The sequence below is a fragment of the Phoenix dactylifera genome, unplaced genomic scaffold (genome assembly GCF_009389715.1).
Source record: "Phoenix dactylifera cultivar Barhee BC4 unplaced genomic scaffold, palm_55x_up_171113_PBpolish2nd_filt_p 000950F, whole genome shotgun sequence".
NCBI lineage: Eukaryota > Viridiplantae > Streptophyta > Magnoliopsida > Arecales > Arecaceae > Phoenix > Phoenix dactylifera.
In genome coordinates, this window is record NW_024068308.1 from 122,352 (window position 1) to 194,440 (window position 72,089).

The window sequence follows — 72,089 nt, forward strand, 5'->3', positions numbered from 1 at the left end:
GCTGTAATCCAAGGGGTTATAGTGAATTCCCAAGTGAGACTTGGGGAGTGGACGTAGGAGCAAGGGTTAGCTCCGAACCACTATAAAAGCCTTGTGTTTGTGATTGTTTGTCTCTTTCTTTTACTCTCATTTCATTCACAGCACATAGCAATTAATTAATCATCTTGGTAAAGCATTAATTAGTCATCCACAACGTTTTAATTGCAAAATTATTTTAAAACCCAATTCACCCCCCCTCTTGGGTTGTCTATCTGGGCAACAAGTGGTATCAGAGCCTAAACTCTTCTACCCTAAGAGTAAAAGATCAAAATGACAACCCCATTTGGATCTTCCCACATTGAGGGTCAGTCCACCCAAAGACCCCCATTCTTTAATGGATCCGACTACTCATATTGGAAGGCTAGGATGAGAATATTCATCCAAGCCCAAGACTATGAGATGTGGACCATTGTAGTAAATGGACCATACATCCCATCCATCTATGTAGAGGGTGTCACTGTACCTAAACTAGAAAAGGATTGGAATGAACATGACATGAGAAAGGCACAACTCAATTCTAAAGCAATGAATGTGCTTTACTGTGCATTAGATAGGAATGAATTCAATAGAGTCTCTACTTGCAATTCTGCAAAAGAGATTTGGGACAGACTTGAAGTGACCCATGAGGGCACGAATCAAGTCAAAGAATCCAAAATAAATATATTAGTTCATAAGTATGAACTATTTAAGATGGATTCTAATGAGACAATCACTAGCATGTTCACTAGGTTTACTGACATTGTCAATGGCCTAAAAAGCCTTGGCAAAAACTATACTAACAGTGATCTTGTCACGAAAATTCTTCGCTGTCTACCAAGGTCATGGGAAGCCAAGGTGACGGCAATCCAAGAAGCTAAGGACTTGAACAAGCTTCCACTTGAAGAGCTCCTTGGATCCCTAATGACTCACGAGCTAACAATGAAGCAGCACAGCGAAGAAGAGTCCTCCCATAAGAAAAAGATAATAGCTCTCAAATCTACATCATCTAACAAAGATTTGTCTTGCAGTAGCAGCAGTGAAGAAGAAGATCATGAGGGAGATGATGATGAGGCTCTTCTTGTGCGCAAGTTCAGAAAATTCATCAACCACAAGAAGTCCTATCATCAAACGAGAGGCCCCTCAAATTCCTATCGCAAGGATAAAGGTAAGGAAAGGGAAAATGAGGGGATTGGGTGTTATGAGTGCAAGAAGCCGGGGCACATCAGAGCTGAGTGTCCCTTACTAAAGATGGGCAGCAAGTACAAGAAGAAGAAAGCCCTTGTCACCACCTTATCGGACTCCGACGCATCATCTTCATCATCGGATGAGGAACAAGAAGAAAAGGCCAATTTCTGTTTCATGGCCAATGAAAATGAGGTAACATCCAACACGCATCTCGATTTTACCTTTGATGAATTGTATGATGCATTTAATGAATTAATGATTGAATATAAGGCCATAAATCTTAAGAATAAAGAACTAAAAATAGCTAATCAATCTTACCTACATAAATACGATAAGTTAGTTAAGGATAAGGACTGTATCACCAAAGAAAATGCAGAACTTAAAACAAGCAACCAAATCTTGATACAAAAGAATAATACCTTAACTAAAGAAAATGAAAGGCTGAACAAAGAAACATTAGAACCCAAAAACAATAAACATATAAATGAGAGTATCACAAAAGAACTGAATGATTTAAAAGCAGAAAAACAAACACTAACTAAAGAACTTGAAAAATACAAACCCTTGGTTGAAAAATTTACATATAGTTCAGAAAAACTGAATATGATACTTAATAGTCAACGAGCAGTATTCAATAGAGCAGGTTTAGGATATAAACCTAAAAATAAGCAAAAACTTCTGAGTAACTTCTTTGTTAAAGCTGAAGAAAGCAAAACTAAGAAAGTAACCTGCTTTTGTTGTGGAACTGTAGGACATAAAGCAAATGTATGTGACTATAGGAAAGGAAAAACTAAAAGAAAAATTAAAAGGGTATGGGTTCCAAAAGGAACCAATATGACTAACCATGAAGGACCCAAGAAAACTTGGGTACCTAAGATTATATGATCTGCTTGTGTAGGAGTGTCTTGCAGCCAAGGTCAACAAAAATTGCTGGTACTTGGATAGTGGCTGTTCAAGACACATGACGGGTGACAAGGATCAATTCTTCACCCTTGAAGCTAAGAAGGGAGGTGCTGTGACTTTTGGAGACAACAACCAAGGTCACATCATTGGTATAGGTAAAGTACAAATTACCCCTTCTACTTTTATTGATAATGTTAGATATGTTGACGGTCTTAAGCATAATTTATTAAGCATTAGTCAATTATGTGATAAAGGTTATGATGTTATGTTTAAACCATCACTATGCATCGTAACAAACCCAAATGACAATAGTTTAGTTTTTAAAGGAATAAGACGTGGAAATGTGTATGTTGTAGACCTTGAGGATCTTGCCAAACACAACCCATACTTAGTTGTTAATGAAACTAAGGACAATGATGCTAGTTGGTTATGGCACCGTAAGTTAGGTCATGCAAGCATGGACACAATATCTAAACTAGTTAAAAGAGATTCGGTGATAGGTTTGCCAAAATTAAAGTTTGAAAAGAATAAAATATGTGAAGCATGTCAATTTGGCAAACAATCAAAGAACTCCTTTAAATCTATAAATTGTGTCTCAACCTCTAGACCTCTAGAACTACTATACATGGACCTATTCGGACCAACTAGAACCACAAGCCTAGGTGGAAATAAATATAGTCTAGTTATTGTAGATGATTATTCTAGATACACTTGGGTCATGTTCTTAGCCCATAAGGATCAAGCTTTTTCAGTTTTCAAGAAATTTCATAAAGAAGTAACCAATGCTAGAGATACTTCAGTAATAGCTATTAGAAGTGACCATGGTACCGAATTCGAAAATCATTTATTTGATGAGTTTTGTAGTAAAAAGGGGATAACACAATTTTTCTGCACCTAGGACACCACAACAAAATGGAGTTGTGGAGAGGAAAAACAGAACTCTAAAGGAAATGGCTAGAACTATGTTATGTGAAAGTAACCTCCCTAAGTACTTTTGGGGAGAAGCCATTAATACTTCTTGTCATATATTAAATAGAGTTTTATTGAGACCTATTATAAAGAAAACACCTTATGAACTTTGGAAAAATAGAAAACCAAAGGTAAACTATTTTCATATCTTTGGATGTAGGTGTTTTGTTCATAATAATGGGAAAGATAATTTAGGAAAATTTGATTCTAAATCTGATGAGGGCATATTCTTAGGGTACTCTACAACTAGTAAAGCATATAGAGTCTTTAATAAAAGAACCCTAGTAATAGAAGAATCCATACATGTTGTCTTCGATGATTCTAGTGATATCTCTTCTAGCAAGAGAGTTAATTTTGATGATGATACGGAAATTCTTGAAGAAAAGATTGACGAGATGACATTACAAGATAACAGTCAAAAATTAATTAAAGATGCATCATCAAGCCAAGAGACTATAGTAGATCATGGGCTAACTAAAGCTTGGAGGTATGCTCACGGGCATCCTAAGGAATTAATTCTAGATGATCCGTCTCAACCTATTAGGACTAGAGCATCCCTTAGGAACTTAAACAATCATCTAGCTTTCGTTTCGCATTTTGAGCCTAAACGCATAGAAGAAGCTGAAATCGATGTAAATTGGATAAATGCAATGCAAGAAGAATTAAACCAATTTACTAGAAACAAAGTATGGAATCTAGTTGAAAGACCTTCTGAATATCCAATATAGGTACCAAATAGATTTATAAAAATAAACTTGATGAAAATGGAATTGTCATAAGGAATAAGGCTAGACTAGTAGCAAAGGGCTATAATCAAGAAGAAGGTATAGATTTTGATGAAACCTTTGCTCCTGTAGCTAGACTTGAGGCTATTAGATTATTATTAGCATATGCATGCTCTAAGGACTTCAAACTATTTCAAATGGATGTAAAAAGTGCATTTTTAAATGGGTATATTAATGAGGAGGTATATGTAGAACAACCTCCTGGTTTTGAAAATCATCAATACCCTAATCATGTATATAAATTGAACAAAGCACTTTATGGTTTGAAACAAGCACCTAGAGCATGGTATGAGAGGCTTAGCAAATTCCTATTAGAACATGAGTTCTCTAGGGGTAATGTAGATACAACACTATTTCTGAAAAAGCAAAACAAAGATATGTTATTAGTGCAGATTTACGTTGATGATATTATTTTCGGTGCTACTAACAATCGCCTCTGCGAAGAATTTGCTGATTTGATGCAGAGTGAATTTGAGATGAGCATGATGGGAGAGCTGAACTACTTTCTCGGGCTTCAAATCAAACAGTCTGAAGGAGGCATCTTCATCAATCAAGCCAAATATATCAAGGAGATGCTTAAAAAGTTTGATATGGAGGGAAACAAGTCAATCAGCACCCCCATGAGCTCATCATGCAAATTAGACCAAGATGAATCAGATAAATCTGTAGATCAGAAACTATATAGAGGTATGATAGGATCTTTATTGTATCTTACTGCAAGTAGACCTGATATCATGTTTAGTGTTTGCATGTGTGCTAGATATCAGTCTAATCCTAAGGAATCACATCTAATTGCAGTTAAGAGAATCTTTAAATACCTAATAGGAACTAAGAATATAGGTTTATTGTATTCTAAAGAATCTAGCCTAAAATTAATAGGATACACAGATTCAGACTTTGCTGGATGTAAACTTGATAGAAAAAGTACCAGCGGGTCTTGTCAATTTCTAGGAGAAAACTTAATCTCATGGTCTAGCAAGAAACAAAACTCGGTTGCATTATCTACTGCTGAAGCTGAATATGTTGCAGCCAGGAGTTGTTGTGCTCAAATCTTATGGATCAAACAACAATTAGAAGATTATGGCATTAAACAAGATAAAATACCCATTAATTGTGATAATACAAGTGCCATTAATCTAACTAAGAATCCAATTCAGCATTCAAGAACTAAACATATTGAGATTAAACATCACTTCATAAGAGATCATGTACTGAATGGTGATGTGACACTACAATTTGTTTGTACTGATGATCAATTAGCTGACATTTTTACAAAACCCCTAAGTGAAGAGAGATTTAGTGTGCTTAGGAGGGGATTAGGAGTGATTGATCCATCCTAGTGGTATTTTCCCCTAGATTCATTTGATTTTGATGATTAGATTGTGATTAATATAGAGTTTCGTTTCAATGATCATCAAATCAGATCATAATTTAGTGATTTTCCCTCATTCGGCACGAACATAGCATGATTTTTAGGTGCGTGCCAGAGTTCGAGACGACTCGAGCAAGTCTCAGAGTCGGCTCGTAAGGGGGAGTCGACTCGCACATTTACGGAAGTCGACTCGAAAACAATGGCAGCAGAGGGGGAGTCGACTCGCATACAGTAAGGAGTCGACTCGAGGTCAACAGGCGCCTAAGGAGAGTCGACTCGCGCATATTTTGGAGTCGAGTCGACTCGCGACTCAGTGGAGTCGACTCGCAGTCGGGATCCGACTTTTTAACCCTAACTCCATCGTTTAGAAAACACTTATTTTCACCGCCGCCACTGTTCAAAACCCTAGAGCCGACTCCTAGAACGTCTCCGGCCGCCCCTAGGTCCTTTTTCCGTTGATCCTTCATCGTCCATTAGGATTTCATACCATTATAGGTCAACCATGCCTCGCAAAGCCACTGTCCCAAGCCGGAAGAGGCCCCATTCCGCGACCGGTGCCGAGCGGCATTCCAAGGCTCGGAACGACCCCGTGAGGCCACAACCTCCGGCTCGTTCCCCGCCGAGGGCCGTTCCCTCGAGGCCATGTGCCGGGAAGGCAGTCTCCACCGGGAGATACGTCGATTTCGACTATCTCTCCCGGGAGGGCTTCACTATAGGAGATAGACTTAGGGCCCAGGGTTTAGAGTACTTTTGTTCCCTAGACCTCCCCACATACCCTGGCCTAATTAGAGAGTTCTATGGTACTGTCCATAGGGGGAATGGGGGAATAGAGGGAACCGTAGCCGGTGTCCCATTGTTTATTTCCGAGGATTTCATAGCCCAAATCCTCCACCTTCCACAGTTAGGGGTGGCTCCCACACACCCCGAAGATAGGACTGAGGCCCTTACGGCCATTCTAGGGCATCCACCCCAGTCCCCTTTAGATGAGGTGTCCGCCAGCTCACTTTCAGTTGAGATGCGGCTCCTCTTGAGCATCATTTCTCGGTCTTTGTTCCCAAAGACCGGACGGTTTGATTTTGTGTCTGAGAGGGACCTAGCCCTCATGTACTACATTCTTCAGGATACCCCCATAAACTTTCCCAAGATGATATATAGATACCTATGTGAGCCACTAGATAGACCTAGGCTCACCCTCCCCTATGGCATGATGTTCACCCTTATCTTTAGGGAGGCCGAGATCCCTATTCCTGAGGGGGAACCCTCTCGCGCATTGCGATGGACAGATCGCATGCGTCCGGGGACCCTACACAGGATGAGGTTTCGGAAGGTAGAGGGGAACTGGGTTAGGAAGTCTTCCACCTCCACACATACCACCAGACATTCCCCTAGTCCTGAGCCAGACTCAGATTATCCTGACTTTCCCTCCACTTCTGCTCCTACCACCTCAGCCGGACCCTCCTCCTCAGCTCCTCAGCCCATGGAGGTCCGGATCGCTCCTGAGCAGCTCCGGGAGTTGCGGCAGGAGATTGTCCGAGATCTGCGAGATGATCTACTTCGGGAGCTCCGGGGTTCAGTGCCTGCTCCCACTCCTGCACCTTCGTCAGCATTGGTCCCTTCCTTGACAGCCGTGACTGAGATGACGGCCCATGTGCGGGAAGAGATTTACAACGTCCGGAGCCTGATCCAGGCTCAATTCTCCAGTATGAGTGAGGTCACGGGCATCACTCGGAAGATGCGCGATGACATCCGGAAGGACATGAGCACCACTACTCAGGGGGCCGAGCGCTTGGCGAATGTGCTCATCGATAAGCTGGACACACTTCAGAAGTCGGTGACCGAGCTCGATACGACACATAGCAGGGCCACCTCGGCCATTATCCGACAGCTCGAGCACGTCACCAATGCAGTCACACTACTTGCAGAGCGCATGCCCCGGGGACCCGCATCCTCCTCGAGGAAGCCTTAGATCATTTTGTGTTATTTTGACATGTACTTTTTTTGCTTTACTTATTGTATTCTAAAATGTATTTACATACACATCAATACAATGAGTAGACATATTCTCTTCAATGGTGTGCAATTTGATCTCTAAGTGATTGTTTGTTCTGCTTACCTCCTTTTTGATATGATGACAAAAAGGGGGAGAAATATTTAGTAGTTATGTAAATGAGAATCAAAAATTAAAACATAATTTGTTCTTAGTGGATTTGGTACCTCGAGGCTCATTATCTCTCTGTTGGGGCTCCTAATGGAGTAATCTTCAGAATCTATTCAAGGGATATTCGGAGATTAGTTGAATCCAACTCAAGAACAAATTGTCAGATTTTCCCTCTAAAAACCAAAAATTTCAGTTCAAAAACTTCAATGCATTAAAAGGAAATTCAGAGAATCAAAACAAAGTTGAATGCATATGTTGAGGGGGAGAATCTGAATTTTTAAGAAAGCTAAATCATTAAATATATATAAGCCAAACAATTGATTGCATGATATGAAGGCTTATATAATTCCAAATGAAAGGGGGAGCTTTAACTCCAAAATTTATTGTTTCACACCTTTCAAGATTGGATAAATCAAATAACCAGACACTTGAATTCATTTATGGATTTTATTTCCTTGTTTATTGAGCAATTCACTTTACATATACTCAATGTTTTGTCATCATCAAAAAGGGGGAGATTGTGGAGTGATTGATCATAACCCTATTTGATTTTGATGAGCTCAAAGCATCTGAGTATATCTCTTGTTTACTAATGAATTCAATTAAGTGTTTCAGTGAAAATCTTGTCTAAAATGTTTCTAGACTTGGTTCATAATATTTTGGATAAGTTAAGAAGTCAATTTGAACCAAAGTCTGAGACTCGAGTCGACTCCAGAGTATTACGAGTCGACTCCAAGCGTATCAGAATCACTGGCACGGGCTCGAGTCGACTCCGAATCATTACGAGTCGACTCCGATTGAGAACAGATAGACAAGCAGAAAGCATCAACTCAAAACCTGTCAGCGAGTCGACTCCTGAAGTGCGCGAGTCGACTCCGATGTTTACCGAGTCGACTCCGGAGTAGTATGAGTCGACTCCAAGGAGTTACAGACAGAAAAGTCATAGAGCGAATTTCGACCCTGAGATTCGAGTCGACTCCTGTGGAACGCGAGTCGACTCCGATGGTTGGCAGGTCGACTCCAAAGAAAGCGAGAGTCGACTCTCAGTGGTACACAAGGCAAAAGTCAGAGAGGAGTTTTCGGACTCTGAGATTCGAGTCGACTCCCGCAATACGCGAGTCGACTCCGAGACAGCGCGACCCCAAAAAGACAGAAGACCGATTTACTGTCTCTGAGAGCCGAGTCGACTCCCAGACAGCTCGAGTCGACTCCAAGGCAGCGCTACACCAAAAAGGCAGAAGGCTATGTTTCGGAAACTGAGAGCCGAGTCAACTCCGGAGAAGTTCGAGTCGACTCCAAGACTGGACGAGCCAAAAGACAGAAGATCGGGAGTTCGGGCTCTGAGCGCCGAGTCGACTCCCAGGATTGTCGAGTCGACTCGAGTGGGCCAAGTTGAAAATTAGCTCCATGGATTTCATGAGATGAGCCGACTCCGAAAATGCCAAGTCAGCTCCAGAAGTTGGCGAGTCGACTCCGGGTCAAGTCGAGTCGACTCCCAGTCGAAGAGGCCACTTTAATTCAAATCCGGAACAGTTGCCGAGTCGACTCCAGAACAGCATGAGTCGACTTCCGCTACAGCCGAGTCGACTCCTGATCGCGCGAGTCGACTCCGACCCCCAACGGACATATTGTCAGGTTGTGCAGAGTGTGCAGAACGGGCAGAAAAAGGTGTCTAACGGCTAGTTTCCGTGGGGGATGGCTTAAATAGCCACAGAGGACTGTAGCAAGGTAGAAACGCACCATTCCATTCAAAGTAATCAAGCATTCATTCTCTGCAAGTGGTTTTTCAACGAAAAGAGGGAAGAGCGCCATAACTCCATCCAACTACCTCTTCCCAAACATTGAAAGAGATCTCCTGCATTCAAGTCGACCAGACATTCAAGAGGAGACCTGAAGTTCAAGAAGCCCTACTCTACTCCAACTCAAACGTGTTTGAGGGCTCTTAACTTCTCTCTAGTTTATATTATTATTTATCTGCTTTTGAGAAGCTCTGTTTTTCTGTTTGTTGTCATTATTTCCATCTTGTCTTTGCTTGGTTCTATCGGGGGATTGGATCAAGGGTGTAGAGGTTGGTTGGTGAGCCGAGTGTAAAACCAACGGGTAAGGGTTCGATTGTGATCCCGGAAAAACAATCGGGGTGGTTCTAGTCGGTGAGCCAGAGAAAACCGACCGAGTTCGTTGTGAGCTCGTAAAACAACAAGTTTGGTTGTGAGCTCGTAAAACAACCGGCTGTAATCCAAGGGGTTATAGTGAATTTTCAAGTGAGACTTGGGGAGTGGACGTAGGAGCAAGGGTTAGCTCCGAACCACTATAAAAGCCTTGTGTTTGTGATTGTTTGTCTCTTTCTTTTACTCTCATTTCATTCACAGCACATAGCAATTAATTAATCATCTTGGTAAAGCATTAATTAGTCATCCACAACGTTTTAATTGCAAAATTATTTTAAAACCCAATTCACCCCCCCTCTTGGGTTGTCTATCTGGGCAACAAAGTGTTATTTGGAATTATTCATCATTTCATCTTCAAATGAACTCTTATATGATGAAGTCCTTAGGACTTATGTTATGATAAAGGAGGATTTATCTTTGAGTCCTTAAACTTGTTCGCGACCAAATGATATGTTGTTACTAGGACGACAGCATTATCGAGATTAGGTCGTTGTGTGATATATACGTTGGTTGTCCTCTTAACTAAGGAGTGTGGAGACACTGGCATGCCACACAGGTGAAGTGTAGGAGTACATTTCACTGAACGTGACCAATTCCGGAATGCTCTACTGTCGAGAGATGTTCTGAGTGGATATGGGTATAAGTTTGGCCCTCTGACCTGAGATTGCAACCTGTGATTAGCAAGCAACTCACTGTACTTTGGTACCGGACTACCTAAATTTCTAATTCAGTGACGGAAGGTCACTAGGTGCAGTCAAGTACTTGCGTAGTCAGTTGTGAGTCAAGATGGAATTGACCCCTCTTAAAAACAGGAGATGATGTCTTGCGATTAATTTAGCAAAATCTTGGCCAGGGTAATCCCAGTGAGGAGTCACGAGATATCTAAAGTTAATCACATAATGGATATACTAATTATAGGGTTGACAGTGAGCTCTAAGTCATCCTGGCATTAGGAGTCAAAGGGATTGAATTATACAGTAACCATAGTCCAGGATTCCAGAATATTTGCTTCGCATATATTCGGCCTATCCAGACGTCGGGTACCATTGCTAGATGGTCATGTCAATTAGTGTAGGAAGTCGTTCCTATACTACCGGCCTAGGTTCGAACCTATGAGGTCACACGCATAGAAGATTCCTGATTGATCAGGAAGCCTGATAAATGATTAAGAATCATTTAGGGATAATTTGGTCAGTTTGATTGGCAAATTATCTTATAAAATAATTAAAGTAATTATTGAAGAATTAATTAGTAATTAAATTACTAATAAACCCAATTTGATTGAGTAATTGTGCTAAGGATGCGCCAAATTGAATTGGATTCAACTTTGGGCTCAATCAGGGTTTTGACCTGATTGGATTAGGTGAGAACCAAAAGGACTTAAGCTGATCAAATTAATTTTAAATTAATTTGTTCTTAATTGGGGATTGACCTAATTGGATTAGGTCCAACACAAAGTAATTAATTCAATTTGATTGAGTTTGGATGATCCAAAAATTGAATTGGATTCAATTTGAGCTCAATCAGGGTCTGACCTGATTAGATTGGGTTTAACCAAATTGCTTTGTTTTAATCCGGGTTTGACCAAATTTGATTAGGTGCAACCCAAGAGGATTAGGCTCAGATGATGTGGCAATTAGTGGTGACATGGAATTGGATTTCATGAATTTTAAATAAACCAAAATTATTGCATGGCGCATGAACCCATTGCTTGACACATGGCGACATTGTTTGTTGTTTGAATTTGAATTCAAACATTAAGCAATATATTAAATGATTTAATACATCAAATAACTTTCCTAGCTGGCGTGTGAACCTCTGAATCATTTAAATTTGAATTTCAAATGAAATATATGCGACAAGAGGAAGGAAAATTCTGCTGCATGGATTTCAAATTCCTCCCCTCTTGCACATGTGTTTAAAATTTGAATTTAAATCAGATTTGGTTGAGATCTGATTTGGGTTGTTCGTATTTCTTTGCATGCGCCAACTAAAGAAGATTTTCTGAAAATAAATTTTAAATGTTGAATGAAAATTCGGAGGCCATTAAAAGGGGTCAAACATGGGCACCGAAAACACATCCATTGCAACCTTCTTCCTCACACGCCTCCTCCTCCTCTTCTTCTCCATTTTAGATATTGTTTTCATGGTGAATATCTAGAAGATTCAAGATCAGATCTGAGTCCTCTACTTTCCTTACAAACCTCATCTCCATCTGCTTCAAGACGATTGATCAAGAGTTGATTGAATCCCGGCAAGTAGATTTCAGCTTTCAAGTGTTCTGCAGCTGCTAGCACTGTTGCGGAAGAAGATCCTTCAGGGCTTCGCGTGTACTTCTCGTAGAGGCCGTTCGTGTGCGTGGCTGCGAAGTCAAGGATCAGATCCACAACTTTCATCCATCATAAAAGGTATTAATCTAGCATTAATCATTTATTATGGTGTCAAAGTCTAGGTCCGATTTTCCGAGGTTTTACCCTCTTTTGGAGCTCCTCACAAAGATATCTCCAGAATCCATTCGATGGATATTCGGAGATTAATTGGAATAGAGTTCTTAAGTTTCAGATCTGATAGTTAATCATACATAAAAGTTTTAGCATAATTGTTTAAATGATTCCGGCATAATCCTATGTGTTCTTAATGTACTGATTTCTAGATTTGATCTTGTAAGCATGCATGAATTAAATTGTTTGATTCATTCTTCCGCTGCATTTTTGAAACTTAAAAAGAACTACGTGTGGCTTGATCCCCCTTGTGAAGGGGTACGTAGGCAACCCGATCAGGTTCAGCCTTGGTTTTCAAAAACAAAAAAAAATTCAGCATGCTAAACACCGAAGAACCTAGGATACACTTTCACTCTTCTCTTCTTTTCCAAGGTTGCTTCACTCTTCAATGAATTGGTTGAGGTCTTGAAGGCACTTGAATTCAGCTCAACACACTTCTTTTGGGTTTGAACTTGAAGCAATAACCTTAACTTTCTTGGATTTCCTCTTTCTCTTGAATGCACACTTAGATTCCCACCAAGATCCCTTCCTTTGATGAATAGTGGCTCTTAAATACTTCTCCAACCTCCAAAGATGACTTCCTAGCCGTTGGAATGGAGAAACTAGCCGTTTATAGCCGTTGGAAGCTCAAAAAGTACTTCTGCAGTACTAGCCATTATGCTGTCAGCCATGCTAGGGTCGACCCGAGCAAATCTGAGGTCGGCTCAAGTTACTGTTCATCAGGCTGGGGTCGGCTCAAGGTTTTCTGGGGTCGGCTCAAGTTATTGTTCATCAGGTTAGGGTCGGCTCAAGCTTTTCTAGGGTCGGCCCTCTCAGTAAATTCCAGAAAGCTATTTTTGCAGCGGCTGAAGCTGGGGTCGGCCCAAGCTTTTTGAGGTCGATCCGAGCTGGGGTCGGCCCGAGCTTTTCTGGGGTCAACCCGAGATCTGTGCCATTTGTGCCACAATGTGCCAAAGTGTGCCAAATTGTGCAGGATCGACTCCATCTCTTCTGGGGTCGACTCTAACCCTGTTTTTCTGCATCTTTAGGTTAGATTTGCACATTAAACATATAAAAGAAGTAACAACATTGTAAATCATTTCTTTCTCCTTAGGATGCTTGGCATATTAAAGTTTAAGCTCATTAAGCATGTAAATGACAGAGTTAAGCTTCAATCAAAAGAACTTGACTCTAAGGTATATTAAACTCTAAATTAGTTCTTTCCCCAAGTTCTTCCAATATAATTTGTTTTAGATGTGTTCTTGAAAGTTCTTTTAAATATATCAAGCAAGACATATCAAGGATGTATTAAATCTTTCTTCCTTACTTACTTATGTATTACATCAATTAAATTGAAAGCATTAGTATTTCCATTTGACCTCAATGGCTTTGTAAACATCAAAATCACACTAGGATCCTCAGTATTAGAAAAAAATGAAAGCCGAAATACAATGTTATTAATGGTTAGTAACAAAAGGAACAAAATTCAATATCACAGTTCTTACTATGGCCTGCCTTTAGATTATCAGAGCTCGACTGTTCAGCACTCTTCTCATCCGGTGATCGCGATATTTTGGATCTGGTCCTTCTGCTCAGAACTCCTGATCATCGACCTTCTCTTGCTGCAATTCCTCCACAAATAGAGGCGATCACCCTAGCAAGTGGCTTGCTATTGTCCTGCCTATCTAGCGTTCATCTATTGTTCCTGCTACTCTCTCTCTAGTCATCAATGCAATGGTGAAGAGGCCTTCATTGGATAAGGGCTTCAGTTTCGTCCTTTAGCTGGAGGCATTCCTCGATGTCATGTCCGTGGTCTCTATGGAACCAACAGTATCTATTTGGGTCCCTCTTATTAGTAGGAACCCTCATCTTCTAAGGCTGACTGAGGTATCCTTTGTCATGGATCTCCATCAAGATCTGAGCTCTTAGAGCGTTGAGAGGGTATACCACTCGAAATTCCAAGGTAAACCTTTAGGTCATATAGCACTCCTTTCTTCTCAGCCATGCTTTCTCCTCAGTTGGTCCCTTCCTTGCAGCTTGGTGCTTTTTGACATTCCATCCTCCAGTTGCCTCTTTCATGGTAGCTATGTCTTCCTCAGTGAAAATGTATGTCTCCATTTGAGACAAAAGTTTAGCTAAATCCTTAGCGGGGGCTCATCTTCCATCTGCTTGACAGGGAATAGACTAGTTGAAATCTTTTTCTACCTTCAATTGCGGATGAATTAGTAGCTGAGCTAATCGAAGTAGCTGATTGAGACTAGCCGAAGGCTTGAGTACCAAAGTGAGCAACCTTCTTAAGAGTGGCTGGGAAAGCCCAACACAACAAAGTGTCATTGGCTCCTTGTGTAGCTTAAGAGCTTTGAATCTCTTGAGATGGTCCATCAGATTTGTAATGCCATCGTAGTGCTCGAACTGTAGCATCTTAAACCTCTTCGACAAGGGCTCCTCCACAATTGTTTGGTAAAGGGAGGCTCGCTCATCATCTCTAGATCATGTCTGGGTTCATCTTTCTTCCGTTGTAGGACCTAATCTCATTGTGCATCTCCTCAATCTTGCAATCAAGGTCAGCCTCTCATCTAAAGACTTTTTCTAGCGGCCAGGGAGAAGAGTGTCTAGAACTAGAACTTGTTTTGGAGGGCAAATTGAAGTGAACGCTTCTCCAACCCCTCTCAAGGCTCTCGTGGTGAAGATGGTTGCTTCTTTGCACCAGGCCATCTTGGTGGTTCAGCTAGCTAGAAGGGCGATTGATGAGCCATTACTACAGATCCTGCATTACAGTCATGACATCTTGCACTTGCTAGACAAGCAAGTTGAAATGCCCAACATCAATAGCGTCCAAGATTAGTTGATGGGCTGAGGTCTCGGGAGGCTATGCAATGAGTCATTAGGCTCTAGTTGAGCAGCTCCTACATGGTTGCTCCTTTTGAGTTTTATGGCTTCTCTTTCTTCTTCCAACAAATAGCACCAATCTGTTACCACCGATTTAGGCTGCTCCTATGGATCTACAAAGCAATAAATATAAGATCAAAGAGCTCGTCGGATTGGCTTATGTCGGGCCATTCGATTGAGATTTAACTGTTGTTGAATGATTAGCTTCTGTGGAGGATCTCCGAGTTTATTTATAACTGCAAGATTCTAATCTCTTGCAAATCGTATCTCAACAGCCTCAAATTACGCTTATAACCATTTGGGATTGCACTGTAACTATACGAAGATTTCATGTAACCTTTGGAGTCTGTTATGGTAATTCATTTTAGGCTTGATGGATGGATAACCGTTCCATCCAAGGCGGACAAACCAGTTGTTAAGGTTAGAGGGTTCAAGTCAACTAAGGAATGTCCACCTTAATTATAGTGCTTCTCATTGAATGACGTGATCTAAAAGATCTTCCGGTCTGCTCATCCTATTTTTTGGCTTGATCGAAGTAGACTTGGTCCAATTACATGAGACACCACATTAGTTTTGAGCCGGACTAATCTGGTTGCACCATGTCATCAAGCTTATTTTCCACCATCACACGAGTTATAATCCACTCCGATCGCTAAAAATCCAAGCCAAGTATCCGAGGTTGAAAACACTAAAGCTACACGTATTTGTAGAATAGATACAATTTCAAGTAAATTACATATCTATGTATTTAAATATTATTTGCTTAAATATAAAAAAATATTAAGAAATATTATTTGTTAAGATCATTCAGTGTACATATTTTTATTCAAAACTACCCAATTAACTTAACTATATGAAAATTAATATCTTATAAAATTATTTAAATACCTCATCCTTAATCAAACTTTAAAAGAACAAAAGAACAAGTACTTACTACCACAAAAATAGAAGATCAAAGTTATTGCTCAAATAGTTCGACTGTCCTCAAATTTTTAAAAATAGCTACTGAAGAACTATATAAGTATTCAAGTATGCAATATATATCCAATTCAAATACATATTTGATGCGGATTTTTGGAGTTGGATGCAAGTATCCAAATAACATGGCTTCCATCTCACAAAAAAAAAATGTAACATAATATATACTTTACCCTCTTGATTACAAACCCAAGGATTATCTCAAACAGAAAAAATAAATCTTACAAAAGATAACCAACCTAACAACAGATACTAAATGAAACCCTGGTTAAGCCTGCAATTTTTTGATTCTCTTGATAGTTTTTATCAAAACATCCTAACAGCTCTTAATGGAGAAGAATATCAGCCTATGCTAGCACTTCATGAACAAAAAGGAAAAAGAAGTCTCTGGCATTTAAATTTCCACATGAAATTCCGGTAAAGCTTGGTCTGATGACACCGGGCAGACCCAGAGAACTATACAACCGTCCACGGAGACTGATTTTCTTCTCACTCAATGCTACCAAAAGATTTGTGATACGGCTATTTTAAATACTTAAATGCTTTTCCTTTCCCATGACAATGGTATGTTGGGTTTGCTTAAACTCCTGTTTCTGTCGAAAGACTTGATTGGACATATATTTTTTTTCTTGTACCAAACAAAAAAAACTATATATATTTTTTTTAACAAACATTTGAGTTTCAGAAATCTGGAGTGTCAGATTCAGGAATGGATAACACAACTAATTTTTATTTAAGGGTAAAATACATTATTTTGAAAAAGAGGTTATTTTGAAAAGGGTAAGTAGACGCATAGGCTCTAACCCCTGATACTTTTTGTTGCATGCAAGGCCACAATATTCAAAAGTAGATACGAAAGTATCATCAACTAGAGTAGGATTACCAACTTGGGGAAAGGATTCATCCTCAACAATGGATTAGGATTTCAATTTTCCATTTGCAGCCTGGGAAAAAGATGTGAGCTACATACCATGTTAAGGTGCTTAACAATCAAGGCATGACCAAAATGTTGACTACTTTTTATACAACCATGAATTTCCAAGGCCTACCATGTGCTTCAGGCAAATTTTCACCAGTAACTCTTTCTAACCATCAGCCATCTAGATACTCCTGCAATCACCAAAGGAAACAGAATACAGCCACCTACAAGAAATACATGAACAAAAGAACCAAAAAAAAAAAAGTTAGAGCTTGTAATGTCAGCCCATAATACAAGCACAAAAGAAAGATAATATTTTCTCTGTTAATGAAAAGCACAGAAATCTCTTCGTCATGGTAAAAAGGTTATAAAAATCAAAAGGGCCACCACTTGCCTGCTAACAAGAGACTTCATACCGAAAGCTGCAGTTTACACGAGTTCAGAAAAAAAAACAAAAATAAAAGCAGACCAAGAGCATGTTATATATATAGATTATGCACATGCAAGAACCGACACTGCACAAAGATTGCATTGAAAAGAAAAACACATACAAGGCAGCTAGTGAAATGTCTTCTTTCGAAGTAACAATCCTGAACTTTCTTTGTAGGTCGATTGCTAGGCTGACAGATGTTATATACCAGCCATAAGTCTTACATGACCATTGGTGCATACCAAAGCCAAGAAATAACAAATATCCGCAATACTAACATGCGACAGTAACTACTAAATATGCTTGGTTTATCCCAAAAGCTTGAACTTCATTTTTTTAAAAAAAGAGTCTGATCACATTCTAAGTGTTGTATTGTAATCATGATCTGCAGAAGGTTGGGAAAAAAATGAACTCATAAACTGAAGTCGCAGCAGCAAGAGACAAGCTAACAACGAACAGGAAGCCAGGGGCTTGAGCAACATTATGCTGAAGTAAACCATGTCCTAGCCACTGGCTTGATAAAGACGACACTTGTTACAAATTATGAGCCCTTTAACGTCAAGTCTGTCATGAGACAATTGAAAGAAATTCCTAGGTAGAGAGAATGGATACCCACCTACAGGCAAATCAAAGTGAAAATCAAATATTACATATGGGTATAGATCAAGGAGACTCATTCCTAGAAGAATATATTAGAAACATACATTCTTTAAGAATTTGCTGTCCAAGAATTTCTCAAATGTTTATATAATAGAAACTATGTGAAAGGTTTCCTTCAGTTTGGAAACCCCACGGATCCACCCACCCCCATAAATCATAACTGTCAAGAATTTCCCCTACTGATGAAGTCGGCTTCAAGAAAAATTGTTAACCAGTCACTCCCATTAATGTACATTTCTGTCATTGCTACAAGCACTTCTGAATTCTTTCTCATGACTTATGTATGTTATTTTAGGTTGTCTTCTCCACATTGTAGATCCTTCGAATACAAATATGAGCACCTCTCCTTAATGAAATCTGCTCTGCCACCTGAACAACTTGTACAGCTTCAGTCTGTAAATGCTTTAAGGTTTCATTATTTTTCCAATGTCTGTTACGCTTATATTGAATCCTAAAGATTAATCATATAACAACCTTGAATTACTAGTTATAACATTGTAAAAGCCACCAAATAATTTCACTCAAGGTTGGATGAAACCATGACCCTCGACAAATATGGAACACCCTGACTTTTTCTGACACCAAAAATTTAAATAGTTTAAAACATTCAAAGATACAACTATGATAAATTCTCTTTCGAGAGAATATTCAATTCCCATTGGAATGTTGTATGTTATATAAAAAGAGGATATGGGCCGAGTTTGGGGAAACAACAAATCAGTGAACACTCCTGACATTGTAAATTTCTGAACTTGTCTCATTTCTAACTTTATAAGGGTAGTATCATTCATCATATTTCTCCTCTCTTGCATACGTTAGATTCACATAATTTGCTATACATCTAATTCAACATACAGCAACTACTAGAACACGAAACAAACAATATGTAAAACTGAAAACAGAAATTTCCTTGATGAAAGGCTGATTCTGGAATCACCCCAACGAGTCAGCATGAGAAACATTGGTTCTACAGATGCCTGTCAATGCTAAAATTTTGAACAAGCTCGTTAACACATATTTAATGGTCAACATTATATGATTTATAATGATCAAAGGTGAAGAAAACATTGGGGTTTCACAGAATTATCTGCGGATCTTTTATGCATTTTCAATTGTCAACCTTACATAATTTACTCAATAATATGGATTATAGGTCGTTACGCTCTATATAAGAGCATAAATTAAGATTCACAGTGCATGATGATTTTGAATAAGACAGTAGCTTTTTTTTCTCTTTTATTCTTTATGATTTTTTATTTTGATTGTCTATCACCCCAATGCATGACTTAGCATCATTTTATCAGATTTGGGTTACTGTGGGTTCAACAAGGACAATCTATAGAGTTTTTGGATGTCAGGTGAAGAGATTTAAATCTCTCAAACAAATATAAATTATTAATGTTACGGGGGAACTAAGCCGCCATGCCCCACGTGACCGGCACGCGCGCCCAGGAAGACTACGGCTGCCCTTTGATCCAGCAATCCGACCCCGAGTCGGATATCCTCGGCTCCGCAGCCCGACCCCGAGTCGGCTGCCCCTTGATCCAGCGCTCCGACCCCGAGTCGGATATCCTCGGCTCCGCAGCCCGACCCCGAGTCGGCTGCCCCTTGATCCAGCGCTCCGACCCCGAGTCGGAGATCTCTTGATAACGACAGGCTATTCCCCAGAGGCACGCCGCGGCCTCCTGCTCCACTACTCCCTGCAACGGCTGTATCCGATGCTGCTCCACGATCTCCTGCATCAGCCGTACAAAGCGGAGCCCCACTATGCCCTGACGTGGCCGTACCCGGTGCTGCTCCACGACGCCCTGTAACGGCCATGTCAGTGGCCACACCATCGTGCCCCACGATAACGAACCCCCCTGAGAGACCCCCCAGCCAGGTATATATGCGGCTGGGGGGAGAAAGGGGGGAGGTGAGCAATATCTCCCAGAGCACTCTCTTACTTGCGATTATCACCTCTCCTCCTCCTCCAATCTCCTCTGACTTGACCGTCGGAGGGCCATCACCACCCTGGTGGTGGTGCAAGGCTTGTTTGCAGGTTTCTTGGCGGAAGGTGGAGCGCAACCAACACCAACCAAGACAACTCAGACGGAACCCCGTTCACACCGCAGTGCCAATCGTTCTCGGTTTGGACCACCAGCAACAGTTGGCGCTAGAGGAAGGGCCCGAACCTCCGAACGATCGTAATGGCACGGCGAGGTGGTCGTGGAGCTTCCAATGCTTCCGGTCGCGGAGCCTCTCGCGCCTCCGGCCGAGAGGCTGCTGCGTCCCCAACGCACTCTCAGCAGCACTCCCACCGCCCCTTCTCCCATTCAGACGGTCGAAGCTGCTCAGTTCGACCAGCTAGCCCAGCAGGTTCGCACCCTCGCGGAGGCAGTGCAGAATCTGCAGGGTGTGATCTCTCGGGTGCCGCAACGGGCTCAGGAGCCGCTGCCCCCCGAGCACTCGCCTCTTCCTCACAACCCGCGCTCCTTCCTCTCCCATGGAGAGGAGCGCCGGCGCGAGGAGGATTCTCGAGTGCGGTCCATTCTGCCAGGACCTTCTCATCGGAGCTGTGCGGGGTACGAGAGGCGGACCCGGGCGCGTTCTCAGACACCCCAGTCCTCGAGGGGCCCGCACTCCAGTCGGTCCCCCTCGCGCCGCTCCTTGTCCCCCACCCACCGGTCGCGCTCCCTGGACCGGCGGGTGGACGATCTCCACAGACAGCTCCAGGTCCTGAAGGGCCACTCCAAAGATCCCTTTGCTGACTTGGAGATCTCCTCCCAGCCGGCGCTTGCCTCGAGGATCCTGCGGACCCCGAACCCGCCGGGGTTCAAAATGCCGGCGATCGAACCCTACGACGGGGCGGCGGACCCGCGGGACCACGTGGAGAGTTTCAGGACTCTTATGCTCCTCCATGGAGCATCGGATCCGCTCCTCTGCAAGGCCTTCCCGGCGACCCTCCGTGGCCCGGCAAGGGCATGGTTCGCCGGCCTGGAGGCTAACTCCATCCAGTCCTTCGACCAGTTCACCCGCTTCTTCATCAGCCATTTCGCCGTCAGTAGCAGGCGGCGACTGGTCTCCGACTCCCTCTTTGATGTCCGGCAAAACGAGGGAGAAAGCCTGCGGATTATCTCACCCGCTTCAACAAGGCTACACTGGAGGTCCGGAACCTGAGCCAGGAAGTGGCTCTCTCAGCCCTGAAGCGTGGCTTCCGGAAGGGCAGACTCACCTTCTCCCTGGACAAACGCCTGCCGCGGAGCTTCCCGGAGCTGTTATCTCGGGCAAACCAGTATGCAGACGCCGAGGAGGCAGCATCCCACCGGAACAAGGAGGCCGCCGAGGCCCCTCTAAAGCCCGGGAAGAAAAGGCGAAAAGAGGCACCCCAGAGGAGGAGCCCGACGCCTCAACGCCGGCGCAGAAGCCCGTCACCAGCAAGGAACCACGGCGCCACACGCCCTCGTTCTCCGTACCGACGCTTCAACCGGTACACCCCACTCCTGGCCCCCCGGGCCCAGATCCTCATGGAGGTCAAGGGGCGGGAGGACCTCCCGGTCCCGAGGCAGATGAAGAAGATCCCTGGGAGGAGGCCTTCTCGGGCGTACTGTGAGTACCACCGAGACCACGGCCACGATACCGAAGACTGCTTCCAGCTTCGGGACGAGATCGAGGCTCTCATTCGCCGAGGGCGTCTCGGTCGATATGTAAACGACCGACGTCCCCCGGCAGACCCGCGTCCGGTCGACCCGGCCCCTCAGGAGCCTCGGGAGCAGAATCGACCCGTTGCGGGAGTGATCCACACCATCACTGGGGGCTGCTCTCGGCCCGTGAGGAACGCAGGGGGCTCGGCGGAAGCATCAGGAGTGGCCGTCGCGAAGAGGCAGCGGGTCGGAAATGTAATCACTTTTTGTGATGAAGATGTAAAAGGGGTTCAGACTCCCCACGATGACGCCATGGTGATCTCTCTCATTATGGCGAACTATGATGTAAGGCGTGTTCTTGTGGATAGTGGAAGCTCAGCTGATATTTTGTATTACGAGGCCTTCCAAAAGATGAGCTTGTCCCGACAATTGTTGCACAAAACATCCACCCCCCTCATAGGATTCACTGGAGACGCTATCTCGGCCGAAGGTGTCATTGAGCTGCCTGTGACTGCGGGCGTTGCACCCGCAGAAGCCACGGTGCGACTCGGGTTCTTGGTCGTCCGTGTCCCCTCGGCCTACAACGCTATCCTCGGACGACCCGGACTGAACGCCCTTCGCGCGGTGGTTTCTACCTACCATTTGCTCATGCGGTTCCCCACGGCGGCCGGGATTGGAGAGGTCCGAGGTGACCAACCAACCGCACGGCAGTGTTTCCTAGCAACTCTCAAAGGGAAGAAGCCCATGGAGGCCCTAAGCGTCGATTCCCTTGACGCCAGAGACGAAGTGGCCTTGCGGCACGGGGAGCCGGCCGAGGGCGTAATCGAAGTTCCCCTCGAAGAAGGCCGCCCGGACCGCACGGTCCGGGTCGGTGCCAACCTCGACTTGGAAGCTCGGCTCCGGTTAGTGGAATTCCTCCGAGCCAATGCTGATGTGTTTGCCTGGTCGGCGGCCGATGTACCTGGGATCGACCCGGAGGTCATTTCTCACGCCCTCAACGTCGACCCGACCCACCGACCAGTAAAGCAAAAGAAGAGACACTGTGCCCCGGATCGGATCCGGGTGGTCGACCAGGAGGTAGACAAACTCTTGGAAGAAGCAAGGGAAAATGGCGCAGGTTCGGATGGCAATGTATCAGCGGAGGGTGGCCCGATATTACAACTCCAAAGTCCGACCGAAGCTTTTCAGAATTGGAGATCTGGTGCTGAGGCGAGCTAAGGCATCTCAACCTACGGAAGGTGGGAAGCTAGCGCCGAATTGGGAAGGCCCGTATAAAGTTCGCTGGGTAAACCGACCTGGCTCCTACCAGTTGGAAGCCCTAGATGGCCGAGAAATTCCAAGGGGCTGGAATTCCGCTAACCTGCGGATGTATTACCAGTAGAACAACAAGGCCAGAAAGACAATTTGAAAAGGTGCACCTTTTCATTTCAATAATTTCTGGTTACAATGGCGTGCTCGTGTGATTACAAGGAATTTCCAGAGGGGAATTAGGGAGTAAAGAAAGCAAAGAAGAGGTGGAGAATCCGTGGAGCTGAGGACCGAGGATCCCAAACCCTCAACCCAAAGCAGCTGCAATCCCACCGGAAGTGGGTGCTTCTAACCGGAGGCGCCATCCAGCACCTCACCAAAAAGACGAGGAGCCGCCGCAGAAGAAGCTCCCGCTGCCCCCAGGGGAACGCCGCCTCCAAAGGATATTCCCATCCTCCCCAGTGGTAGGAAAGAGAAGGAATACGAGGGGGAAGAGCATATGGAGGCGCGGTCCCGGACTGAGCGTCTGGTGCAGAGCTCAATCGGGAGGCTGAACTTCAAGGAGGGGAGATGTGATCCCGGATGAAACGCCTAGAGCGGAGTTCCGCCGGGAAGACCCTCCTTGTTGATCCCAGATGAAACGGCTAGTTGGCTGGAGTCGCAAGGGGAGCGCCTCCCCTTTCCTTCAACAGGAGTCTCTCAGTCATATGCCAAGGAGGAGGTCCGCGATCCATGGCAACCTGAACAGCTCCGGCTTGGCAAACTCCATCGTACCTGCACCTGTATTTATAGCCAAACTGCGGCCCCCTGGTCGTTCCGATGTGGGTGGCTCCAATAAATGCAGGCGCATTGAAACCGGAGCCGTTCCGGCTCCCGAGGCGTATCTCCCCGCGATTTTCTAAGCGTCATTCTCCTTAAACCGCATTCTTTGTGCAGGACAATCCGGGTGTCATGTACCCCTAGGTCCACATATCTCCGCTCGCGCCCAGGCCGTATCCTCCTCGAAGAACCCGCGTATCGCGGCCGCTCAACTAACACTCCTCGCAAGCAGCAGCTGGCGATCCGATTTCCCAGGTAACGCATTAATTAGCGTTTAATGCCCTTCTCGTGTTCCCCCAGGCAACGCTTAGAGAAAAGGAGAAACATGATCGCGGCTGGCCACGGAGAAACCCCGTCGGGCAGCGAGCGACAAGCGCACGACCAGCGAGCGGAATTTCCCGAGGCTCGGCCCTCGGATGCCTGGCTAGCCCGATGATCATCCCGGGAGCAGACTAGCCGGAAGCCCCGACCGGTCGCCTCGGCTTGCGCCAGCCTTGGCCGACCAACGAGTGGAATGTCCCGAGGCTCGGCCCTCGGATGCCAGGCTAACCCGATGATCATCCCGGGAGCAGACTAGCCTGAAGCCCCGACCGGTCGCCTCGGCTTGCGCCAGCCTTGGCCGACCAACGAGTGGAATGTCCCGAGGCTCGGCCCTCGGATGCCTGGCTAGCCCGATGATCATCCCGGGAGCAGACTAGCCGGAAGCCCCGACCGGTCGCCTCGGCTTGCGCCAGCCTTGGCCGACCAACGAGTGGAATGTCCCGAGGCTCGGCCCTCGGATGCCAGGCTAACCCGATGATCATCCCGGGAGCAGACTAGCCTGAAGCCCCGACCGGTCGCCTCGGCTTGCGCCAGCCTTGGCCGACCAACGAGTGGAATGTCCTGAGGCTCGGCCCTCGGATGCCAGGCTAACCCGATGATCATCCCGGGAGCAGACTAGCCTGAAGCCCCGACCGGTCGCCTCGGCTCGCGCCAGCCTTGGCCGACCAACGAGCGGAATGTCCCGAGGCTCGGCCCTCGGATGCCAGGCTAACCCGATGATCATCCCGGGAGCAGACTAGCCTGAAGCCCCGACCGGTCGCCTCGGCTCGCGCCAGCCTTGGCCGACCAACGAGCGGAATGTCCCGAGGCTCGGCCCTCGGATGCCAGGCTAACCCGACGATCATCCCGGGAGCAGACTAGCCTGAAGCCCCGACCGGTCGCCTCGGCTTGCGCCAGCCTTGGCCGACCAACGAGCGGAATTTCCTGAGGCTTGACAACCCTCGGATGCCAGGCTAACCCGACGATCATCCCGGGAGCAGACTAGCCTGAAGCCCCGACCGGTCGCCTCGGCTTGCGCCAGCCTTGGCCGACCAACGAGCGGAATGTCCTGAGGCTTGACAACCCTCGGATGCCAGGCTAACCCGACGATCATCCCGGGAGCAGACTAGCCTGAAGCCCCGACCGGTCGCCTCGGCTTGCGCCAGCCTTGGCCGACCAACGAGCGGAATTTCCTGAGGCTTGACAACCCTCGGATGCCAGGCTAACCCGACGATCATCCCGGGAGCAGACTAGCCTGAAGCCCCGACCGGTCGCCTCGGCTTGCGCCAGCCTTGGCCGACCAACGAGCGGAATTTTCTGAGGCTTGACAACCCTCGGATGCCAGGCTAACCCGACGATCATCCCGGGAGCAGACTAGCCTGAAGCCCCGACCGGTCGCCTCGGCTTGCGCCAGCCTTGGCCGACCAACGAGCGGAATTTCCTGAGGCTTGACGGCCCTCGGATGCCTGGCTAGCCCGATGATCATCCCGGGAGCAGACTAGCCGGAAGCCCCGACCGGTCGCCTCGGCTTGCGCCAGCCTTGGCCGACCAACGAGTGGAAGGTCCCGAGGCTCAGCCCTCGGATGCCAGGCTAACCCGATGACCATCCCGGGAGCAGACTAGCCTGAAGCCCCGACCGGTCGCCTCGGCTTGCGCCAGCCTTGGCCGACCAACGAGTGGAAGGTCCCGAGGCTCGGCCCTCGGATGCCAGGCTAACCCGATGACCATCCCGGGAGCAGACTAGCCTGAAGCCCCGACCAGTTGCCTCGGCATGCGCCAGCCTTGGTCGACCAACGAGTGGAATTTCCTGAGGCCTAACCCTCGGATGCCCGGCTTGGCGCCGGAAGAATTTTCCGAGGCCTAACCCTCGGATGCCTGGCTTAGCGCCGGAAGAATTTCCCGAGGCCTAACCCTCGGATGCCTGGCTTGGCGCCGGAAGAATTTCCTGAGGCCTAACCCTCGGATGCCTGGCTTAGCGCCGGAAGAATTTCCCGAGGCCCAACCCTCGGATGCCTGGCTTAGCGCCGGAAGAATTTCCCGAGGCCCAACCCTCGGATGCCTGGCTTAGCGCCGGAAGAGTTTTCTGAGGCCTAACCCTCGGATGCCTGGCCTAGCGCCGGAAGAATTTCGGGAGCCAGGAGTCAGCAAGACGCTACCGAGAGTTAAAAGAAAAAGAACGGGACGAAAGAAGGGAAAAAGTCAAGAAAGAATCGGTGGCGGACTCACGGTCGGTGGGGACCGAGCTCAGACCGACATTCACCAAAGTATCCTCGGAAATAAGGCGGGCCACCGGGGGGAGCTGGCCCTCGGCAACCAACCCCTTCAAGGCGGCCAAGCCATCGGACTCCTCCCTTGACAGTCTCGATAGGCCGATCGGAGACTTCATCGGGGTCTCCCAGGTCGCCCTGATTTCCCAAGAGGGATCTGCATCAACAAAAAAGAAGCGCTCCTTCCATTTGTGAATGGAGGTAGGAGCCTCCTTGACAAGGCCGCATCCTCGCCGCGCTGCGAAGCACCACCACCCTTTGTCCTGGGGGTGGCCGCTCAGGCTGTAGAACTCCCAAAAAACATTCAGGGTGGCGGGGATCTCGTGCATACGGCAGAGAACCTGGAAGACTGTCAGGGCCCGCCACGAGTTCGGCACCAGTTGCGTCGGTGCCACTCTTAAACCCCGTAGCACCTGCATGACCAAGTCCGAAGGGGGAAAGCAGAACCCGGCCTGGAGAATGCCCTCATTGATGGCGATCTTCCCTGGAGGAGGATGGGACATCCTCTCCTCAGGCCCCGGGAGCGTGGCGTTGCAGGCCTCGGGAAGGTGGTACCGAGCCACGAGTCTGTCTAAGTCTGTGGCGACCAGCTCCGACTTAATTTGGTCTGCTCTCACTTCGCCCATTCCTAATGGCCAATAAACCTACGGTCAGGACGGGGACAGGAAGGGGGGAAAGACCGGAGCGACTGGAGTACACTAGTATAAGAGGGGAAAGTATGGAGAGCCCTAAGTAGAAGAATGGGGAAAACTCACCTGAAAAGAGGTAAGAACGGCTCTGAGAGCGCCAAAGGAGAAACAAGTGAACAGTCCGACGGCAGCAACAGCAGCGCAAAGGGGAAACTTGAAAATATCTGTAAAGAAGAAGACGGACGGGAAAAGGCCCCCGATTAAATAGGCGGAAAGGCAAGTGACGCCTCGATGACGCCAGAGGACGCCTGGCTGCCGAAGGGTCGCCGCGCCCCAAAGGCGAATCGACACCATTAAGGAAGGATGTCCGCCGAAATCCTCAGACTGCCAGGTCAGCAATAACCGCCATACGCCATAAAAAGGGCGGGGAGCTCGAAGCGCGCGCGCCTCTCCGAGGAACGGCGGCAATTCCGAAACATCACTCCCTTCACCTGTTCCCCTTCTGGTTCCAGGCTCGGAAGTGGGGGGCTACTGTTACGGGGGAACTAAGCCGCCATGCCCCACGTGACCGGCACGCGCGCCCAGGAAGACTACGGCTGCCCTTTGATCCAGCAATCCGACCCCGAGTCGGATATCCTCGGCTCCGCAGCCCGACCCCGAGTCGGCTGCCCCTTGATCCAGCGCTCCGACCCCGAGTCGGATATCCTCGGCTCCGCAGCCCGACCCCGAGTCGGCTGCCCCTTGATCCAGCGCTCCGACCCCGAGTCGGAGATCTCTTGATAACGACAGGCTATTCCCCAGAGGCACGCCGCGGCCTCCTGCTCCACTACTCCCTGCAACGGCTGTATCCGATGCTGCTCCACGATCTCCTGCATCAGCCGTACAAAGCGGAGCCCCACTATGCCCTGACGTGGCCGTACCCGGTGCTGCTCCACGACGCCCTGTAACGGCCATGTCAGTGGCCACACCATCGTGCCCCACGATAACGAACCCTCCTGAGAGACCCCCCAGCCAGGTATATATGCGGCTGGGGGGAGAAAGGGGGGAGGTGAGCAATATCTCCCAGAGCACTCTCTTACTTGCGATTATCACCTCTCCTCCTCCTCCAATCTCCTCTGACTTGACCGTCGGAGGGCCATCACCACCCTGGTGGTGGTGCAAGGCTTGTTTGCAGGTTTCTTGGCGGAAGGTGGAGCGCAACCAACACCAACCAAGACAACTCAGACGGAACCCCGTTCACACCGCAGTGCCAATCGTTCTCGGTTTGGACCACCAGCAACAATTAACTAAAATCATTTAACCAAAATTTAAATGTTTTTTAAAATTATTATGGATATTACACTTGGAAACAAATTAATATAGTTGAAAATATCTTATGGTAACATTTTCATCTTATCATTGACAATATAGGTTATGGAACATTAAGTATCTTTTTTTAATCAGCTTGATCTTTTGAAGAGTCATAATTTGTCATATACCCTACTAGTTAGTTTAGTATATGATGTAATCAAAACAATACATAAAAAATATGACTCGAGTAATCTTTGAGAAACAAAGATAGATCTATAACTTTGTATCCGAAAAGTTCTTATGGTGCCAGCCCCATTTTAGAATCTCTTTGGAATATTGCTTCCGCAACCGCTTCCTAAAAGCTGACAACTCAACCTCCATGCTCTCTGTTAAGGTAACAAAGGTCTAGAGGGAAACAAGCTACAATAAGTACCTTCACTTTTATTACAGGAAGCCGGCCAGTCCAATAGCTTGCTTTTCCACTTCCAAGAGCATAGTATATCCCATTTCCTTTCATTTGGAGGCTTTGTTATAGGGATGACAATGAAGAAGCTTCTGGGTTATAAAATAGTTTTTTGTCGAACCATGGTAAAATAAAAAAAATAGTATCTTCCTAGACTATTACTGACTAAAGTTCCTAGGCCATATAATATGCTTTCATCTGGCATTTGTACTTGATTTATAGCAAGATGAAATGCCATTTATGCATAAACAGTTTTAGTGAGGCTGACTTCCACTTTCAAAGGAACATACTGGTTTCCCAAGTTTTTTTCCTAAAATAAAAGGATGACCACCGATAAGTTCAAGGTACTTATCTTCAGTCAAATCTTATCGGGAAAAAATCTAATGACAAATATTTATATTCCCTCAAGCAACCTAGAAATTTGCTACTGCCATATGCCAGTCCTTTTAGAGAGAGTTGGATTCTTTTCTTTAGGGTGGTGGTGATGGTGGTCCATTGGGCTTATTTGGACAGCTAGTTGCGAGAGACTATGTATTAGATGTCCCCATCATATTTTCTAAAACCAATAAGAAAACTTATAGAGATCTAGGAGGATCATCGGATTTGATATGAACCACTTTGATTACTGCAAGTAAGGCAAGACAGGATCCAAAAGTGAGATTTTCCACATTAGGAAGCTGAACCGTGCACCAAATTTTCGAAGCTCATAATTTGGTCATATGATACCCGATTAAGATTTTTTATTTTTTCCAAAATTGGGAAGCCTTCCAAGATCCTCGATGTAGCGTCAACCCCTTTGGTGTTTGAAATGGGCCAAAATTCCATCATTTGGTCCTTGAAACGGGCCGATCAAACGGAAAATTTTCTTTTCGGAAAGATTTTAATCGGGGCCTATCTCCTAATCCAGAGAGTATTAGTTAGAGCGATAAAAGACAGTTAATGTAGGAGTCGAGATCTACCCCTTGTAGGATTTTAGCTTTTTTTTTCGTGTTTATTTATAGCAAACTAGTCCCGTTCACACTAGGAGAGAAATTCGACCCGAATGGTGCAAGGGTGAACCTTACTATTATAAATAAAGGTTATGCACTTCAATTTTTTAATCAATAACCAATGAATGAAAAGGAGACCTAAACCCTAATTTCACCATTTTTTTCATCTTTTCCAAAAAAAATTTGAGAGATTCGTGTTAAGCGGATTGAGGTAATTCTTCCTTCTCCCCCATCAGATCATGTAGATATAAGACAAATGAGCAACTAACAAGGAGGATCACCATGGAATGAAAGGAGAGTGAGTTGAAACCTAAAAGCCAAATGCTAGCCCTATCTTAGGGTATTATACTTGCTTTGGAAACTCTCTAGAAGCCTAAATCCCCACCCAATTCCTAAGCACTTGTTTCCTTCAATGTTCTTAAAATATTTGCTTCATCGTACTAGCACACTACATGCTCTTGCAACTGCTCGAGATTCGACAACTATGGTTTTAAGTACTCGTTACTCTAATTTTATATAACTCTAGAGGCTTCACATGAAGGTGTTTATATTAGTTCTTAGTTATTTTGGTATTTCAAGTATAACTTAGCCCAAATATAACTTGAGAAATTTTTCTAGTTAATGCATACATGATTTTTTAGGTGCTACAGTAAGACATCACTTGTTATAGAAAAAGGCTTGTATTGACCAGGTTATCATGCCTTTGAAGGGCTTAAAGACCAGAGCAGCATTCAAAATACAGACATCCTTTTCTTTTTCCTTTTTCTTTTCTGTAGTCATAAGTATGGTTCAAGGTCACTCCTGGTTTAGTTCAAATAGTGGGCTAGATTAAGTCTAGGTAATTCGGAGTTAAGAAAAGAAAAAATTGGTGTAAAAGCGAAATACAAACAACTACATAGAAATTTGAATTCTTCTTACTCATTGATCTCTAATTTTGGTCGATCTCTTCAACCCCTTTCAGTGTCTCCAAACGTGATTGTGCTCCTTAATGCTGAAAACAAAATATTATAAAATCATAGGTTTTCTACGAGTTGACTGACTAAGAATAACTTATTGCAAAAGCCCCATACTGTACAAGAAACAACTTCTACACATTTGCAAGAGAAAACATCTATTGTAAAATAAAGCAGTGTTGGATATTGTCGAGAAACAATTACAAGATCATCAAGCTGAGAATATACTCAGTCCGACGGTCTTGAAAACCAACTTCAAAAGTTGATTGTGACAATAAAGGCAACATGATTGCAATTAGACACTACATTAAAATTCATACTAACAAATCCATTTTCTTCCATAAACATTGGAAAAATAAGTAGCCAAAACTTCCCAAAATGATTGAACTGGCAGTCTACCTAAAAGTAAGATCAGCCTTGGGCAGATTTTATGAATCAAGAACAATGGTTTGCTAAATTTTTGATCAAGGGTAAGAATGGGTGTTTCCTCCAATCCTGGATTTTCCATCATGTCATTGCTGATCTTAGTTATAGATGGGTTGTCATTTTAATCATTCTATCTAAGTTTTAAGGTCCTTCTAATCAACATATATGGAAGAAGATGAATCAGATAGCATTTTGTTAAATGGCTTTATGGTTGCAGTTCTTTTTCCTTCTTTCAGTTTTTTATTTAGATAAGAGGGAGGAGCTAAGCACCAGTATGTACGAGTATATACACAAGCATTCATCTTTGAAGGTTAGGTCCCTCAACAGGCAGCTCATCTCCAAAGTCCTCAATAGAACAAATATTGCTTCCTCAACTAGCCAACCAATCATCGCGCCAATTTCCTTCCCTGAATGTACTGGAACATCTAACAACAATGGCAGAGTGATTGTATTCCATTAAAAAGCAGCAGCAAGATCATCAATTTTAAGATGATGCTTAGTTTGACCATATCAAGAATAAAATCACGGACATATTGAATGACCATAATAGGAAGGAAGGCAAGTCAAAGGTAGAAGGGTCAATCTATCATCTTCTTCCATAGTTTTTGGGAAAGGAAACCCTAGAAATCCCTAAAATGATCAAATTGGCAGTCCACCTATAACCTAGTTAAGTCACATGCTGATTTGATGAAGCAAGAACAACTGTCTGCTGAATTTTATGACCAGCGATAGAAAGATGGGATGTGTGCGTTGAGGAAGTGATGGCTAAGATGATACCATGCAGGTCTTTTCTTCGAAAAATGGGACGATATGGTCTCACCTTTGCAACATCACCAAGAAGCCTGCCGGATAGAAAAGAATCTATGCCACGTTGTTGAGACCCAAAAGGCACCTTTTTCGGGCTTGTAATGTCCTCACCAGAACAAAATGTAAAAATATATGTTCTTTGAGGCTTCTAACACCTTGAAATTACTTTCTTCTTACAATTGTGTCATACCCTGTGAATGGCTACATGGTTGGAGAGGATGGAAGAAAGTGGTTGAGGTATATGATGATGTCCCTACGAAAGATAATGTGGTGCTGAAGATCACTCGTAGAGGGCAGCAGGCAGACACGCCTTCTCATAGATATCAAAATCTTAACAATAACAGTCAGATAAAGATTAGCAATGTGGGACAAGTTTTGAATTAGGAATATTTGTTGTGAATGTTAAACACTTGGCATCAAGGAGAGGCACCATAAATATCATTTCCCACAATTTATGTAGAAATTAGATAATCATTGACCCAAGACTCTACGGCTATACTCAATCTTGTGGCCAAGCGACAATAGTAGTGTGATGGTATGATTGTTATGTTAACTGCGGTCACTGTTGGAGACCTGGTAGACAATTGGCATGGTATCATGTATTAATGATGACTACACAAATCTTAGTTCACCATGGATTTTCCAAAACAGAGGCATGGATTCTGTAAGAGAGAGTATTTATACCTAATTCTAGAGGCATGAGCAAACTCAGATGGAAGTAGAAAGACAGCTATAGATAGAAGTATGTAATAAAAATAGTTTGGCCAAGTCTTTTTGAAGCCAAATTCTTTTTATCCAGGGAAAGTTGATGCAGCATGAGTGAAAGATTGAGCTTATGAAGTAAGCAGATGGTGGAATTGGATGTTGGAAAGCCAACTGCTGGTCCTGACTTTATTTTTTCTATTGTATTTTTTATTGAGTTCTAGGGAGTTAGTTTTAGCCTTTAGCTATTTTAGAGGTTTGTTAACTTCTAAGTGAGTTTTATTTAAGTTTTAGAAATAGTGGTTGTTAAAGGCTTGCTAAGGTTTTAGATAAGTTTTATTTAAGTTTTTAGAAAAGTTTTAACATTTGCCACATTTTGAGTATAATTACAGCCCTAACTATTCAGGCCTACAACTTGTGATTAAGAAGTTCATTGTAGCTAACTAAACACATTTCAAGGTGTACAAGGAAACACAACTTTTTTGAACAGCAAATAGAAACATATTGACCAATTTATCATGGCCTGGTAGGTCTAAAACCAGATTAGAGATATAGATATCATTTTTCTACATACATAAGCAATCATGAGTTGTTCAGTTAAATCAACTGAGTAGATCAAGTCTCATTTTTAAGGATTTTAAAAGGAACCAGAGGGATAGTTATACATTGATTAAGAAAAAGAAATCTAATAGTATTCATCTTTCACTCTCATCTTCCAATCTTCTTTAATGTTGGTAAATCTTCTCCAACTCAAAGCTGGTTAGAAAGGTATTGCTTTCATAACGATGTTTCATTTCTTACCACTGGAAAGTACAAACAAAATCAGATTTGAAAATATATTTTCAATAAGCAAGTGATTTAACTTTTCTGCAGGAGGGAAAATTGAGAACATTACCCTATCAACATATCGCCGTCTTAGAGATATAATTCCCCATTTACACACAGAGAGAGATCGAGAGTGAGTGAGAGAGAGAGAGAGAGAGAGAGCTTCTCATCTCCTCACGTAAAGAGAAAATTTAGGCAAACTTTCCAAAGTTCCTTTAGTTTAAAGTATATAAGCCAAAAATGACATGTCTATAAACTATATTCAAATTGATTTCTAGGCAGATTATGGAACCATTTTGAGAGGAGCTCATGGATTAGATCACCCTATCATAGGACCTTCAAATAGCAACAAACTTTGATGGGCTGTTTGGTTGGGAAGGTCTACTAAAACAGACATGCAAAAGACTCAAAATGAATGAGTTTTACAAACTTAGTTGTTTGGCTGTTTGCCATAAAATCTGCTTTATCATATCTTGGAAGTCGTAAAATCTAAAATATGAGTTCCGTCATAAACAGGTTTCCTGTTTTTCATAAAAGCTGTTTTATAGAAAATCTAACCAAATAGCCCCTCTGTCCTAAGCATTCATCATTCTTAGTAGACTTCCAAAGGAGGAAGACAAAGTCAGACTACTTGTTTGAGAGGATTAAGTAGACAGCACTAAGATTCACCGTCTTAGTACCGGACTTTATACCGGTACTTGCCTATTACAGTGTCGGTACGCTCAATATGGAGGCCAGTTCTACGTACCCAGTATTGGTAAACCCTCCATACCATCCATACTGCGTATCAGTTCAGTACCAAAATAGTATGGTGCGGTCAGTACATGCCAATACCGATCAATACAGCAAACCTTGGATAGCACGAAAATATGAATGTCCTTTGAAACATTTGTGTTGGTATATCTATTATCTACTCTATTATATCTATTTTGTATTTCATTTAGGAATAGTTAGAGAAAAAAGAAAAAACTGCACCCCACGCATTGAGCAAGTTATATGCTAGTATATATACATTATATATATACATATATATTAAAACAGAGGCTCTGCATTGGCAGAGCTCTCTGTTCGCCATTTGTATTAATACTATTCTACCACGTGTTCAAATAACTTACAGACTTTGGCCTAAGCAGTAAAACCTGCTTCTCACATGCCTATTATGGGAGACTTTTTACTTTGCAGCGAAGACACTGCATCAAGATAAAGAGTCAACTCCCAAGGCAAGCTATCCATCCGCCAAAACATGCCATTTGTATTAATACTATTTCACCATGTGTCCCAATAACTTACGAATCTTGGTCTAAGCGCTAAAACCTGTTTCTCATGTGCCTACTACAAATACTTTTTACTTCGCTGCGAAGTCACCCCAACAAAAAAAAAGTCATAACTACAAGACAAGCTATCCATTCAGCAACACACCACGATTCCTTAGCTTACACCCTTAATGAGCCATTCAATGCTTTCCACATTAAATGGGCCATCTCCTGTGTGATAAAAGTCGACATGGCGGAGATCAAGAGGAGCGCACATTATTCAAAGAGGAAGAGAGAAAAAAACACTGACTCCTAAGCATGAAATTCTGTGTCCATGAAGTCATCCACGTGTTTATTCCAACGTTAATATCCCCCACCAACCAAATACTACGGATCGGTAAATTGCCCTCTTTACATAAAAGCTACCAAGGGATAATATAAGTGATTCCTTGGCCTGGCCATTTTTAATTGTCCGTCAAAAACTCATTAACATGGGGAAGAAGGAAAAACCCATTAATGTACGTGTACCTTGACCTAATCCTCTTTTTACTTTTTATCTAATATTTTATTTTCCCTTTTTTCTCTTTTCTTCTCTATTCCAGCAAGGGAGCTCAAACCATGAGAACTAAAAAGGAAATAAGAAGGAAGGCTAAGGTGAGAGGTGTAAACATTTAACGGTGAGTCAATGAACTCCATCATCTTCTGGATAGGAAACATAATAAGTTTAATCCAAATATTGAAAATCTAAAGGTCAAATTAATTTTAATAACATAGAAGCACAAAAAATTACACTTAATTTAGCAAGTTACTAAGAGAAATTAAATTTATTTAACAGGGAGGTATTAGCCAATTAATGATTGACACACGTTTCGATTAACTGAGAGATTTGGAAGAGGCAGGTTTATTTACCAATACATGATTATAGGTAGATAGGTCTCAGACGAAAGCATTTTAAGAATGGTAATAAAGAAGACGGATTTGTTGCTCCTTGCAATAGCAGCTCCTAATCTTAGAGATAAAGTCTCAAGTAATGTATCAAAAGTGTATAAAGTCGCAGGTAATCTTAGTGTATAGCGCATTGCACAGGTAACATGCTAGTTTAACCTGAATTTGGGAGCTCAAGCCTCAATAATATGAATAAGTGACATGTTTAACAATTTTATTCATTTTTAATAGAAGTAAAAGGCATAAAACCATACTTTCAAAATTCTTAATATCCTAATACTTTATTTTCTAAGACATTCGAGCTGAGTAGGTTGGAGAAAATTCTTCCTTCTCCCTAATTGGATCAAGTTGGTAGCATAGCTTCGATACTCTAATTAGTGGGAGCCCTAGTGTACAATCCAAACTTATGCACAATACAAATAGACAAGAAAACTTTCAGTACTCGAAGTACATTGAAGGACGGAGGCAAAGATGATGGTCTCTATCTTAGAAGATGATGGCGTGAGGGCTTGTCTCACCTAATTGGAGGAAAAGATTGTGCAACCAACAAAGCTTCTAACTCAACTGAAGCCTTCAGCTCCCACACCTAGTACCTATTGTGAAGCCATCTCCAATGTCTAGTACTAATAATAAATCCTACGGCAAAGGGCAGGATCAATATTTACTTGTGATTTAGTAGGAGCTAAATACCCAAAACAAGGGGAGCAATGATCCAGGAGGATCAGCAGACCTATTATGGACCAATTTGCCACTCCAGGTAGATCTGGATAGGATATAAAAGCAAGATCTACCAGATCTAGGACACGGCTACATATCGAAACTTTGGAAAGCCATAGCTTCTGATCCAAAAGGAATTTGGTGATGCGATATATGACGAATTGATGTAGGAGTCAAGATAACTCGTAACTAAATTTGAAAATTTTTGCAATATGTTTCTGTTTTAAAAAAATTTGGCCCTAACTAGGACAGAAATCCGACCCAAATTTTTAAAAGGGCAAACTCATTAGTAGGTCGAGTACCATATTTTTATACACATTGTGTAATACCGCCCCTAACTCGTCCTTAGAATCAGGCAGCTCATTCTGACTCGGCCTCGACTCAATCGAGTCGGCCGAGTCAACCAAGCACCAAAACTCACTAGCTGGTAACTGAAGGCCTACCGAGTGAGATCTCCGCTCAACTTCTTGGAGAGGCCGAAGCCCTCACTTTTGCTTGTAAAAACCTAGTGTGACCTTCGAGAGGATCTTGGGCCAGTCGTTATTTGCATGAAACAACCAGACAGAGTGGGCAATAATGCCTAAAACCCTCGCCCCTTTTTTTAGCTAATCTCTCCTCAAATCCTCTCTACCATCGCCTTCATCTCTTAGCACCTTCCATATTTTCTGTGCCTTCAACCAATCATCAGAGCCCTCTCGTCGCCGATTCCATCGACTAAACGGTGATCGGTTTCTTCTCTCCTATTTCAAGCCAAGGTAAGGACTTCATCGATCCCCTCATATATTGCCAAAATCCCTCCTCTTTTGCTCCTTTTTCGTTCCTGACGGAGGCCCAAAGGGCTAACTTGCTAGCCGAATCTCGCCGCTACGCCAACAGTCAATATTGAGCTCAATTAAGGGACAGCACTATTTTGAGACAAGGCATCCCCTGTCTCTACGGCCTAAGCCCCTCAGATCCACTTTTCCTCTAGCCTCCAATCCCCTTCCCGCTACCACCCGAATCATCGGCATGGTGGCTGGGCTTGGCGTCCAACCAAGAAATCAAGCCCAACAGAGTTGGAATTAATCTCACTTGTCTTGGAAATACAAGCCATTTGAACCCCTATTAACCCGAACACACTAGCACCGAATCCTCTATTCTTGATCAATTCTTTTCCCTATCTTGAGAGGCTCGAACCCCTCTTCTTTCACCTTTTTCCCTCCACCCTGCTGCAGTGGATGTTGTCTCCCCTATTACTGAAACTAATCCTCTCTCCTCCTCTTCACTGCCTCCCCATCTTGAATCACCCTATCCAAGAGGCCGCTGCCGCAGACAAGCACCCCGCACCACCTGTTAGTGGATCCGAGTCAAGCACAGATCTTCCGGTCTTCCCCCCCTCACCCGTGAACCCTATCCTTCTTTCCCTTTCTCTCTCTCCTGCTATTTCTCTCTTCTTATCTCTCTCTAACCTATTTTGTGATTCTCACAAATCAAAGAGAGATTGAAATAACTAATCTTCAAGGCACCTCTGACTCTAGGGACAGACCCCACACCCAAGGTATCATGAACCCTTTGCCTTAGTTCAAGGGATAGATGCTTCCCATTGGGGGCTAGTTTGGGCTACCGTGCACCCAAATCTTGGCTGCTAGTGGGTAGATCTAATGTCATAACCCTTGATATGGAAGGATCGTGGGTTGTGGAGCCCTAGGTTGACTTCTACAAAGCAGGGGGCCCTTCATATGCCTAAGACTTTAAAATGATATCCTCGTCTGCTTTGGAAAATAATTAAAAAAATTGAATCAAGATGACATAAATTATGCATCATAGCATATGTTTATTTAGTCGAATATGATGTTTGTTCTCAAGTCTTATTATGATCATACGGGTTTAGGACCTAGCCGGTGGAGAAATCACTAGCACATGCTATTTTGTGGGCATGTTTTTTGAGTGAACTAGATCTACTTTCCTTTCGGGCCACACTAGTGGGGCAATCAGTAGCACATGTTGATAAATAGCATGTTTCTCATGAGCAAGTTTCTTCCAGGCCATACCAACGTGGGATCATTGCCACAATTAAAAGGATAAGAGAGACCAGATGGTTTATATATATTGATCTAGAAATTGATTTTTTGCTCTAATGCATCATATATTTTATAAGTAATGCTACTAAATATGCTTTATGAATGTTATCATATATTTATCAAAATATTTTATTCACAATTGCAAATTATCCTATGAGAAACATGTGGGATTATGGGATTATGGGACTGATATTTTTATCAAATTATGCTTGATCCAACTAGAAGTAAAGCTAACTTACTAGGCTATTAGCTCTCTTTTTATTTTTATTGCTCTTTTCAAATGTCAATGATTAACTTAGATGGGATTATGGGACTGATATTTTTATCAGGTCCATCATATATGTTTGTAATGTGAACTTTTATTACTTTAAAACTTTTTCTAAGTACTTTACTTTGACCTTGAATGATATTATGAAGGAAATATTTTTTACAAGATTCGCCGTCTTAGTACCAGACCACGTACCGGTGCAACACTAGCACAGTGTCTGTACAGTATGATACAGAATTTTTTTCGGCATACCAAGTATCGATACGCCACCCGTATCGGCTACCAGTATCGAACTGATACGGTACGGTACGCTCCTTACCGCCCGATTCAGGCTAATACGGCATACCATGATTTTGTACAATAATTCCGAGAGGCCTTGCATGTCTTGAGGGTCAAACCTTGAAGGATATATGGCGATCTATCACATGCCCGCTCGTGCCTGTAGGACAAGACGTGACAGATTTAATGGTCTCAGAGCTTAAGCTTTAGATCCTTAGAGTTTAGACTAGCTAGTCGAGAGTGGGTAGAAATTTAGGACATGATGGAATGCCTTCAAATAATTTTGCCTAAAAAAATCCATTATTACTAAAAATTGTCTAAATCATTAATAACATTGAATCTTATTCCTGTGGACATAGGTTGAAATGGCCAAAACCATGACCCTAGCCAACCTTGCTGAGGGATCCCGAGCGACCAGCACTTGCCACATAGTAGGCACCTCCCGAGTAGGAAACAACCTCCACTCTTCTTCTACCTCTCGGATAGTTGATAGCTTGTCAGAAGGTGGGACAACTAGACGGTATATTAGTTCTACCCACCATCAAGGTGATACTCCCAAAATCACTAGCACTCAAGGCATTGGTGGAGTTTCGAGGAATCAAGGCTAGATTGCTAATTATATTTTGGTGCAGACTGGCTTTTTGCAGCAGATAGGGCAGCAAAAAAACCAAGGTTGGCCAACCATTAGGGGCAGAAAAGGGATTGTCAAAATTAAGAAAATGGCACCACCCTCTCCTGGGATCCTAAAATGGCTGAAAGAGATAAAGAAGGCTTTTACAGCCATGAATTGCACAGACTAGGAAAAGGTTTGTTTTGCCACCTACCAACAACAAGGTGAAGCCTAGGAGTGGTGGGAGGTTGTAAAGAGGCAACATGAGAATGACCCACAGCCTATCACTTAGAGCATATTTTATCAGGAGTTCTTAGATGCACTACGCTGAGAACGTTCGATACCAAGAGGAAAAGTTTATCAAGTTGATCCAAGGCAACATGATACTAACCCATGATGAAGCTAAGTTCATAGAACTGTCCCGTTTTTCCCTAGACTTGGTGATAACTAAAGCTCACGAAGTTCGAAGATTTGAAAGAGGATTGAGGCCAAAGATCAAGGCTGGTGTAAGCCAATGGGGCTAACCACTAATAGAGAAGTGGCCAACAAGTCAAAGGTGTAGAACAGGAAGTGAAAAATATGGCACAGGCAAGGGGGTCGTAACTTGGAAGAGTCCCAAGCCAAATGGACCACAGGGTGGTCAACCTCAAATGATTGTCTCAAAAGGCGGGCACCTTTCAAAAAAAACTATAGGATCCAACAAGAGAAAAGGCCTCAGCGTACCAGGTGCAGAGGCTTCTATGCTGAGAAGGATGGTTCTTAGGAGCTTACTTTGAGCGGGGTCAATAGAGCCATAAAGCAGCGAATTACCCTGCCGCTAGAATATCAAGTATAGATATCCCTCTCAAAATGCACCAAGACCGCCACCCACTTGTACTCCTCCAGCTAGACAAGCTTCCTATCAGGGTCAGGTAGCATCTTCGAGCATAATAAGGAAAGAGTCAGAAGCCAATGAACCAAGCTTGAATTTATGCTCAAACCCAGCAAGATGCCTAAGCATCCAACGATGTGGTAACTGGTACTCTAATTTTTTCTTGTACTTAATGAAATTAAGTCTATATAATTTTGCATTCTTGTGAATCATGTTTACTAATTTAGTAAAAATTATTAGTAATAGTAAAATTTTAATTTGTCATAGGTATGATTAGAGTATCTTTTGCATATACTTATGTTTGACCCTGGAGCTACCTATTCCATCTCTATCAATTTTACTAAAACGGATGGCATTGTACTCGCGCTCCTAAACTCTAAGTTATACATGTCTACCCTGAACGAGAGTGTCATCATAGTTGACATAGTATGCAAGTCTTGCACAGTGAGCATCTAAGATCATGAGCTATTAGCTAATTTAATGGTCTTGGACTCTTGGATATGAAGAACCTTGATATCATCTTATAAATAGATTTGTTGGCTGCTTACCACATGAAAGTGGATTGTTTTGGGAAGAAGATAACTTTTCAGATCTCAGGGCAACCAGAAATCAGTTTCATATGTAGTGGAGTAAATAACCCTATTCGGGTGATATTTCTTATGCATGCTTTTTGGCTGCTGTGAAAAGGATGTACAAGATATCCGGCTGCTGTAATCAACACTCAACAAGAAGAATCAAAGTTGGAAAACATCCCTATAGTAAGAGAGTTTCGTAATATTTTTCTAGAGAATCTACTGGAACTGTCACCAAACAGGAATACAGAATTCTCCAAAGATCTAGTGCCTAGCGTTGGAAAATTTTTCAAGGCTCCCTACTGAATGGCTCCAGCCGAACTAAAGGAACTAAAACAACGATTCAAGTAGCTACTTGATAAGGCTTTATCAAATCTAGTCTCTTCATAGTGTATTTATATACATTTTATCAAAATGATGGGAGTATACAACTATTAAATAGAGTATAGGGTGCCAAATAAAGTGATAGTTCGGAACAAATATCCTCTGCCAAGGATCAATGCTTTTTTATCAACCTCAAGGTGACCAAGTCTTTTCCAAGATTGATTTTTGGTTTGGCCATTTTCAATTAAAGAGCAAGACTGAAGATGCCCTTAATGTACGGTTCTAACATGTCATGTGGGGGCAGCGGAAGCTAGAAATTTTAAATTTTTCTTAATAAAATCCCTTTACATGAAACCCTATTAAGCCAAAATCACCTTAATGGTAACAATCAAATAATATAATATAAATGCAGAAATTAAAAAATACCTCTAACGCTAATCCAATGTGCAGAATTTTCACTAGATGCCCAAATGTTCACCCTCCAACATTGATCCACACGGAAAAATTGATTTGAGACTTTAGCTTTAAAGACTTTGATCCTTGATGCAGAATTCTTCCAAAGAACTCTAATGGCTTGCTTTCCTTCCTTTCTAATTTTCTTCTACCTTCTAAAATCACTTCTAATCCTTTTGTCCTAAAGAAGACCACCTTGTCTTGGCTTAGGACACACTAGAAGCAATGTAGAAAAGAGAAGAAGCTATGTAAGAAAGAAGGGATAAGAGAGAGAGAGAGAGTTGGATTGGAATCGAGATGGATGAAAACACCGGGAGCAACTCCCTTTTATAGATGGCCTACGGATGTGAGGGCTTGGCGCTTCATGAGGCAAGAGGCGCCTCATCAAGGGGTGCCATCCAATCATGAATCAAGGGACATATCAAATGAAGGGTTGTGATAAGGAGTTAGTATTGTTTCATCCTTATCCAACCAAGAGATGCTTTCATGATATGTCTCTTCATTCATGTGCCGTACTCCTCCCTATTTTCTTTTCTTCTCACGCATGAAAAGTAGGAGCCAACCTCATCCATTCATCAATGCTTGATGATGATCCAAAGGCCATAATTAGTGGCGCCATAATCCCCTTAGGCGTGAGGATGAGAGAGAGATTTAAGTGGATAAGATCGAAAGGATGTTTCATCCTTATCCACTTATAATCTTCACGTATTCTCTCTCCCTTCATATCTCACGCCCCAATGAAGCCCATCACGCCTCCAATGAAAGCCCCTTGATCACGCCATGCAATCTTTCATCACAAGATTATGTGATCTAATGGCTAGGAATGCATGCGTCATCATCTTTATCCATCTCATCATCTAATGATGATCCAACAGTCAAAAATGAATGATTTATCAAATCTAATCTAATTAGACTCAAAACAAGCTAATTAGGTGCCAACTCTTGGCTAACCCATATAAGGATATGATCTAATCAAATTAGATCAATCAAGAATCAGATTTGAATCCAATTCGAATCAGGAACTAAGGTTTGCAACACGTGCTAGCATGTTCATCTTGCAAACATGATCTAATCTAATTAGACCCTTGATCAGTTTTCTTGTGTGACCCATTGGGTTCCATACTTAGCCAGCAATAGGTGTGGGTTCGAGTTGACCTAATTTGATTAGAACTCTTCTAATTAATTTAGGTCCAAACAGCGCAAATCCGATCTTAACAATTAGAACTCTTTCTAATTGGTGATCGAATTAAACTCTTTAATTCGATCAAACCTACAAGACAAGATTGACGTCTTGCAACGTGTCATGTCTACCCAGAAAATATGGAATTTGGTAAAAATACCAAAAATACCCTTCAGTGGCAAGTTACCGTGCAATTCAATCCTTTAATCAAACTGCATCCTGAATATGTATATGAGTATGGATCTATGTCAAACTCAATTACATATTCATGTTTCTCTCAATCTTTTAATAATAATTCGAATAATGAAATATTAGAAACTCTTTCTAATTTTCATTCTACTTTGATCAAAGATTTTCTGAATTATCATATGATTAGAATAAATAAGATACGGTCTTCTCTTACTAAAAGTGATTGATTCCTTGTCAACCTACTCATAACCTTCGTACACAATTCACCATATCCGAAAGATCCCGTGCACAACATATTGTCATGAATAAGAGTAAACCAAAACATAGATTCATGTGCACAAGATACCATGGTGATCTCAGGTCCCGCTAAGAGAATCATCTTTAGACATGTAAGTAAGACTCCATAAGATATTCTCCTGACAGGTCAATTCAGTGAACTCATTCCTCTAATGAGCACCCACATCTTTGTATTAATGTCTCCACACAAGTGATTGTAAGATCAATCACCCTCTGCATCGAGCATACATAAAATGTGCCAGTCTTGCCGGTAGCATTGATCCCCGACTCAATGTACCAATGATTGGGAATACTTAAGATTAGGATTTTAGGTCTCACTAGTATGATCTCATCATAGCTCTAAAACAATTGCCCTAATCTAACGGGTTCATCACAAATATAAGAAACAGCATATGATGAAACACAATGCCTTTATTTATAATCAAATGTCACATACATGATTTGCAAAATCAAAAGAAAATCCTTCGCAATACAAATTGTGATTGGCTCGTAGGGCATCTATTCTTTCACTTAAAACAGCCCTCCGGACTAGATATGGGCACTATGAATTTTTGGTGCCAGACTAAGAAATGCCCCATTAGCTTTCATATAAACAAAGTATTCAAACCTTATTTAGATCAATATGTGGTATTTTTTATAGATGGTATTCTGGTTTATCCTAAAAGACATGAGGAGTATAAAAAACATTTGAGAATAATGTTGCAAACACTAAGAGAGTAGAGACTATATGCCAAGCTAAAAAGTGTCAATTCTAGCTTGAAAGCATCCATTTTCTAGAATACATAATCTATAAAGAAGGCATCTTTGTGGATCCAGGGAAATTGAAGGTAATTGTGGATTAGAGCGGACCGACCAATGTGCCCGAGGTCTATGGCTTCCTTCGGCTAGCTGAATATTACAGAAGATCTATTGAAATGCTTTCTTACAAAGTAGTGCCTCTAACCCGATTAACTTGGGCCCTAAGACCAGATTGCTAAGCCCCTACGGTCCTCGGACTCACCTGCTTAGCTCGACTCAGCATTAACTTAGTCAAGTCAGCCTATCAAGGGCAGCTTGACCCTGACGGAAAGTTTATCCACTTGGAGGCGTTTGAGTGTGTGGTGGTCTCGGTGCATTCTAAGAGGGTTGTCAATACCTGATATTCTGATAGCAAGGCAATCCACTGCTTTATGGCCCTACTAACCATACTCGAAGTAAGCCTCTAAGAACCAACACCAATTCTTCCCAGCATAGAACCTAATACACCAAGGCCCTTTCTCCTGTTGGGTTTTACAGTTTTTTTTAAAGGAGCCTACCACTTAAGACAATCAATTGAGGGTTGACATCCCTATTATCTACCAGGCCTAAGCCTCTTTCTAGGGTTATGACCCCTTTCCTACTCCATATTTTCCACTTGCTATTCTACTACTTTTGTCTTGTTGGCTATTTCTCCTTAAGTGATCAGCCCTATTGGTCGTACGCTAGCCATAATCTCTGACCTCAATCCTCTCTCGAATCCCGAAGCTTTACGGGCTTCAGTGGTCACTAGATTTGAATACCTCATTCATTAGGTCAAGAAAGTTGCTGGGGCATTTGTCAAACTGAAGAGTCACCAAAAATTCATAATGCCCATATCTAGTTAGGAAGGCTATTTTAAGGGCATCTTCAGCTTTGCTCTTTAATTGACGATAACCAAACCAAAGATCAATCTTGCAAAAAAATTGGGCACCTTGAAGCTGATCAAAATGATCATCAAAGCTTGGCAAAGGATATTTGTTCCGAACTACTTTTTCAAATTACAAAACCAATATTTATTATGGACTCAATCAAATATCATTTTTTTTGAAATAGAAGAGGGCAGCGGCTAGATCTTAATTCTCCTGCCCTTAGTCCCTTAGTCCGATCCACTCTAATTGTCAGCATGTAAAAAGAATAAGAGAAACAAAAAGTAAGCTAATAGCTCAATAAGTCACTGAGTCCCTCAATCCCTCACCAACTAACAAGTTTTGCCACTAGGTCAACTCGAGTGAGTCAAGCTAAGCCGGGCAAGTCTAAGAATGAGTTAATAGGGGTATTACACATTGACTAGAAAAAGATAAAAAGAGCTCTACCCTGCTTTTCGTCCAATTTCTCTGTTAACTAAAAAAGAAATTTGGCTGCATAAATAAAAGACCTATGTATAACTTTATTTATTTTTAATGAAAGTAGAGAGCATAGAATAACAATTTTGAAAGTATTCTATTACTTTATTTTCTGATAGATTCAAGTTAAGCAAGTTGAAGAAAATTCTTTCTTCTCCCTAATTGGATCATAAACTAACTATAATTATGTCACTTTTCAAGACTCCTAAATTGGAGAAGGATACCTAATAATCACAACAATTTATGGAAATCGCACTTTGACCAACAATAGGATGCCAAAAGCCTATAAATAAACTTACAAAGTAACATAAAAATAGCATAAAATTAGATAATAAAATCCTATGAAAAATTGAAAATAAATTCTACTATAACCCTAAATTTTTAAGTGCATCAATTTCTCACTTTAAGTCCTAAATAACTCATCTGATTACTTATATCTATAGAGAGAGAGATAGAGAGAAGGGGGAGGAGAGAGATTAATTGATCTTTGCATGTAAATTCAAATTAGATATACAACCAAATCCAGATTGACCATCTTTTATCCAACATATTGGAAGTCAGGTAGATTTGCTAGCCAATGGAGAAGTCAAAAAATTGCATAAACATTATAAGGTGTGATAGCATCGACTAAAGGTGGATGCATGTGTCTAGAGATGAAGGAATCTCAAACCATGCTTGAACAATTATGATAAAAGGTGGATACAATGTCATGTAACATTGACAAAATATTTCCCAATTCAAGAAGTCCGTGTGACATCAATAATCAATCCAACCATCTTCAAAAAATTGTTTATGTTTGATGAATATTGGTGTTTACAACACATCCCAACTGATGGTAGTAGGTCAGCTGATTGACGGCCACCTGACGCAGTCAAAGGCCGGAGAATGATAGGAAACCCCAGCAATGGAAAGTAGGCTAAGGAGTCTATGGAGCAGCCATGTCACCCAGTGAGGGTCGGTACTCAGCTAACATGGCGACATGCTGTCAGTAATAGGCAGGTCAAACTACCAAAAGGTACCACGCAGGTCTCACAGAACAATAATTAAATAAATCCGGTTGAGTGGTCATCTAAGGCATAGGCCAACTAATAGAAGTCACAAGTACAGGCCAATTGCCTATAGGAAGGATAGATATCAATCAAGTTTGACAACATCAGGCCATCGGCCAAGTACAAGGCAGGGGTTGCAAGTAGAACGTGGAGTGGTCCCTGGTATGACTGATCATGGAAAGTGGGATAAATGGGCGAACCTGATTACTATAACCACCAAAAGGAGGAAAAGTAGCAGTTATCAGTTGGGTAGTGATGCAGGAGCAAGAGCCCGAGTCATCCTAGATATGTGTCGTGTTTGAATCGTCACTTGGGTGTGCCCGAATTACATTGGGTTCAATATTTTCAGCACCTAGTTATAATCCTTAATTTAGGTTTGTAATTTGCTTATTTGTGTTTGATAATTGTGTCCATATAATTGAATGCCAAGTGGCATCAAAGCGCCCAAGTCATGTAAGCGTGAGAAGAGGAATTGACTTGGTCAAAGTCGAGTTGTCTTAGAAGTCCTAGTTTATTTGGAGTCCAAGAGTTCTAGATTGTTTGGAGTCTTATTTATTGAATCCATGTGTCATTTGAAAGAGTCCTAGCTTATTTGAACTCTTAGTCCATATGTCTTTAAAGAGTTCCTACTTATTTGGAAGTCTTAGCTGGTTTAGTGGATTTCGTCAACCGATTTGGTCAGCTGATTTCGTCAGTTGATTTCATCAGTTGATCTCGTCAGTTGATTTCGTCAGTTGACGTCAGCCGATTCCTAGTTTATTTGGAGTCCAAGAGTCCTAGATTGTTTGGACTCTTATTTATTGAGTCCATGTGTTGTTTGAAAGAGTCCTAGCTTATTTGAACTCTTAGTCCATGTGTCTTTAAAGAATCCTACTTATTTGGGAGTCTTAGCTAGTTTAGTGGATTTCGTCAATCGATTTGGTCAGTCGATTTCGTCAGCTGATTTCTTAGCTGATTTCGTCAGTTGATTTCGTTAGTTGATTTAATTTAAAAGAGTCAATGTTTAGTTGGAATCCTAAAATTCTGATTGTAAGAGTCCATATTTTTCCAACCTCTTACTCTATATAAAAAGAAGGTTGAAGAATAAAATTAAATAATTAATTTTGGTTTTCAATTGCTCTTGAAATTAAGAGGCGTGACGCATTTTTTTCATCCTTTGGTGAGACTCCAAAGGTTCCTTCCTAGGTGAGACGCCTTGAAAATCCTTAGTGAGACGCCGAGATTCTTCATTGGTAAAAGCTGGAAAGATGAGACTCCTCCTTCTTCATGCCAACCCCGGATTCTTGAGCGAAGGTGAGACTCATTCAATCAAGACCTAGTTATCTTTCTTACATCTTCCTTACATCTATCATTACCACGCCCTAACTCTAGCCCTAGTCCAATTATTCGCCACTTTCTTAACTTCGCAGCCATACATAGAACCCAATCTCTTCATCATCATCATCTTCTTCTTCCTTCATCCTTCCATCAATCAAAAACCCTAATCGCAACTTAAGAAAAACAAAAGAAAAAGCAAAGTCAGCCCTTCCGTCCGAGTCCACCACATAAACCCCATCCCCGTACTGCGTCAATTAGGATCAGAGCGACCATCCTACCTCTGTTCTGCGTCAAGTGGTATCAAAGCATCCATCCCACCTCCCGACTACGTCAATTGGTTTCAGAGCATCCATCCCACCTTCCAACTGTGTCAACTGCTATTAGAGCAAATCGATCCACATAAGTACAAGAAGAAGTCGTCTTTACTATTATGATTCCTACTATGATGATTCTTACTATTATGATCCCTACTACGATGATCCCTACTATAACAATCAATACTATCCCTACAACATCGAACGGCAACAAGATAATATGATGAGTGAAGTTCAAAATCAAATGGCTGCACTAGCATAGAAGATGGATGTTGTGGAGGCAGAACTACGACGTCGTAGCTATGTCAAACCACAAGTTGGACGACGACCTTCAGAACGCAGCAACAAAGGTACCCCTTCTCCTCGAGATATTTTTTTATCCATAAAATCTGAAATTTTTGCAAATATGGGTACATATTTGGAGCGAGGAACAACAAAATTATGCAGAAAAACAATGAGTCCCATGTCGCAAAGAAGAGGCAAACCCGATTGCTCTAAGTGCGGTGGCCGAGGGCACCTCGCCGACATTTGTCCCACTAAAGATCAGCAGAATTTCAAAGAAGATCTTAGCGCTAGTCTTGAAAATTCAGAAGCATCGTCTGATGATGTCCCCGCCACTAAGTTCCCTTCCCCTTCTCCTGAAGTCTCTCCTAAGCCCGCTGAGGTTGTGGACAAGGAGAAAGACAACGTGGAAAAACAAATTTCAAAGGTGATACTATCTGAATCTGAGCCTATTTTAGTTATTATTTCTGATGTAACTCCAGAAGAATTGCCCAAGGAAAACAGTTCAAAAAATTCAGCGGAGATCAAACATGAAGATGGAACTGTATTCGCATTCGATGGTTCTGAAATTTCAGAAAAGATGCCAACAGATTTTGAGGTGAATAATCTAATTTTTAGTCAAAAGCCGAGAGGAGCACAAGCATGATCTTCAGGTTCTTCGATCGGAAGAGTTTTATGTAAGTCTGAAAAGGTATTTGTTTGTTGATTTCTAAGATCTCTTCCTAGAATTCATAAATTCAGATCAAGGCGATCAACGAATTACGGCACGCATTAGCCCATATCAGCATGCCTCTTCAGTTGGCAGCCCAGATCAATTTGTGCACATCAGCCTCGCGTGCACCAGCCGTGCGCATGCACCCACAGCAGGGTGCGCAGCAGATCAGCACACATGGTGCTTTTCCATGCAGCTTTGTTTTACTTACCGACTACCTAGGGGTCCACCTCGATCGCTTGATTTGCATGAGCTTCTCAGCCCCAACTCGACAGAGTCAAGTTCTTCTCAGCCGGAGAGAATTGATGCAGGAGCAAAAACCCGAAGCATCCTAGATATGCGTCGTGTTTGGATTGTCGCTTGGGTGTACCCGAATTACAGTGGGTCCAATATTTTCAGCACCTAGTTACACTGATCCTTAATTTGGGTTGTAATTTGCTGATTTGTGTTTGATAATTATGTCCATGTAATTGAATGCCAAGTGGCATCAAAGCGTTCACGTCATGTAAGCATGAGAAGAGCAATTGACTTGGTCAAAATCGAGTTGTCCTAGAAGTCCTAGTTTATTTGGAGTCCAAGAGTCCTAGATTGTTTAAAATCTTATTTATTGAGTCCATGTGTCGTTTGAAAGAGTCCTAGCTTATTTAGACTCTTAGTCCTTGTGTCTTTAAAGAGTCCTAGTTATTTGGAAGTCTTAGTTGGTTTAGTGGATTTCGTCGGTCGATTTGATCAGTCGATTTGGTCGATCGATTTCGTTGGTCGATTTCGTCGGCCGATTTCCTCGGCCGATTTCGTCGGCCGATTTCCTCGGCCGATTTCGTCGGCCGATTTTCTCGGCCGATTTCGTAACTGATTTCGTGAGTTGATTTGATTTAAAAGAGTCCATGTTTAGTTGGAGTCCTAAAATTCTGATTGTAAGAGTCCATATTTTTCCAACCTCTTACTCTATATAAAGGAGAGATTGAAGAATAAAATTAGAGAATAAATTTTGGCTTTCAATTGCTCTTGAAATTAAGAGGCGTGAGGCTTCTTCTTCCTCCTTTGGTGAGACTCCAAAGGTTCCTTCTTCCTAGGTGAGACACCTTGAAAACCTTTGGAGATTCTTCATTGGTAGAAGCTAGAAAGGTAAGACTCCTTCTTCATGCCAACCCCGGATTCTTGAGCGAAGGTAAGACTCTTTCAATCAAGACCTAATTATCTTTCTTACATCTTTCTTGCATCGATCATCACCACGCCCTAACTCTAGCCCTAGTCCAATTATTCGCCACTTCCTTAACTTGGCCGACATACATAGAAACCAATCTCTTCATCATCATCATCTTCTTCTTCCTTCATCCTTCCATCAATCAAAACCCTAACCGCAACTTGAGAATAACAAAAAAGAAAGCAAAGATCAGCCCTTCCATCCGAGTCTACCACATAAACTCCACCACCGTACTGCGTCAATTGGTATCAGAGCGACCATCCCACCTCTGTTCTGCATCAATTGGTATCAGAATGACCACCCCACCCCCGACTGCATCAATTGGTATCAGAGCAACCATCCCACCTTCGTTCTGCGTCAATTGGTATCAGAGCATCCATCCCACCTTCCGACTGCGTCAATTGGTATCAGAGCATCCATCTTACCTTCCGACTACGTCAGGTAAGTAGTAGCATTGAGAGAAAATAGCTATCCAGCAATTAGACAAAGCATGTACAAATATAAAATTGTAATGCTAGAATGAGGCCCTTCAGTCAATCACTGAATCAATTACCAATTTACCTTTGTCAATTTATCTTTCAATTTGTCTTTATCATTAACCTTAGCCCATAGTTTGTAGCTCATATGTCTTAGTCAGTGCTCCCTTCGACGAGTAAGTGGCGTCTTAGTAGCGAAAATCCTTGAAGGTCAAGAAAGTAAGACCTACTGCCATCTATGCCTCTTTCTGGTTTGGACATAGGTGCCATGCCTATGCATCTATCCAACAAGACTCCACGGCCTGCTCTCCTTCCCGTCCCCATCCCAAGGAGAAGGAAGAAAAGAGTGCCAACACTTGGCTAATAGAAAAATCATTCCAATTTTCATCATAAATTGTATGCTTCTGGTCTCTCAATCTGAACAACATCTACCAAAATGAATAATTATTTGAGGCCTTATCTAAATTCAAGGTCCATGAAAGCATGAACAGACTCAGATACACAGTCATGTGTTTTCTCTCATCTTTCATTCAAGTAAGCAAACTTCGGAGAAAAATCCACATACTTAAGGAGACCAATGTTTGAAATATTTAGTCTAATGGTTTCTTCCCACATTGTAAACACTATAAAAGATATTACTGCATTCACATATATAAAATAATAAAAATGGAAAGCAATGACAAGAATACAGATAATCGAAAGAACGACAGCTAAGAGGAAAACTGAAGGACAGCGGAATGACTAACCATGAAGCAGCACGGAGTAGGACTTCAAGAAAAAACAAAATTCACTAAATATAACACATTCAAGCAGAACTAGAATAGGAAAAAAAAGTATCAGAAATCAGTAACAACAGTCGCAATGGTAACCAGGCAATTAACAGGTCCTAGAATAAATAAAAATCAGCAAACAAAATGGAAACACCAACCAGACTTGAAAAGCAAAACCAAATAGATGGATGTCAGCATCCAGCCAATTGAAACTATTATCTACTCAAACAAATTTTCTGACAAATTACCACAAGACCGCCATGGAACTTTTTGCTTTCTTGCAGCTTTTTAATCCTCATGCACCACATAAAGTCAAAACTGTTATCAGGACAGCTAACTTAGGAAGGATTCTTGTTGGAGACGACTTTGCCAAAGAAGTGTAACATCAAAAAGAAGGGAATTCCCTCTTATGGTGGATGATCTAATTCCTATTTTATTACTCTACCATAGCTTCACCAAGATGCCTGGTTTGATTTTACTAATTTGTGAGCTGGGAACATGGAAAGGGGAGCGATCAATTCTTGCAAATAACACCTTATTATAAGATCCTATGGCTCAAAAGAAATTGGAGCATCTACCTAGATGTGTTCATTGAGAAAGATGGAAAGAATGAGGCCTGTCTTTTCTATAGAAGAAAGAATATTGGAAATTGTGTTTTCTTGGAATTTCATAAGGTTGATCATCCACTTATGGAATGAAGAAGAAAATATTTATGTCAAAAGAATTACCTCCCCCCAACATACTTTCTCTCTAAGTGTGTGTGGGCATGGCATCTACTTCCTTATTGTCTTGGCAGGGATAGTGGATAATGTTGCTTCTTAGACATTTATTAAATTTACAAAAGATAACATCAGCTGAAGTCCTCTTATCTCCAAGAAAATACGGTGAAAGTTTTGTAGATTTTTTGCTACTATTTAAGTTTTATAGATAAAATAACAATCAAATCTAATCTTAATTACGGATGTGCCAACATCCAACAAACTGCAACCAAAAATTAATTATGGAGCAGTTATTCATCATCCTAATTGCAAGCAGTAACTCTATGATTCTGAGCCAGATACAAAAATGGACAATGATTTAAAATCATAAGTAGCATGCCTAAATCATCTACCAGATGAAAATAAACCCTCCATGGATCCATGTCATACTTTTTACCACAATTGCTTTCTTTTGGCAGCCAAATCCAGCATGTTCTTAAAGTGTTTATTCTTTATATTTCTACCCTGGAGGTTGGTGTCCAAGACTTTCAAAGTTATCAATTTGATCCTCCCTCTCATTTATGTGCGCAAGTTCATCACAGTTAACCAAATGAATTACCTATTGTGTGTTGTTCCCTTTTGCTGAAGTGTAAGCCACCATCTTTCTCAAACTCTCACATTTTTGTCCTCTATATGGCACTGATTTCCTCTACACTTCCAGCCAGTTCAATGAAGAAATTACTATGACCCATAATTCGAAATTAAAAAAAAAAAAAACAGATGATTCATCTTCCACTTTGTCTAAGGATTGTAACAATTTTCAATTATCACTTTTAGTAAAACAAACGTCTCTTACTTTTGCAAAACAACAATTTGAGTTAACTCATACCATATAATGATTTTAAATATAGCTAAAAGTTTTGATTTGACAGCTCAAAAGGAAGTGATCGACATCCTTCAAATCCAACATGTGTATTCTCAAACAATATCTCAAAATATCGAGCTAAAAATCACATGTGAAGCTTAAATTTTGAATATCAGAAAAAGGGAAAAAAAGGAAAGAAAGACATCGTTCCATAATTGACTGGTTTGTGATCTACTTAGTTTCACACCATTCCTTCCGGAAGTAGTCTACTCCAACAAAACTGAGGTTGACAATCTCTCCATCCAATTAGAGATTTATTCAATTCCGCCAACAAAGTTACATAATTCTCAGAAAAGGAGCTCCTATAATCTGAAGTCTCAGTGCAAGCATATCATCATCGCAATGTCTTATCATCTATTTAACTTGTTAAGATTCACGAAATAATAGGCGCACTCTGCTTAGAGTATCTTGCTAGTTAGGCATTAGATCAGAGAGAACCCAAAGAACAAATTCCTTTTTAAAAAAAATCTAAATAAATCGGTAACTATCCAACTTAATTTAAGATATTTCTTAATGAAAAGCAAGCAAAGGCATGGCAACTAAACTAATAATAACAGTTCGTCACGAAATTAACCTAATTTCATCAAGAAAACCCTAACCCTAGCCGAAATGCTACCTGGAATAGAGGATCCAGCGGCGGATGGATCACTTGCAGTAGCGGTCAGCCTTCTTGCGGACGCGGTCATCGAGGGCCTCTTCGACGGAGCGGGCGCCGGTGCGGGACTTGTTGGCAGGGTCATAGCCGAACTTCTTTGTCTCCACGGGGAAGAGCTCCTCGTACTTCATCCGCTTCGCCGCGTCGATCGTGTACACCCCTCCGCCGGACGCCGCCGCCGCGTCCTCGCCGCTGGCGGGGGCGCCGTCTGTGGGGTTCTCGTCCACCTCCGCCGCTGCCTTCTTATTTTTCTTCTTGTGTTTCTTCTTGTCGATGGCCTTGACGGGGGCGAGGTCGCCGCCCTTGAAGGTCAGCCTCCCCGCCTTTACGTTCTTGTACGCATCCGACATCGTCGTAGAATCGCACTTCCTCTCGTCCTGCGCTTCGATCGCGGCCTCTGTATGTATATAGTGCAGCTGGATATCAGTCGAAGAAGGTGGCCGTTGCTTGGGTTCCGCGTCATGACTAGTAGAGGTGGGCAACGGGCCGTGCCGGGCCGGCCCGGCCCAGGCCCCCCGGGCCCAAAGACTAAACGGGCCGTGCCAGGCACGGCCCGTCCAGCACGGAAGGCCAGCCCGGCCTGGCCCCAGGCCCCTCTATTGGTGGGCCGGGCCGGGCACGGCACGCCACGGGCCGTGCCAGGCACGGCACGTAACGGGCGCAAACGGGCCGTGCCAGGCACGGCCCGCAACGTCTCCAAACGGGCCGTGCCCGGCACGGCCCGTAACGGCTCCAGACAGGCCGTGCCAGGCACGGCCCGTCTGGAGAGGGGGGAGGAAAATAGCCGTTTCCAACGGCTATTTTCGTAAAAATGACCCTTTTACCCCTCCCAACAGTCCAATAACGGCTGAATTGAGGGGTATTTTGGGAAAAAAAAAAATTTTGGGCTTCTATAAATAGCCCATTCCTCCCTCATTCTCACCACACCAAACCTCTCATTCTCTCCTTCTCTACTGCTATTATTTCTCTCTTCTAAAGTGCTCTTCTAGCAATTTAATTTTTAGTTTGTTCAAGTGCTACACAAGAGGAGGTTCCTGTTGAGAAGAGAAGGTCGCTTCTGTTGAGAGCACAAGAAGAAGCTCGGAATCTCGGCTCTGCCTCTGCCCTCCGACCCTCTACTCAATTCCTCCTTGCGGTTAGTTTTTATTTTTTGAATTAATTATAGATATGTCATCTTTTGAGAAGAAACTAATCCCCAACCCCCTGTTCCTAGTTCCTCTAGAACTGGTGAACCGAGTGAAGGTCAAACCTCTTCTCGTAAGAGGACTAGTACTGTATGGAATGAATTTGATAGAGTTATGGTTAAGGGAGTCTGGAAAGCTAAATGTAAAAAATGTGCCAAACTTTATAGTTGTAGTAGTAGTGGGGGAACAGGGCATTTAAAAAGACATCAAGAGAGTCATAGGATGCATGATTCTCATGCTCAAACTCAAAGTACCCTTAATATACAAGGGGGATTACTTGTAGGTAATTTTGCATATAATCATGAAAATCAAAGAAAAGCACTTGTAAAATGGATAGTTAAAAATGAATTACCTTTTAGTTTATGTGAATCTTTTAATTTTGAAGAATATGTTCAATTAAACCTACAACCTGCTTACAAAAGAACTAGTAGGCGTACATTTAGAAGAGTAGCTATGACCAATTTTTTAGCAATGAAACAAAATTTAATTGAAACACTTTCTACTTTAAATGTAAAAATTTCATTAACTTCTGATATTTGGTCAGCAACTGTAGGTAGTAATTGTTTTATTGCCATTACTGCTCATTATATTGATAATGATTGGCAATTAAATAAACGTATTCTTGCTTTTCGTGCTTTTGATTTTCCACATTCTGGGCAACAAATTTCAAATATAATTTATCAAACTGCATGTTCATATAATATTAATGATAAAATTATATCTATTACTTTTGATAATGCATCTAATAATAATTCTGCTGTTGTATTATTAAGAGACTCATTGCATCCCATATTAGATGGAAATTTACTACATATTAGATGTGCATGTCATATCTTAAATCTTTCTGTTCAAGCTGGCATGGGCATGATTCAAGATGTGATTTCAAAAATTAGAAATGCAGTTTCTTTTATTCATGCTTCTAGATCAAGACTTCAAGAATTTAAGGAATTATGCATAAATCATGGTAAACGTTTTAAAAAATTTAAACTTGATGTAATTACTCGTTGGAACTCCACATATAGCATGATACATGATGCATACCCATATAAAAATTTATTAAGTGCATATATTAATGATCGTGGATTAGGATTTACATTGACTGAAACTGATTGGAATAAAGGAAAAAATTTGGAAGATTTTTTGCTTAGTTTTTATAATGCTACCAATGTTCTTTCTGGTATTTATTACCCTACTTCATGTTCATTTTTACAACAAGCATATATAATTAGTCAAAAATTTGCAGAACATAGATATGATGATGTTTTAATGCCTATTATTGACCTAATGGAATCTAAATGGAATGAGTATTGGGACAGGATATGTCCTATGCATAACTTAGCTGCTGTATTTGATCCTAGAGTTAAATTAAATGGCGTGCTAATTTTACTTGATGCATACTCTGAAAATATGAATCAAGATGCTGAATCTGCTAAAGATGAGGTAAAAAAACTTCTTTATGATATTTATGCTATATATGATGAAAAAATTCGTGGATCTAGAACACAAATACAAACCTCTATTTCTCATTCTAGTAGTTCTCGTTCGTCATCTATTTTTTCATTCATTGCACAGAGAAGACACACACATGCTTCAAGTTCCTCTTCATCTTCTTCATCTTTAAGTAGTGAACTAGAATTTTATTTACGAAATGATCTTCATTCTGCATATGATGAAAATCAAATAGAGAATCTAGATGTATTATCTTGGTGGAAGAGTGTTAGAAATCAATATTCTGTTATGTCTGCAATTGTACGCGATATTTTAGCTGTGCCGATGTCCACGGTAGCATCGGAATCCGCTTTTAGTGCAGGTCGGCGTGTTCTTGACGAAAAGAGAAGTAGGATGACGGGCGAAACGGTGGAGATGCTTCTCTGCTTCAAGGATTGGCTGGATGCTGAGGCAAGACTTCAAGATAAAGGTGGACATAATACAACATCCTCTGATGATGATGATACAAACACTACTGAAGACTGAAGACTGAAGACTGAAGACTGAAGAGTGAATACTGATTCACTGAATCACTGATGATTAGTAAGATTTCTTAATTTTTTATAATTGTACATTTTTATTGTATTCTGGAGGTCAGACCAAGGTCCAAACATCGGCCCTTTCTTAGTTTCTTATTGTATTCTAGAGGTCAGACCAAGGTCCAAACCTCCCTTCATGTACCATTTTGATTTAAATTAATAAACTGGTAGGGGTCTATGCCAAACCCCCCACCATTAAGGTGGCTTTATATTCATAAATCATAAATTCTTAGTGTTCAATATTTATTAATTTATTAAAAAAATTTATGAAGCATTAATTTTTATCGGGCCGAGCCGGGCCCAGGCCCGCGTGCCAGCCCGGCCCAGGCCCTTATGGGCCGTGCCGTGCTGGCCCGCGGGCTGTGCCGTGCTGGCCCGCGGGCCGTGCCGTGCTTGGCCTGCGGGCCTAGACCGGGCCGTGCCGGCCCAGGCCCGAAGCGGGCCGTGCCAGGCGCGGCCCGCTGGCCAGGACCCTCTAGCCCAGCACGGCCCTCTCAAAGGGGTCGTGCCAGGCACGGCCCGGCACTGTAGCTGGCGGGCCGTGCCAAGCACGGCCCGCTTCGTGCCGTGCCGTGCCGTGCCGGGCCGTGGGCGGCCCGGCCCAGTGCCCATCTCTAGTCATGACCCATACAGAGAGCCCGACCTTCCCCACCCGGCCCACCCACAAGCTTTACAAAAGCTAGTCCCCTCGCACGTGGGTTAAGAGGACTCAAGAAATAAGCAAACTCATCAATTTTAATTTAGACATAATTTGAAAATTTTGAGCACTCACTCAAACAGCATTTAGTTAAAAAAACATATAATATGAAACCAAATGCTCTTGATTATATATATATATATATATATATATATATATATATATATATGAATGATCAAGTTATGCCAAGAAGTTACATCTTTTCTTGAATGGATATAAAATAGGAATTCCATATCAATGATTCAAGCTATTAAGTATAATCTATGTCGTCACTCAAAATCCAATCCAACATATAAACGAACTGACGAATGAGCTGCTCTACTTGTTCCGAGACTTCCTAGATGAGATCGAGCTCGTCTCTCAAATTATCTCACTTTTGTTGCTCATCGTAGTGCTCCACTCGGAGAGTTGGCATTCCAACCTGCATGGGTGTCACAACCTTGACTCAAAAAGCATGGCTAAAGGGTGTTTCTTAGGTTGGGGTCCGATTGTTGGTGCAATACATCCACTAGATGCTGGACAATTGATGTAGCACAAGTGCAGAAAAAGAGGAGAAGGAGGAAGAACAAGGGAGGGAGAAGGAAAAAGAGGTTATAGAGACGCACGAAGTGTAGAGTTCTAGCACGTCTTAATGGGCAGCGGAAGCTAGGGATTTTAAAAAATTTCTTAATAAAGTTCCTATGCATGAAACCCTTTTAAGCCTAGATCACCTTAATGATTACAATCAAATGATATAATTATTAGATGTATGCCCTAGAAGCCAATCTGGCGGACACATTATTAATTCTGGAACATAAATTTGTACTTGACTTTATTATTATTGAATAATAAATGGGCATTCTTTTCATTCATATTGTTTGTGTCTATGAATCGTCCAAGAAATTAATAAGATGATGATACATATTCTCAAGAGTTGAGAATTTGAGCCATGTATCATTGGTGATTAATTTCTAAATGCTCCTGATCAATGGATCATCACGAGGATGGTGATCGATCCGATCAGTGCACAGATTGTTTTCCTTATGGATGGACGAGACTCGAGTCCACAGTGTAGGGACACTGAAGTGAGAGTGCAGATACTTGTTAGAGAACAAGGGTACTGAGCGTGACCAAGACAAGAAGTCACTTGGATGTCTATCCACTCGTCAGTGACTTGCTTGATGTTGCAGTAGTGTGACTGGTCCTTTAACCTGCGGTGCTTCGGCTATTCACAGTGAGGTTATTGTAGTTTGACAGCACATATACATGGTCTCTAGTCATATGGGTCCTTGTTGTGTAGATTGGCTGCAGTAAATTCACTGTAGGAGTAGGGTGAGCACTTACATGGAATCTATCGACCTTGATAGATGAGGAGTGATCCTATGTGATTTATTAGACTGAGTTCTAAGACCTTGGCCAGGGCAGAATATATAGTGGAAAAGAGTTTTCTACTCTCGAACTCAAGTCGAATAAATCTAGACATATGACAGACGATGGGGTTTGACGAGTTATCCATGACCTCTGGTCTGTAGGGATCCACGATAGAAGGACTGTATCATACGATAACTGCACCTAGAGGTTCATCATTCTATTTTGCTGGGTGGCCACTACATACTGCTAGGGGTCACTGGTGGATGGTGAGACTCACAGAGATCATACTGATGGTCGATAATCCCTGGTGAGTTGAGTTGGAATTGTTTCAACCCATTGAAAGGAGTTTTCAATGATATTGTAATAGAGATTGCAATATTTCTCACTACCAGTCAGAATAGAACCTATGGGGTCACACACATTAGTGGTAATGACCGATCCGATGGTTGAATGTGATTAGGAATCACAAATAATCAATTAGATTGATAAATGAAAACCCGCTAAGAGTTAGTGGTTAGAAGAAGAAATAATTGCAATCGGATTGCAATTTAATTTAATTAATTGAATTTAATTAATTGGACTTGATTATGAATCCTACTTGGAGTGGGATTCATGAAGTCCTAATTGGATTAGGATTTCAAATCAAATTAAAGTTCTACTTGGAATAGGATTTCTAAAGTTCTAATTGTCTTAGGGCTGAAATTTGAACAAGTCCTGATTAGATTAGGATTTTCTTAAGTCCTAATTAATTTTAAATTTAATCTAATTAATTTCATGACTCCTAATTGGATTAGGATTGAAGAGTTCAATAGGGTCATGGTTCAATTAAATCCTAATTGGATTAGTATTTGGAGGAATTGAATTGGGTTCATCTAATCCTTTTTAGAAAAGGATTGAGTCCCTATGAATGTGGCTAAACCCACCCCACTTAATGTGATTAAGTGGGGTGTGAGAATAGAAGGAAGAAGAGGGAGGGGCCCACGCCCCTCCCTTGCTTGCGTGAGATGAAAAGGAGGGGCTACGCCCCTCCTCTCTTGGAAAATAATATGATAATAATGAGCTCCTAAAAAGTAGGAGCTCATCCTTATCTATTATGGCATTAAAAGGAGAGGGGTTTTGGCCCTTCTATTGATGCAAATTTCTGGTGGTTCATGGCAGCAAATATCCCTCTCTTCTTTCTCTCTTCAGCCGCAAGGAACAAGGAAAAAAGGAGATCAAGGCGTGGCCTCCTCCCTCTCTTCTTTTGGTTCTAGCGCAAGGGAAAGTAAAAGGCTGCGAAGAGCCTTTGTTTCTTCTTCCTAGATCTTTCCTTCTTCTTCCTCCTCTCAAGGCAATCAAAGATTGATTCAAAAGGGAGGATATCAGCCATCTAAAGCCATCTCTGCAAGGGAGCTAGCACCTCGGGGAGATCCAAAGGCTTTGATCAACTCACTACCTCGTGTGGATACCCGTAGAGGCCGGACGCGTGTGCGGCTTCCATCGAACCTTCTACAAATCCACATAAATCAGATTTGCGGAGACCATCTACCCACACAAGGTGAAGATCTGATCTTCTTAATGATTTTAAAATGGTTTAAAATAATTTAATTCTAATCTATCTACAAACGAAAGGTTTTTAAAATACGTTCATGCGATGAACGGATCCCGCATATGTTTTTCTGCTGCAATCTGAAAATTATTTCGAAATTTTCATGGTATATGAGGGATGCTAACAATAATATAAATGCAGAATTAGTAGAATACCTCAAACGCTAATCCAAAGTGCACAATCTTCACGAGACGTCCAAGTGTCCACCCTCCAATGGTGATCCACACGAAAACTTGATCTAGACTTTAGCTCCAAAGACTTTTGATCCTTAATGCAGAATTCTACTAAAGAACTCTAATGGCTTGTTTTTCCTTCCTTTCTAATTTTCTTTCTTTTTCTAAATCTCCTTCTAAGCTATTTGTCCTAAAGAAGACCTCCTTGTCTTGGATTAGGACAACCTAAGAGGGATGTTAGAAAGAAAGAAGGCTTGTAAGAAAGAAGGGATAAGAGAGAGAGAGAGTTGGATTGGAATCGGGATGATAAAAATCACCGGGAGCAACTCTCTTTTATAGATGGCGTACGGATGCTTTTCCAAGAGATGCATCCTATCCATACATTGATAAGTGCTAAATAATGTATAAATTTATCTATTTTACATAGCACTTATTATTATTGTTATTCACATATTTTAAATTTAAACATAAGAAAATGTGTTTTCCCTCTTCATTGCATTTTAATAAATTATTAGAGGTAATTCAAGTTTGGTTTAATTTTCTATATTGATTTAGTTTAATGTGTGTGCAGGTCGAGTCAACCCATTCACGAACTAGTCCCAATCTGTTCCATGTGTGGACTACTTTCTCCCACATGTGCATGAAGCTACCCATTCCTTTGTCCACGTCATATTTTCCGTGGGCACCAAGCGTCCCAACTTAGCAAAACAGAGGCCTCTCCCATTTTCTCCATGTATCCAAACTTCCTTTATTTTAGATTCAGAACAAAGCCCTTCCAACCTACCCGAGTGGACCCCAACCACTTTTCTAAAAAAAAAAAGAAGAAGAAATATAAATAATAAAAAAATTCACATATCCTCCCTCATTCCCGTATTCATCTTCCACATCATTTTATTTTTTTTTCTCTTCCCCTGTTTCAGAACAAGCCGCATGATCCTCTGCATCCTCCCCCGCTTCCGCGTTCAAAGAACTCCTCCCAGCCGATTCTGAATCTCAACATCTTCATCTCCTTCCCCGAATAAATCCCAGCTCACGACTTAAAAACCACATGTTTTCCCCCAGCTCCAAAACAGAGCCCATCCCCCAGCTCAGCCGTATCCATTCCTTCCGCTTCCTCCCGTTCGCATTCAATCGCATCCGAGCCTTCTCCGCGTCCCTCCCGTGATGCAATCTTCCCAAATCAGCAGAGATCGTCCCAGCTCACATCTCGTTCATCTCCCTCCCAGCCGGCTCCAATCCGACGCCCGAAGCAGGGGATTTCTCAGATCATCAAACCCGGATTCCTCCCCTCCGCAATGACCTTCAACCACCAATGGATCAGTCTTCAACATCCGAACTATTGCAAAGATCATTTAGCCCTTATTTCTTGCTCCAGATTTGATTTCCTCCCATGATGCAATCTTCCCAGCGTCCGCGAGTCAAGCACCATCTTCCAAGATTTCCTCCCAGCCGATCACGTCCAAAAAAATCCCTTATTTCAAGATCAGATCGCATCCCGGCACGTCCGCAGCCTTCTTCTCGTCCGCATCCTCTGTGCATCTCAGCGTGATCGATCGTTATTCACCTTCCACCAAATCCAGATCATCTTCCGCGTAGAAGAAGCATCAGATCACGCCCACTGCCCGTAAGGATCCAGCCTTCGCTTCCAACTCTTCTTCGCGATCAACACTTCAGCTTCCGGATTCCTCCCCTGTTGCCCAAGGTGACAATCCAAGAGGGGGGGGTGAATTGGTTTCTTCTAAATTTTGGTGTTTTAAAAGTTTTCTTAATTAAGTGCGGTGGATGCTTTCTTAAATTATTTGAATGAGTTAAACTAGAACAAAGATGGAAGATATTGCAAGAATAAACGTAAGCACATGCACAACACAAACACAACAATATATAGTGGTTCGGTGCTCTCCTTAGCACCTACGTCCACTCCCCAAGCGACCCCTTGGGAATTCACTATAATCCCGCGGATTACAGTTGGATTGTTTTCCGGGCTCACAATCCAAAAACCTTTGTTGGTTTTACGGGCTCACCAACGAACCTTTACACTTTGGTTTTCCGGGTTCACCAAAAACCTTTGTTGGTTTTACGGGCTTACCAACGAACCTTTGTTGGTTTTACGGGCTCACCAACGAACCTTTACACTTTGGTTTTCCGGGCTCACCAAAAACCTATCCCGTTGGTTTTGCGGGCTAACCAACCAACCTTTACAAATAGTTTAACAAACAAAAAGAAAGATTCAAACTCCTAAATGAGCAAATGTAACAATATTAACTACAAAGAAGAGTTAGAAAATATTTATCGCTTTGAAGTGGCTTCTCTCTTCTTTGTCAAGGATGCTTCACTCTTCAAGGGAGGATGGAGCTCTTGATGACTCTTTGAATCTGCTCAACCTCTTTCTTTGATTCTTGAATGAAGCTCTTGAATGAAGAAGATTAGGGCACTTTTGTTTTCTTGTGTACTCTTTGATATTCCTTGCAAAAGTTATTCTATCTGATGAATAGTGCCCCTTTAAATAGCTTCCCACATCCTTTGGACAAGCCCCAATGGTCAGAGTTCAAAAACTAGCCGTTACTCACCTTGAGAAGGACAAAAAGTACATCTGCAGAACTAGCCGTTATGCTTCAGCCCGTGTTTGGGTCAGCTCAACCTGTCCTTGGGTCGACCCAACTTTCACTTGGGTCGACTCAAACATTCCTTGGGTCGACCCTCTCAGAAAACACAGAAACTTGAAATTCAGCCTTCCTTCCCTTGGGTCGACCCAACCTTTCTTTGGGTCGACTCAAACCTTGGGTCAGCTCAAACTTTTCTTGGGTCGACTCAAACCTTGGGTCAGCTCAAATTTTTCTTGGGTCGACCCAACTTTCAGAAAATTCAGAATCTTGAATTTCAGCCTTTCTTCACTTGGGTCGACTCAACCTTTCTTTGGGTCAACTCAAGGTTTACTTGGGTCGACTCAACTTCTTCTTGGGTCGACCCTCTCAGTAAATCCAGAGAACCATTTTCTGAGTTGTTTGAGGATCTTGATGTTTGGGTCGACTCATGCTTTCCTTGGGTCGACCCAACTCACTGTTCATCTGTGCCATTTTTGCAGAAGTGTGCCAAATGATTTCTTGATGTGCCGGGGTCGACCTAATCATCCTTTGGGTCGACTCAATCCACACTTTGCTGCATCTCAAGGTTAGATTCATTCATATAAACAATGAAATGTATCTATATCAATTTATACAAATATACTGAGAGTAATGAACTTATAAATGAAGTATCGATTTAACTTATAACATACTCTTGTTAAATGCTTGTTAATCATCAAAATAACACTATCATTCTCAATCTCCTCCTTTTTGATGATTACAAAATAAAGAGTATGAGTCTATTGATACTTATCTTAAAATCAGTTTTTGAAAAGGGCTTAACTTGCTGAATTTCAGCTTTTCATATATAAGAGTGAAGTCTCCCCCTATATCATTTAAATGTTGCCAATTTGACTTTTTGAGTTACTCCCCCTTTCATTTATAATTCATTAAAGATGAAACTCCAAAAATTTGAGATAAAACATGAGTTTCAGATTATGTATCGAGGTGTGAAAGGTGCGTGCCAAATTCTGAAATTATGTGTGCCAAATTCTGAAATTTGATATAAATTTTTGAGTTGATCATTTTCATTGTTGCAAATTGCTCCCCCTTGGATGTATATGCTTTCCTATATGATTTTCTATTTGTTTTACAAATTATTTCTCTTTCTTTCTTTACTTCTCCTCTTATTACTCTTTCTTTACTTCTCCCCCTTTTTGTTACTCTATTTACTCTAAAGATATCTTTACTTCTCCCCTATTACTCTTTCTTTACTTCTCCCCCTTTTTGTTATCATCAAATAGGTACATGGGAAAAGATGCAATAAATACCAAACTTCAAACTTCATTGATCAAAATAGGAACATTTTAGTATATCAAAAGCAAAAGCAAATACAATATTCCTCAATCAAAGTTTAAAGATGCATGATAACCACCAAATACATATGAGAACTAGATACATATCCTAGTCTCTAAACAAGATCGTGAGACTCTCCCGGATCGCTTGGCTACGGCTCTCTCGGGTCCCATTTCTCCAAGATCTTGAAGTAATCTACTGTTTGGAGATGATTGGAGAAGATTTGAGAGTGGAAAATAAGGTTTTCGGAAGAGGACAAAGGGTAAACAGTGCCCTAGATAGCTCACGGGTCCCCCTTTTAACAGTGGGATCCCGACGTTGGGTCGACTCAAAAAACTTCTTGGGTCGACTCAACGTTGGGTCGACCCTATTCTGGGTTGGGTTGACCCAAGTGCAGAATTTTTTCTTTTCTCTTCCTTTTTGCTTCTAAAAATTTTTCTTGCTTCCAATCCTTATAAATTCTTTCTGGGACAATGATACATGAGTAAGGAATCTATAGATAACAAGTTTGACTCATGTTTCATGGATTTTTAGAAATTGGAGGAATGTATCATGAGACTACTTGCTCCCTTTTATATTTCTTCAATAAAAAGGATCACATATACCTAATTCTCTCCTTAGCGTGCAGAATCTATCTTCACTCAAGGGTTTTGTGAATATGTCGGCTAATTGTTTTTCAGTGCATATATGCTCAATACATATGTTTCCATTTTGCACATGATCCCTAATAAAATCATATCTTATTTCTATGTGTTTGGCTTTAGGAATGAGATATTTAGGATATAAGCCAGAAGTGATCTCTAAATGTAGATTCCAAAGATAGTTTTGAAATCAAGTGTAGATGGAATCTTTTTCAAGTTATTTCAAGGAGTATCAAGAATAATATTCAAAGAAAGCACGAATGAAACTTCAATACCCTTTTTTTTTTAATATATTAAGTATATAGCAACATGAGAGCAATCTAATTAATTTTTAGAGTATAGTATAAGAGCAGATAAAGATCAAAACATATATACTCGAAAAACATAAGATTATGTTGAATCCTTAATTCTTAATGACTTCAAAGTTCTTTCATGATATAAAAGTATTGGAGCATAGATACCAAAATATGAATTTATGCAATGTAGGATACATAAAATTCAGGGCTTTGAAAGTTCTTTGAAAGCTCTCTTAAAGACTTTCTTTTACTCCTTTAAAGATCATATCATCAAAATCAATTAAAATGAATTGGCTCATGATTGAAACACTAAAGTGCAAGCCAATAAGAGCTCATTAGTAGATTCCAAAGTAAATTTCCAATACTAAGACAAATGGAATCCTTTTCACTTAGTTTTCAAAACAAGTGATTTACCAATTAAGTACAGATGAAAATCCAACTTTCAAAAGATATTCAATGAGGCACAAAGTTTAATACCACTTTACATTTAGTATTCTTTCTCTCATCTTTAGTTGTGAATTTACATGATTAAGTTCTATATGATCTCTCCCTCTGAAATTTTCTTTCTCCCCCTTAATTAATCATTCCATTTGAGAGTTTTAGAATTTGTTCAATAAAATTGTCAATCTCGAAAATATATTTTATTTTCATAAGACTCAAGGTTTGAGATAAGACAACCTTTATAGAACTCATCTCAAGGTATAAACTTATTATATAATTAAAGCAAGTCTTGCAATATAAGGAGGTTCATCAAAATCAATCCATAAAATTCAAGGTATGCATCAAATTAAAGTAACTTTAGGATAAGATACTGAATATCTAAAGCTCCCCCTTAAAAGATGCATTCTTCTTTAATTATTCTTATCTTTTGTTGAATTTCAGATTTTAATGATAAACGTGAATAAAACTGAAACTTTATGATATCAAGAATGTAGAGTGATCTAGAATTATTCAAAATTTATAGCAATCACTCTTTTTAATCTTTTAAGAACAAGTTATGCTTCCTCTTAATCTTTCTTTTAAGAATCATTTGAGTGAGCTGAAATATTTCTAAACTTAAGATCATTCACTCTTTTAATAATATATATATACATATATATTTTGATAGAAGTCTTTAATAATGTAGGAGAGGAAAAAAAACATATAGATGATCATTGAAGTATATATATTTATAGAACTCAATTTCTTAATCAAAGTTTTTCAGCAATGTATATATGAAGCACAATAAATCTTTTCAATATCAAAATAAAATCACATATTTAAAAATATTTGTTTGCAATCAAGATCATCGAAAGACACATCATTCAGACCAATATTAGTACACTTTGAAGATAAGAAATGATATGTTTCAGATGCGTATCGGGGCAAGCAATCAAGGCATCAGAATTATTCTATTTTTCTTAAGCTGTAGTTTTATCTAGAAATTCATATTGAGTTTAAGCTTTTATACAAAATCAGATTCTGAATTTCATAAAGATTCTCAAGGAGGCTTTCAAAGTTGTAATTTGAGATATGTATCTTCACATTGTAGCTCATCTTAAATCATTACGATTGAAAACACATATTTCAAACATATAAGAGCATATTCAGAATATTTGTATTTATGTTGAGTTTTGGTATGAATTTGAACATTATATACCAAAGTTAAGCAAGTTGAAGGATAAAACAAAATCAATTCATTTTGCCTAAATAGAGATATCCTTCTCTTCTCCTTTTTACAAATTTATTCAACTTTCAGATTTTAAAGATGATTGTGAACGACAATTCTGAAATTTCTTTTCAATAATACCAAATAAAAATTTTATGTAGTATTTCAAACATTCAATCAAATTGTCCAAGTATGGAGCATTACAAAATATTGAGAACCCATAATTCAAGACATCATGCCATATGCAAAATATATTATGTGTTAAGTCATGCATTAAAATATTAAGAGCAAGCATGTCAATGATCAAAATCAATTCTTTTCAAATAAACTCCTCCTATTTAAATATAATCTTGTACTGATTTCATCCTTAAAGTGTGTTTTCAAGTGATTAAAAATTTGACTTGATTCTTCTTATATACTTTCATTTTTACCTTCTTATGCTCTATACTCTATTTGCTCCCTATCCGGTGGAGTTGGAAGGGGCATGAGGTACTACCACTAGCCTCCCTCTTGTGCCGTCCCTAATATACCCTACACCGAATAGTTGGGTCAAATAGTGCCGGGTACTACCACTAGCCTCCCCATTGGCACCATCCCTATAATGAGCAATGTAGAAATGTTAAACTGTTCTCTTTAGCAACAAGATATTCACTCCAAACTCTCCCTATTTAAATATAATTAATTACGGATTTTATCCCTTCCAAAAGAATGTTCACACAAGTCTCACAAATATGCTAAATATATTATGCTTGCGCTGCTTTTACTTAAGATTGGAGTATTTACTTAGCTTTTACTTCTTCTGAGCAATGTTCATTTTCTTTTTCTTTATCTCTCTCTCTTTTTGTCATTTTCAAGTAGTTACATGAAAGAGCAGAATAAAGAATTAATCTAATATGCTGCATATAAATATATATCATGCAAACAGCATTTTCATTATGCCCAATGATTCATAGCTTATCACAAGTTATTTTGAATTAGAAACTTGAGGCATAAACTTGTGTATTTCATGGTTATGCATTATACAGGCAAAAGTGAACTTCAATTTAATCATACCATGAAACAATTATCATTAGCATGAGAATGAAGCATAATATCAAGAAGATTAGCAATTAAATGTTTAATCATGCTACCATATAATTTCAGACTATTAATTTTGCTCAACTAACTCACAAGAGAAGGGTTTAGATTACCAATGCATTTAGTATTCTTCAAGCCAAATATCTTTTAAATTCTTTACATCCTTGGCTGAAGAAAATCTCTCTTTTTTTTGTTTGCAAGGGGATGTTTATTGTATCTTTCATCGAGGTGTCCTTCAAGTTGAAATTTCTTGCTCATAAGTCCTGTATCATTAGCTAAATCTTTTTCTTTTCTTAAAGGCAATTCATTAGGTTCTCTAGGATACAAAAACATTCATACAACATATTTCTTAACTAGATGACTCAACATGAGACATGATAATAATTGAATTTGAGTCACTTTACTCAAGAGATTGCCTAAATATAAGCAAGCACAAGTCACTTGAACTAAAGAGATAACTTCATTAAGTAAAATGGTTCAAGGACAAGCATGTGAGGCAATAGAAGGATTCATCAAGGTCAAATCAAATTTTTTTTATTTTCAGAATTAATTTAGCTTAGATTCTATTTGCTTAAGATAATTATCAATAAGATATACAAGTTGAGTTTTAATCAAATTATCTTAAACAGTTGTTTCTATCAAAAATTTTGATTATGATTTAGTTTTCAACACTAATAATCATGTTTTAGGGAGTTGAGCAATCTTCTTTTAGAGCAATTAGGATTTTATTTTGACTTATGAGTGATAGTTTAAAAGAATTAATATTCATGCTTTAAAAGATTTTTATGATCAAGTTAAGCATGACATGTTACAATTAATCAGTAGAATTTGAGATAATATTAGAGAAAGATATTAATCATGGATACAATGATTATGCTCAATGAAGTTTTAACATGAAGGCATGAAATCAGCATCAATCATTTATACTAGAGAGAAAATTTAGATTTTGAAAACTTGAAGGAGAAAGTTATACATATTCATTCATTGTTTTCTTATCATCATGCAAGCACTAGAAAATTTCATGCTAAGATCGTGTAGATAAGATTTGTCATACATACAAGGCATTTAATAAATATTCAATAGCCTAACTGAATTTATAAAGTTAAGCATATCAAGACATAAAATGACAATTTAAATTACATTCACAAATGATGAAATAAAATTTATTTATAAGTCACGTGCCATGGCACCCAATTAAGAGTTTCACATGAGCTTCAAGGGCTGCTTTGACACATTTGCAAGATAATTTCAGTTTTCATTTTAGGTACCCAAGCTTGCTTGGGTCTTTGGGAGTTAGTGCATATGGTTCCTTTTGGAATCCAAATCTGTTTAATTGTAATAATTTTATCATTTGATTTGCTTGTATTGAAACAATAGGTAAAGTTTTTATGCCTATTCTTTTCATATTTGAAACAAGTTATCTTATTTGATGGTTTGCTTGGTGAATTAATTACCTTTTTATTTAGGGGTTTATTGTTAAGTAAGGAAGTCCAGTCAAGTTTTGATTTATCAAAATTAGCATGTTGGCTTTCAAACATTGTTTTTAATCTTTCTGAACTTACAGTGAATTTGTTAATAAAAGATTTCAGTTGGTTAACCTTTTTACTTAAGTTTTGATTTTCTTTAATTAAATTCTGATTTTTCTGAATTAATTCTTCTGAATTTAACCTTAAATGTTCATTCTCAAAATTTAATTTGTCTTTCATTTCAACGGTAGAATTTCTTTCTTCTGACATTTTCAGATTTAGCTTTTTATTCTTTAAACTAAGCTTCTTATTTTTTAAATTAAGCTTCTTGTATTCTAAGTATAAATCAGAAAAAGCATCATGAAGTTCATCAAATGTAAAATCAGATTGAGCTTCAGTATATACTTGATTTTTGAATGAGAAATCACTTTATGTTCGAGTACATACCTCATCTTCATGTGCTACAAAGCATAGATTTTCAGTTTCAGTTTGATACTCTTCTTCTTCGGAACTAGTTTCAAATTCACTAGAAACGTTAGTGCATTCATATTTAACTTCAAGCATATTCCATATTTCCTTAGCAGTTATGCAAAAAGATATGCTATTAAGTTCACTATCATCCAATGCACAATATAGAATATTCATGGCTTTTGCATTTTGCTGAGCCCTTTCTTTATCATGATTAGTGTTTGTGTGTAGCCCATTGACTATGATACTCCATAAATCGTAGTCATGTGCTTGAATGAAAATGCGCATGCGTGCTTTCCAATATGTGTAGTTTATACCATCAAATAGTGGAGGTCTATCAACTAATTGTCCCTCACTCATAGAACATCCCACTTGGGTTGTCATGATCTTTAACTCTTGATTGTGAGATCAATGAGTACTATTAGAGCACCTTGCTCTGATACCACTTGTTGCCCAAGGTGACAATCCAAGAGGGGGGGGGGGGTGAATTGGTTTCTTCTAAATTTTGGTGTTTTAAAAGTTTTCTTAATTAAGTGCGGTGGATGCTTTCTTAAATTATTTGAATGAGTTAAACTAGAACAAAGATGGAAGATATTGCAAGAATAAACGTAAGCACATGCACAACACAAACACAACAATATATAGTGGTTCGGTGCTCTCCTTAGCACCTACGTCCACTCCCCAAGCGACCCCTTGGGAATTCACTATAATCCCGCGGATTACAGTTGGATTGTTTTCCGGGCTCACAATCCAAAAACCTTTGTTGGTTTTACGGGCTCACCAACGAACCTTTACACGGTTTTCCGGGTTCACCAAAAACCTTTGTTGGTTTTACGGGCTTACCAACGAACCTTTGTTGGTTTTACGGGCTCACCAACGAACCTTTACACTTTGGTTTTCCGGGCTCACCAAAAACCTATCCCGTTGGTTTTGCGGGCTAACCAACCAACCTTTACAAATAGTTTAACAAACAAAAAGAAAGATTCAAACTCCTAAATGAGCAAATGTAACAATATTAACTACAAAGAAGAGTTAGAAAATATTTATCGCTTTGAAGTGGCTTCTCTCTTCTTTGTCAAGGATGCTTCACTCTTCAAGGGAGGACGGAGCTCTTGATGACTCTTTGAATCTGCTCAACCTCTTTCTTTGATTCTTGAATGAAGCTCTTGAATGAAGAAGATTAGGGCACTTTTGTTTTCTTTTGTACTCTTTGATATTCCTTGCAAAAGTTATTCTATCTGATGAATAGTGCCCCTTTAAATAGCTTCCCACATCCTTTGGACAAGCCCCAATGGTCAGAGTTCAAAAACTAGCCGTTACTCACCTCGAGAAGGACAAAAAGTACATCTGCAGAACTAGCCGTTATGCTTTAGCCCGTGTTTGGGTCGGCTCAACCTGTCCTTGGGTCGACCCAACTTTTACTTGGGTCGACTCAAACATTCCTTGGGTCGACCCTCTCAGAAAACACAGAAACTTGAAATTCAGCCTTCCTTCCCTTGGGTCGACCCAACCTTTTTTTGGGTTGACTCAAACCTTGGGTCAGCTCAAACTTTTCTTGGGTCGACTCAAACCTTGGGTCAGCTCAAATTTTTCTTGGGTCGACCCAACTTTCAGAAAATTCAGAATCTTGAATTTCAGCCTTTCTTCACTTGGGTCGACTCAACCTTTCTTTGGGTCAACTCAAGGTTTACTTGGGTCGACTCAACTTCTTCTTGGGTCGACCCTCTCAGTAAATCCAGAGAACCATTTTCTGAGTTGTTTG

General features: G+C 41.2%; 1 protein-coding gene across 3 annotated transcripts; it reads right to left on the bottom strand.

The window, feature by feature from the left end:
* Positions 1-16,766: 16,766 nt before the first annotated feature.
* Positions 16,767-54,255, bottom strand: LOC103724269. 3 transcript variants are annotated; one of them, XR_005509356.1, is made up of 3 exons: positions 53,757-54,255; positions 30,461-30,533; positions 16,767-17,048 (listed from the first exon to the last, which is right to left on the bottom strand). XR_005509356.1 is itself a non-coding variant. In XM_039121030.1 (2 exons), the coding sequence occupies exon 1, from the start codon at positions 54,143-54,145 to the stop codon at positions 53,786-53,788; it is 360 nt and encodes a 119-aa protein (XP_038976958.1). In that variant the 5' UTR covers positions 54,146-54,255; the 3' UTR covers positions 16,767-17,048; positions 53,757-53,785. The 3 variants fall into 3 exon arrangements, 2 of the variants coding, with proteins under 2 accessions (XP_038976958.1, XP_026656237.1); XM_039121030.1 differs by lacking the exon at positions 30,461-30,533; XM_026800436.2 differs by lacking the exons at positions 16,767-17,048; positions 30,461-30,533 and adding an exon at positions 31,785-32,059.
* Between the last annotated feature and the right edge of the window lie 17,834 nt (positions 54,256-72,089).

Excerpts from the sequence above, each read along its gene's own strand:
- LOC103724269 (XM_039121030.1), bottom strand. The coding sequence starts at position 54,145 with ATGTCGGATGCGTACAAGAACGTAAAGGCGGGGAGGCTGACCTTCAAG.